The following is a 71,881-nucleotide window of genomic DNA, read 5'->3' as shown; positions in this document are numbered from 1 at the left end:
GATCAGGCTGGCCTCGAACTCACAGCGATCCACCTGCCTCTGCCTCCTGAGTATTGGGATTAAAGGTGTGAGCCACCACCTGGCATAAATATGGTTTTGATGAATTGAATTGATGCTGTGTTTGTTGTTGTTGTTGTTGTTGTTGTTGTTGTTGTTTTAAAGGAACTAGAAAGTTACAGAGAGTGAGCCATGTTTTCAGGTCAAATTCCCTTGGAGAATTGGTTGGGCCTCCCTGGGTCATTTTTGTATGGGGGAATGACCTCATTCACAGTCTCCACCACAGCCAACGTGAGTGCACACCTGTAAAGCCAGGAGGCTGCGAGTTCAAAGGCAGTCCTGGTCTACCCAGGACAATAAAAGAAAGACAATCAGAGCAAACCCTTCTGCTCTCTGCTTTGTTTCATTTTGGTTTTGTTTGTTTGTTGTTATTTTTCCCGAGACAGGGTTTCTCCATGATAGCCTTGGCTGTGCTGGATTTGCTGTGTAGACCAGACTGGCTGCGAACTGGAAGATAATCCTCCTGCCTCTGCTTCCAGAGTGCTGGGATTAGAGGTGTGCACCACCACCGCCCGGCTCATTTTGCGTGTCCTTTAATTTATCTTTTCTCTTTGCCCTGTAGCTCTTTGTTTGTTTTGTTTTGTTGGTTGATTTGGGAGTTACTGTTTTCTGTTTTTGTTTGTGATTTTTGTCTTTTGATGGGGGTAGAGGTGGGTTTGCGGAGGGTGGTGGGGTGAGGGGATGGGGGGTTGAGGGGTAGAGGACGTTGAAATAGTGTCTTAAGTAATCCCAACTGGATTCTACTCCGAACATAGTCAGGCAAGCCTTGAACTCATTGTTGTTTGTTTGTTTATTTTGTTTTGTTTTGTTTTGTTTGAGACAGGGTTTCTCTGTGTAGCCTTGGCCATCCTGGACTCTCTTTGTAGACCAGGCTGGCCTCGAACTCACAGCGATCTGCCTGCCTCTGCCTCCCGAGTGCTGGGATTAAAGGCCACCACGCCCGGCTCAAGCCTTAAACTCTTGACCCTCCCATCTCTACCTTCCAGGTTACAGGCACCTGCCACCAACCCAACTCTTTCTTCTGACCTTCTACTTTAATGCTTTGTGCCTTTATCTTTGACATCTCCGTTCTTCTTCTCCTGAGTTTGTTCTGATGTTGACTGTTTCTCAAACTTGCTACTTAGTTTACTTCCCGCTCCTCCCCCGCCCCTCCGCACCCCCCTCCCCCCGTACTGAACCCTGGGCCTCCTTGCATTGGTTCTTATAAACCTTATTAAAAGTACAGATTTCCAGCGAAGCACTGATTTTATTGCATCTCACTGAGGTTGGTATGGAGTACAGCTCCTCAATGAAAGTTAGGGATGGCGGGAGGTGGGGGTGGGGGTGGGGGATGGGGTGGAGAATTCTACTTCAGATGACGGGCCTGGGGCACCCTGCGTCTTATGTGTGTCTCTATCAGATGGCAGGGAGATCAGCAAACCCACACCAAGATGGCAAGGTCATGAGGAGACTGTTTCCTGGGCATACGTGGCTAAGGCAGATCACCACAGCGGCTCACACGTACTTGCACACCATGCAGCCGGAGAAACAGCAAGCAAAAAAGCCACACACTGGAGTCCCCAGGAAGCAACCGCTTCGTTCCTGCAGTATTCCTTTACTGCCCTCTACTGGCCAAGCTTAATACCACATCCACAGCAAAGGTGATCGCCGTGAACACACAGCTGGTTTTCAGAGGTATAAATTTGAAGCAGACAGTCAACAATTGAAGGCCTTTCTGGTCTATACAGTCAGAACTTGTCTCAACAAGCAAGCCACACCCTGTTTCCCCTCGGCTCTCACATGGTAATCAACACAGAAGACTTGTGACGTCAAAACATGTGACCTCGGGCTGGAGAGATGGCTCAGAGGTTAAGAGCACTGACTGTTCATCCAGAGGTCCTGAGTTCAATTCCCTACAATCACATGGTGGCTCGCAACCATCTATGATGATATCTGGTCCCATGCTGCCTAAGAAAGCAAGCTGAACAAGCCATACAAAGCAAGCCAACAGATGTTAAGAGCGCTGGCTCCTCTTCCAAAGGTCCTGAGTTCAAATCCAAGTAACCACATGATGGCTCGCAGCCATCCATAATGAGATCAGGTGCCCTCTTCTTGCCTGCGGGAGTTACATGCAGGTAGAACACCGTATGCATAATAAAGATAAATAAATATAAAAGCAAAACAAAAAGCAAGCCAATAAGCAGCATTCCTCCAGGTTCCTATCCTGAGTTCCTGCCGTGGCTTCCATGGCTGGTTGACTATGATCTGTAAGGTGAAATAAACCCATTTCTCCCCACATTGCTTTTTCACCATGGTGTTTATCATAGCAACAGAGAGGCGAACTAAGGTACCAGGTGTGCTGGTTCATGCCTGTATAATCTCATCCCTCAGGAAGAAGAGATGCAGGATTACAAATGTGAGGCTAGAGCTGGAGGGATGGCTCAGAGGTTAAGAGCACTGTCTGTTCTTCCAGAGGTCCTGAGTTCAATTCCCAGCACCCACATGGTGGCTCACAACCATCCATAATGTGATCTGCTGCCCTCTTCTGGCATGCAGGTGTACATGCAGATAGAGCACTCATATACATAAAACAAATAAACAAATCTTTTTTAAAAAACAAATGTGAGGCTTCCCTGGCTGGAGAGTGAGACCATATCTCAGAAGACGATGGTCCAGGAATAAAGTGTTTGCCAATCGTGTGCAGGCCCTGACCTTGATAAAGATGAAGAGATGAGGCGGGAACGGGGTCTGCAGTCTTCCTGCCCTCCTCGTCAGGTGTACCAACTTTTAGGAGCCACAATATTTTCAGCCCTTGGGGTTTTACAGAGGCTTCATCACACAAGATTTCTTCTAGACTGGGAGGGGAGCCCTACAAGGTCCATCTGTTCTGATCCCCCTTTCTCTCTCCAGGTAGCCCCTCCTGGGTGGGGAGAGTCTGTGATCTAGTGTCGGACAGCGCAGGACAGAGAATTTCTTTTTGTTCCTTCCCTCCTTTCTGTCTGTCTTTCTTTTTTTAATATTTTATTTAATTTTAGTTTATGTGCGTTGGTGTGGGAGTGTCAGATCTTGAAGTTACAGACAGTTGTGAGCAGCCATGTGGGTGCTGGGAATTGAACCCGGGTCCTTTGGAAGAGCAGGCAGTGCTCTTAACCACTGAGCCATCTCTCCAGCCCCCCTGTCTCTTTCTTTTTCTTTCTTTCTTTCTTTCTTTCCTTCCTTCCTTCCTTCTTTCTTTCTTTCTTTCCTTCTTTCTCCACCCACACACTCTTTCTTTCTTATTTGGCAGGGAAACACTGTAGTCCAGGCTAGCACTGTAGTCCAGGCTAACTCTGAACTTACAGTGATCTTTTTGCCTCAGCTTCTGGAACTTCAGAATTACAAGTATGTGACACACTACCCATTCAGAGATTTTTTTTTTTTAAGAGTAGCTGTATTAGTTGACTAAAATACCTGACCAAAAAAAAATTCAAAGGTGCTAAAGTTTCTTTTCTTTTTTTCACTTTCGCTTTTCCAAGACAGGGATTCTCTGTGTGGCTCTCCTGGACTCGCTTTGTAGACCAGGCTGGTCTCTAACTCACAGCGATCCACCTGCCTCTGCCTCCCAAGTGCTGGAGTTACAGGTGTGCACCACCACACCTGGCTTTTTGGCTAATATTTCTTGAGAGTCTTCACCTTTAACCCCCCAATGCTATCTCTAGTGAGATAGTGCTGTCTCTGTCCTCTGTGGGCTGTTTTAGTTATCATCACAAAACCCAACCAATCAATGATCCCACCCTACAAACTAACTCTCCCTATTGTTTTTCTTGGTAAAAATCCAACCTCTTCTCCCAGCCTTTGTGTGTTCCTGCCACACAGGACCACTTAGCTTCTCTTAAACAAATAAGGTTCATTTGAACCCCATGACATCGTTTTCAGGCACTGGGTACTCTCTTTGTGTATCCTTAATCAGAAAGCACAGTGTTTGGCAAAATAAAAACCCTCAGTCGACGTGTTTTTAGATGAACTAATCTTACATACCGGGTTATTGCCTGCGCAACAAAACATTAATCGTGACACAATATATTTTATCATCAGTAAAGAAATCTCTCGCTGGGTGTGGTAGCGCACGCCTTTAATCCCAGCACTTGGGAGGCAGAGGCAGGTGGATCACTGTGAGTTCGAGGCCAGCCTGGTCTACAAAGTGAGGCCAGGGCAGCCAAGGCTACACAGAGAAACCCTGTCTCAAAAAACAAAACAAACAAACAAAAAAGAAATCTCTCCATCCAAAAATAGTTTTAGACATTTAAAATTTTTGATTTGTGTATGTCTTTTTTGCACATGTGTTTGTAGGTGCCTGTGGAGGCTAGAAAAGATGAGCCTGGAAATGGAGTTATAGGCAGTTCCTATATAAGCTGCCTGATGAGGGTGTTGGGTACTGAACTCTGGCCCATCCGAGCCATCTCTCCAGCCCCCCACCCCTAACTTGCTTTTGATTTTGGAGATGAGAGGCAAGCAGTTGCTGCTGGCCTAATGTTTCTATCCTTTTCTTAGCCCTTTTCAAGTTTTTTAAAAAGTGTGTGTGTGTGTGTGTGTGTGTGTGTGTGTGTGTGTGTGTGTACCCAAGCACACATGGAAAATTTGTGAGAATCAGTTTGTTCTATTTTCCACATGGGTCTCTTGGGACAGACTTGGGTCTCAGGCTTGGAGGTAAATTCCTTTCCCCACAGAGTCACCTCCCTAGCTTTTTTTTTTTTTTTCAAGTGTCGCTCAATGCTTACAGACTATCAAGAGAAGAGACAGAGGCCCTGACTTCCTCTCTGTGGAGCCTGCGTGACATAGAATCTCTCATGGGATACCAACAGGCAGATAAGTCAGTGTTGTATTGGTCTTTATAAATAAACCCCAATTTATAAATTGGGATTTCAATAGATAATAACAACTGAACATCATTCTCACCTAAAAGAAAAGCACTATATGCACCAGTGCTGAAGCCAGTAAAGGTCGGAGGTTAGCCAAACTAAGAAACGCAGATCATGTGAGTTCCTATATTTGTTACTGAATCTAGAAAGTGTGCATAAGAGGAAGGGGGTGGGGGAAAAACTGACCTCTTAAAAACTTTCAAGAAATTCTCATATTCACTGTCATAATGGAAATCCCCAGATTTCTCAAAAATACTTTTTCTCAGCTGTAATAAAAAGTAGTTGCCAGAAATTTTCCTGCAAGTGAGTAGGTGCCAGATGCAAGTGCCCCAAATGGCAATTATGTGAACAATTCATTACTGTCACAGTAGCCACTAAGGGCTTCGATGCTCTGTCTCTTCAAGCAGCTGACATTTGCAAACCACCTGTGCTTCCCTTGAACGTATTCGCTGTTACTATTTGTGTATGTGGGTGTTTTCCCTGCATTCATGTCTATGTATTACATCCATGCCTCGTGACTGTGAACACAGACAGACAGACCTCTTGGAGTCACAGATATTTGCAAGCTGCCAAGTGAGTGCTAGGAACTGAACCCAGGACCTATGGAAGAGCATCCAGTGCTCTTAACTACTGAGCCATCTCTCCGGCCCTGAAGATCTAGTTTCATTTTATTTCATGGGTACGGGTATTTTGCTTGCGTATGTATCTATGCAAACATGCATGCAGTGCCTGTGGAGGCCAGAAGAGGGCGCTGAGGGCGCTGTATCCTCTGGAATTGGAGTGACAGATGGTTGTTAGGCATCCTAATTTCTATGCTCAATGCCATAGTACCTCTTAGGAGATACTAATTGGCAGCTGGTGTGTACAGATGTAGAAAGTCAGGTTATCTTGGTAACACATTAAACTGGTATCAAGCATTCACTACCATATATTGTTTTAAGCCGGGCGTGGTGGTACATGGCTGTAATCTCAGCAGTCAGGGAGGCAGAGGAAGGCGGATCTCTGAATTCCGGATCTCTGAATACGCCTGGTCTACAAAGCAAGTCCAGGACAGCCAAGGCTACACAGAGAAACCCTGTCTCAATAAAACAACAACAACCCAAACATATATTGTCTTAATAAGCATTTATTAATCAATTAATCCGTGTCAGTTATTGGCACTGGAAACAAAAAATATAGTGAATTCAATTTTTATTGTCAAAGACTTTAGTTTCCAGTTGGCAACATTGTGGAATATGAGATAGAAATAGAGCCCTGGGGTGCAAAGAAGTGGCTCACAGGTCAAACATCTGGGTTGGCAGGGAAGGGTTCTGAAAAGGCTATTTCTGAGGCAAATGGCTCAACAAACGGCCATGAATCTCCTGCGTCAAGCAGGACTCCACATCTGGAAGCATGGCCATGAGTGAGCCTATGCATAGGAGAAGAGTCCCGAGGAAGAGCAGAGTTCAGCAGAGCAATATTAAAAAAAAAAAAAAAAATCCACATCTTTGGGGGCTAACTATAAAAAACAAATGAGTACAGATAGTTTAGATGCCAGAAGAAAAAAAAAATATCAAGCTTGCTGTGTAATCTCTGTTGAGGACATGTTGAAATTTCCTGACTTTCTGTATTGAAGAGCAACTTCCCTGAAGATCTGGGAACGGAGCCCAGAACTCACTCACATCTAAGGGACCTCACCACTGGAAAATATGTATAAGTGTGTGCATGCAGGGTTGTGTAGATACAGACACACCCACACAGACAGACAGATAGACAGACAGACACACACATACACACACAGATAGACAGACACACACACATGCACAGACACACACACACAGACAGACAGACACACACACACACACACACACACACACGCACAGACAGACAGACACACACATACACACACTGATAGACAGACAGACACACACACAGACAGACAGACAGACACACAGACAGACAGACACATACACACACACACACACACACGCACAGACAGACAGACACACACAAGGGGAGAGAGAGACAGAGACAGAGACAGAGAGAGAATGAATGAATATCTGTCATTCACATAGTAATTGTTGGCAGCCTTGCCTGGTTGGAGTCTTGACTCCCTACTTTGATTTGGGTTCTTTTGTTGTTTTTGTTTTGTTTTTAGTTTTTCAAGACAGGTTTCTCTGTGTAGCCTTGGCTATCCTGGATTTGCTTTGTAGACCAGGCTGGCCTTGAACTCACAGTGATCCACCTGCCTCCCAGGTGCTGGGATTAAAGGTGTGTGCCACCACGCCTGGCCTTTCTTTCTTTCTTTCTTTTTTAAAAGAAATTTTATTTATCAATAATTTCATTTTATCAGTCTGCCATTCTCAGGTCTAACTCCCCCAAACAGGTCTCTAAGAAGCAATTTGAGGCCGGGCATGGTGGCGCATGCCTTTTATCCCAGCACCTGGGAGGCAGATGTAGGCTGATTTCTGTGAGTTCAAGGCCAGCCTGGTCTACAAAGAGAGACCAGACCAACCAAGGCTACACAGAGAAATCCTGTCTCGACAAAACAAAGCAAAACAAAACAAACAAAGAAGCAATTTGAGAAGCACTAGTAACACCCCCCCCCCAAAAAAACCCCAAACCCAAGAATACTCAGGCACAAAATGACTCATAAAGAAAGGTCACAAAGTTCACTGTGTAAAGCAGTTAATCTAAGCACCAGGAAGGCTGAGACAGGAGGGATTCTCCAAGTTCCTGGCTTGCCTGGGCTACAGAGTGACATCCTGTATCAGAAAACCAAATCAAAAGGAAAAGAACCCCGGGGGGAAAAATGGTTGTTTGGTAATATAGGCCTGAAATCAGCCCCTGGAAAGTGGAGGCAAGTTGACTCCCTGTTTTGAAAGCATCCATTCCCAGGAGTCCCAGTACACGTGAAGGACTCTATGCAATCCCTTTTCTTCAAGAGCACGTCTTAAATTTCTTCTGACCACAAAAAGAAAGCACACACAAGGCCCCAGGTTGGAGTCCCAGCACCACACACAAAAGGAGAGACTAGCATATACGGTTTATGATGGATAATATTGCCAACTGGGTAAGGTCTAGAGTCACTAAGAAGACGAGTCTCTGGACGGACCTGTGAAGGACTGTCTAGACTGAGGTGGGAAGGACCTACCCTGAATGTGGGGAGCACCATCCTACAGGCCCGGGCTCTGGACTGTGTCAAAGGGAGAGAACAACCAGAACGCAAGCATTTCTTGCTTTGTGGATGCAATGTAGCCAGTTGCCTCAAGCTCCTGGGGCCATGTCTTCCCAGCTGTGCTGGACTGTACCCTTAAACTGTGAGCCACAATAAACTCCTTTTTAAGTTGCTGTTTATCAAAGCATTGCATCACAGAGCCGGCAAAAGAAGTCACTACCGTGGTGCTCTCTAAAGACACCGGGCGTGCTACCGTGTAAAGTTATTCATGTCAGAGCAGTGGCATACACACACCCAGATACGTGTGCTTCACAGGACTCTCTGGAGGAGAAAGAACTTGACAGTACTTGAAAAAGGCTATTTTGCTTTTTTTCTTCCCTTCTTCTTCTCCTCTTTCCTCCTCCCCCTCGTCCCTCCTCCTTCCTGTTTTTGGTTTTTCACAGATATCCCCCTGCCTCTGCCTCTCAAGTGCTAGGGGGTAACGGTGTGCACCACCACCGCCCAGCTAAATATATTGCTTAATCTTTGTAAATTTCACATATGTATTCCTACTCATTTCTCAGTCCTCCCATACCTGTCCTCCACCCTTGTAACCTCCTCACCAAAAGAAAAAAAAAAAAAAAAAAAAAAAAAAAAACAACAACAACAACAACAAACCCATCTGCCGTGGAGGCTGCAGTGTGTTATGGTGTGTCACACACTATATTCGTTTTTTTGCCCAAACAGCTCTACTTGCAAATGTTTATCGCACTGAGTCATTGGTCTGTTCGAGGCTTCTGGTTCCTGCTACACCATCAATCCTGGATCCTCACCAGGACTCGTCTTGGATGTCCTGTTGTTGCCCTGTGAACACGGAGAATCTGCAGCTTTGGTTCTGCAAGTCTGGCCCCTTCATGTGGTCCAGCAGTTCACAGACGGGGCGGGGTGGGGTGGGGTGGCGACATCACCATGGCTTCAGGCGGCCCAGACCACGAACTTCCGCTGGACTTTGGTGGTAGCGTGGACCACAGACATTGACACAGACCCCTGTTGCGTTAGGGGCCACGGACCCAGACATGGCCCTAGGTGGAAGCTTGGGGCAGGTCATCACCACGGCCTCAGGTGGCAGTGCAAGCTACGCACATCGGGCTGTTCCTCGTGGCATCTTTGGTTCCGACTCTCTTCACAGCGCGTAAACCGCTCCTCTTTCTCTCCCATCTCTCCATCACGTACTTGCTCATCATAGTGCCACCAGTCCGTCCGCCCACACCGAGAAACAGCAGGTTACTCCTTCACAGTAATTATTAGCATCCAATTGATGCTGTGAATCTAGAGGCCACGTGATACTACAACCCTGTCCAGCTTCGCTAGACATGATGAGTCAGGTGTATCCAAGTGAGTGTTTTGTTTTTGCCTTCTGGGTGGGGTGCCTGGCCTCACACAGTCCTTCAGGGACCACGACTTGTGACTTCCAAGGAACCTGGGCATGAGCATTATTCATCCAGCAGACAAGGAAGACAGATGAGAAAGGTACAATCGCTTTTTCTCCACCCTTTCCGGTCTTCTATCGGAGAAATTCGGATCCTCTGGGTCTCAAGGGCGCATGGGAAATGAAGTCCTGGCATGAGAAACGAAGACCCATTCCCAGCAAGCAGTCACAGGGGAAAGAAAACAGAATTTTTCTTTTCTTTTTTAAAAAAATTATTGTAGGTGGCAATCTCCTACAAGGGGTTGGATCTAAAACCCTCCACACTGAACACTGACCCCCGCCCCAAGCTTCTAGTGCTATTTTGAAGGCGGTGGAAGGGCCGGCCTGGCTGGCACTAGGGCTGGGTGGTTGAGCCCCTAGTTTCACGTGCTTACTCAGTTTCCTGGTCTGCTGCCATATGAAGTCTTCCCACCAAGGAGTGACCGAGCCACGCTGCTGTGTGGTGGCACACGCCTTTAATCCCAGCACTCCGGAAGCAGGCAGATCCCTGTGAGTTCGAGGCCAGCCTGGTCTACAAAGGGAGTCTAGGACAGCCAAGGCTACACAGAGAAACTCTGTCTCGAAAAACCAAAAAAACAAAAAAAAAAAACCAAAACAAACCAAAACAAAAAAACCCCAAAAAACTATGATCCCTAGTATTAAGCTTCTTTTTCTTGAACTCTGTAAAAGAAGCCCCAATCAACCAAAGGGGACTTGAGTGCCTGCACTCATGAGGCCCACTGACAGTGCATCCCTTTTTGGTTTATTATTGTGGATTTGCTGTTGTTGTTTTAAGATTTATTTATTTATTTTATGTGTATGACTGCTCTCTGCATGTAAACCTGCAGGCCAGAAGAGGGCATCAGATCCCAGTATAGATAGATGGGTGTGAGCCACCATGCGGTTGCTGGGAATTAAAGTCAGGTCCTCTGGAAGATAAGAGCCAGTGACCTCCTGATTCTTTTGTTTTGTTTTCTTTTTCCTTTTTCTTTCTTTCTTTCTTCTTCTTCTTCTTCTTCTTTTTTTTTTTTTTTTTTTTTTTTTGGTTTTTCGAGAAATGGTTTCTCTATGTAGCCTTGGCTGTCCTGGACTGCTTTGTAGACCAGGCTGGCCTCGAACTCACAGCGATCCACCTACTTCCGGAGTGCTGGGATTAAAGGCGTGTGCCACCACACCACACCTGGCTTGTTTTCTTTTCGTTTTTCCTTTGTTTTCTTTCTTTCTTTTTTGAGATAGGGTTTCTCTGTGTAGCCCTGGCTGTCCTGGAACTCACTCTGTAGACCAGCCTGACCTTGAACTCAGAGACCCACCTGCCTCTGTCTCTCCAATGCTGGGATTAGAGTTGTGTGACATCACACCCTGTCAGTACATCCCTTTTTAATTTTTACTATTATTTAGTTCCAAATAAATTTATCTTGTTTCTTTTGCAAATCTGCATGATTCTTTAATCTTTTTTGTTTTTTTTTTTTTGAGACAGGGTTTCTCTGTGTAGCCTTGGCTGTCCTAGACTCACTTTGTAGAACACGCTGGCCTCGAACTCACAGAGATCCACCTGCCTCTGCCTCCCGAGTGCTGGGATTACAGGCATGTGCCACCACCGGCCAGGTGAGTAATTTTTTTAGACTTTCCCCCATGAACATGGAAACACCCATTCCCAACCCCAAGCCTCTTTTCCTAAGGTCAGGGACTTTGTACTCCAAGATGGCTGCCAGAGTCCAGACATCTCATTGCATTGTAAGACAGCTCCCCCAAAACAGCATTTTTTATAGAGATTGTGAAATGCTTCTTATTTCACCCATGGGCCCAAATCAAGTCAAATAGCATAATAACTGCTAGGGAGGCTAAGAGCTAGTGGTCCTCTAGAGAGGTGAAAAGTAAGTAAAGATTCTATCACTGAAAAGGGGAAATTAGAAACTACAGTGGGTAACAAGTAAATTAATACAGCTAAATAAGCAATCACCGACTTTAAAAGGGAGTAGAGCTTAAACCTTAAAGCCAGCAGTCTGTAGTTCCAATGGAAATGGAAGTGACGTTTGACTGACACATCCATGCTAATGGAGGCGAGTTAGGGTGTTTACAGAGTTTAAGATGCTTGTTTGCTTTTTTGGCAGAGATCTAACTCTTGGGAAAATAACTGAAATGTGCAAAGTCAAAATATCTCATGTCATTTTAAATACAGCAGTAAGAGAGGGACGCCCTGCCACATGTCTGTAAAACTAGTTCTTGGGAAGATCTCTCAGGGCTGTTTGACACCATATGTTGTACACACACACACACACACACACACACACACACACACACACACACGGTTGTTACAGTTACATACCTATGTGGGCATCCAGCTTGCCATGACTACTGTCACGTGGGTAATGACTGCTAGCTTGCCTGCTAGGTGGGCATGGCACGCATTCTGTTTAGTTTGGTTTCTCTCTCTGTGATAAAATAGTGACCAAAGCCAACTTGAGGAGGAAAAAGGGCTTCATCACAGAGGTCAGTCATGTTCTAGATATTTCCTAATAGTATTAAGTTGGTACTTGAAATGAACCATTATGCCGGCTTTCCTCAAAGCAATCCTACTTAAGAAATATATAGGTGTCGAGTATGGTGGCCCAAGCCTTTAATCCCAGCACCTGGGAGGCAGAGGCAGGTGCATCCCTGTGAGTTCGAGGCCAGCCTGGTCTACAAAGCAAGTCCAGGACAGCCAGGGCTACACAGAGAAATCCTGTCTTGAAAAAAAAAAAAAAAAAAAAAAAAAAAAAAAAAAAAAAAAAAAAAGAAAAGAAAAAATAAAAAAGAAAAAAATACATATACAAATGTATTCACTGTGATTAACAAAATGGATGACTGATAGTCTACATTTGTCCTTGAGTGTACACCTTTACCTTGTAATAAACTTCATCCATATTCCTTAAAACAACAGCATCAGCCAATATTGTTGCCACCATGGTCAGACTATTCCTTATATTCAATATTTTAAGTGATTAGCAAGCTGGCTGTGGTGGTACATACCTGTAATCTCAGCATTCTTGAGGCTCAGGATTTTAAGGTTTGAGGCTAGCCTAGGCTACACAGAGAGACCCTGACTCAAAGACAAGCAAAAAATGAGAGAAAAGCCCCTAAACAACAGAAATAATACTCAAATTGGAGTTTGTAGAGAATTTTGGTTTTTGGTTTTTTGAGACAGGGTTTCTCTGTGTACCCTTGACTGTCCCGGAACTCTACCAGGCTGGCCTCAAACTCACAGAGAGCCACTTGCCTCTGCCTTCTGAGTGCTGGGATTAAAGATGTGCACCACCACACCTGGTGTGTGTGTGTGTGTGTGTGTGTGTGTGTGTGTGTGTGTGTGTTGGTATAACAGCACGTGTGTGGAAGTCTAAGACAGCTTGAGGCAGTCATGTCTGGCCTTCCATTCTGTGGGTCAGTGGACTGGAACTGAGGTCATCAGTTTGGCAAGCAAGCACCTTTACCCTCTGAGCCATCTCATGGGTCCGGGTTTCTATAACCTTGAAGTCACCAAGGGAATGGTGCTCCGGAAGATATAGTGAGTTCTGGCTGAAGAGTTATAAACAGGTCCAGAGAGTCTCTCAGAAGTCATGACTGAGTAATATTTGAGACAGGATCTCTGTAGCCCAGGTGTGTCTAGAGCTCAGTGTAGTGTTGACTGGTTCTGAGCTCTTGGCTCTCCTGCTCAGCCTTCCAACTACTGAGACTGTAGATGTGAACACATCTGGCTAAAACCAAATCACCTCTTGCCTTTTTTTTTTTTTTTAATTGTCTTAAAAGTCTTAAAGAAACAAGCATTTTCAGTCTGGGCATTTATGCTATTTCCTTGGCCTGACAAGGAAGTCTCTCTCTTTTTCTCTGGTTAATTATTTCCTTTTGGAGTTGGGTTATGTGGCATGGTGCTGGCAGGAGGTCCTGTATTCATGCCCAGATTTCCTCTGGAAAATTCTGTTGTCTCAAGACTTCTCTTGACTTTCATCTGAGTCCTGGTTTTAGGTCCCCAGCTCTGATCTGGTTTATTTCGCTTTTTTAAAAAAAGATTTATTTATTTGTTATGTATACGTGTTCTGTCTGTGTGTAACACCTGTGCACCAGGAGACACCAGATTACATTGTAGATGGTTGTGAGCCACCATGTGGTTGCTGGGAATTGAACTCAGGACCTCTGGAAGAACAGACAGTGCTCTTAACCTCTGAGCCACCTCTCCAGCCCTTATTTCACTTTTTTTTTTTTTTCCGAGACAGGGTTTCTCTGTGTAGCCTTGGCCATCCTGGACTCACTTTGTAGACCAGGCTGGCCTCGAACTCACAGCGATCCGCCTGCCTCTGCCTCCCGAGTGCTGGGATTAAAGGCATGCGCCACCACGCCCGGCTCTGGTCATCTTGTTTTACAGTTAGGAAAGAAATACTCGGAGTAGAACCGTAGGTAGTAACCTGGGCAGTCTAGGCTGGTCCACTGGATCCAACCCTTCCTGTCACTTGTCATGCTGAGGGACTGAACCAGTGCTAGGCAAGTGCTCTACCGCCGAGCTACATCCCCAGCCCTTTAGAGACCGTCTCAATAAGCTGCCCAGGCAGGCCTTGAACTTTTGATTCTGGTGCCTCAGCTTCCTTAGTAACCAAACCATGACAGACTGACCTGTACTATCAAGCTTAGGCGATTTGGGTTTCCCGGTGCTGATCACCAGGCATATGTCACATCCATGCCCAGTGTCACAAACATCACTGAACCCCTGCACCCACAGCGTGTGACCTGATCAGGTGGGCATCACTGGTGGGCAGACCCAGGGGGTGCTGGAAAGAGGCTCAAGGGTAACCTCCTCCCCTCCCTGCCAGAGGGAATGAGTTGCTGGGATTCAGGCTAACCCAGCAAGGCTTGCGCAAGAGCTGGCCAGCCTCGCGGGCTCCGGAGTCTTCCGCTGCACCCCAAGCAAAAGCTGTCCCAAGCAAAATCGAAAGGAAGCTGAGTGGTCCGGCGTGGCGTGGGCGGGGAGGTGGCCCGGCGCTCGGGACCAGGCTGCGGCTTTATGACTTCACCGGTTTCGCAACAAGCCCGACGGCCCGCGCCCCACCCACCCAGCTGCCTGTCTGCACTCCGCCCTCTGGCTTCTGAGCGTTTCCCTCCCTCCGGGGCTGGGCCTGCCCGGGCTGTCCCGGAGCCACCTTCCCGCCGCGCGCACGTTAGCTGTGTCGTGGCCACCGCCTCCAGGCAGCCCGCAGCAAGCCAGCTTTGCAGCCCTACAAGCGCAGCGCCCTCTCACCGCGATGCTGTGCTTCCTCAGGGGAATGGCCTTCGTCCCATTCCTGCTGGTGACTTGGTCCTCCGCAGCCTTCATCATCTCCTACGTGGTCGCGGTGCTCTCTGGCCACGTCAATCCCTTTCTCCCCTACATCAGGTGAGAGGCAAGCAGGGGCGTCAGGGACGAGGGGAGCAGATCGAGTGCATGGGACTGCGATACTGAGAAGGAGGGAAGGCGTCCAGGCTAGACAGAGTACGGTCTTCTTGAGGTGGGGGCAAGGTGTGACAATGAGAGATTATCTCTGTCATCCCTGGCATGTATAGAGAGGCTTGGAGCACGTGTCGGTTCTGCCTTTACAAGAAACAGTGCACAGAGCAGCATTGGGGGGGGGGGGGGGGGGCGCCAGACAGCCTGCGGCACTTTTAGACCTGAAGTATGGGATAAAATCTTGGGACAAGCCTTCTTTGGTGACACTGAGACAAGGAGAGTTCCTAACGGATGCCAACCATGTGCCAAACTGCTCACCTGTTTCTCTTCCACTTCGCAACAACTCCTGGCCCCACTCCTTCCCTCTGTCACATTCCTTCTGTCTCTAAGGCTACATCTCACGACCTAGCCTTGGCTGGCCTGAACTTGTAGGCTGGCCTCGAACTCACTGCTTCCCTAGTGCAGGGAGTAAAGGCCTTCACCACTACAGCGGGACTCACTCCTCAACAGCTAAGATTATTTTCAATGAAAAAACAAACAAACAAACAAAAAAGAACAGTGGAGGTTTAAACTGGGCACGGTGGCATGCGCCTTTAATCCCAGCACTCTGGAGACAGACGGATCTTTGTGTGTTCGAGGCCAGCCTAGTCTACAAAGTGAGTCCAGGACAGCCAAGGCTACACAGAGAAATCCAGTCTTGAAAAACCACACACACTGGGCTGGAGAGATGGCTCAGCGGTTAAGGTCCTGAGTTCAATTCCCAGTTACCACATGGCGGCTCACAACCATCTATAATGTGATCTGATGCCCTCCTCTGGCCTGCAAATATATATGCAGGCAGAGTACTGTATACATAGTAATAAATAAATCTATAAAAATAAAAAAAGGAAAACACACACACACACACACACACACACACACACACACACACACACACATCCCAGAAAGAAAGAGAGAAGGAAAGAAAGAAAAAAAAATGGAGGTTTAAACCAATGAAGATACATCAGTAGGGAATTGATGTGAAAGCTACCAAAAGACAATAACAGAATTCACATCCTGGTTGGGCTGCCTTGTGTCAACAGCACAAGCTGCTACCAGAGCCTCCGGAATCAAATTAAGAATGGACCTGCCTCAGACTCCTCTGGACCTGGTATGTCTAAAGTCAGAGCCTTCAAGTTGTCAAAAACTGTGACATTTCTTGGGCTGTTTTACTACTTTCTGTTTCCTACTTAATCTCTGCCCTTCCCAGGGTCACTTTATTCATGGCAGAGACAACAGCTTGATCCTCTTTAATGTCTATGTATTTAGAGACGGGGTAGCTTGTCCTTTGGGGAAGACTTTTAACAGCTGGCTTCTTGTCCCTGAAAATACCTTGACATGGTTTTTCAGGGCACACCTCAGTCCCAGGGGCCAGCATCTGTCTCTCTTCTCTCCTGTCTGAATCAAGATACACTCTGTTACCCTTGCCTACCCTAATGAGAAGATAATAACTGTGTTTTCTCTGCATCTGAGGATCGTTCCCAGCTAGTAGGTGGTACGGATTGACCAGGCTGTCAGAGGCAAAGCTGGGATCTTTTGTGTCTGATGTGGTTATGATTGGCGTTACCTTAAAGTGACCCTCAGATGGGAGATAACCCAATTGGAGCAACACTTGTGAGAGGCTAAAATCACAGACACTCCAAGGAAGGGGCTTACACATTAACGAGGAAGGCTTTGAGACTTCCGCGTCACAGGACAGGAACCCTCATGGCTAGGAACCATAAGCCAAGTCAAACATATGATTGCCCAAGTGTGCGTGGAGTTTGGGGTTGTCTGTGTACTCTCTTTCTAGGAGTGGAGGCATTGGACTGTCTCTTAAGCCTTTGACATAAGGGCCAGACACTGGCGTAAGCTACACATTGGGAAGTGATGTGGGATCAGTGGCGAGCGCCTTTAGTCCCAGCACTCTGGAGGCAGAGGCAGGTGGATCTCTGAGTTCCTGGAGAAACTGGTCTACAGAGGGAGTTCCAGGACAGCCAGGGCTACACGGAGAAACCCTGTATCAAAACAAAACAATCAAAAATCAACTGCCCTCTCAGTTTACTATTTATCTCAGTGGATCTCTTCCCCTCCCCCTCTTCCCCTCTCCTCTCCTCCCCTCCCCTCTTCCCTGTACTCTGTGCTCTCTGTGCTTCTTCTAGTCACACAGACACTCCTTTCTGTCTGTCTTGGCTTGCTTTTGTGAGTCAGGGTCTCTCTCTCTCTCTCTCTGGAAGTCAGACTAACTTCATCCTTATGGCATTTCTCATGTTTTGGCTTCCTGAGTGACAACCCCGAGTCACCATTTGTAACCACCTCTCTTCCACCCTTTTTCTTTTTTGAATCTGGTCATCTCAGCCCCACCCCTTCTCCTCCCCCACCCCCCAGTCCATGCTGGTGTCTCCATCCTCCTGACTCAAGCCCCCCCAAGAAACTGGGGTGAAAAACCGTTCAACTCCTGAGTCCGTCCTCTTCATTTTTGTTGTTGCTTTTGGTGCTGGGGCTGGAACCTTGTAACACACATCAAGCGCTCTCCCACTAGGCGATGCCTGTAGCCCTCCTTCCCATGTTGTAGACACATGTACACCTCTTCACAGTTTTCACACTGGCTGCCTAGATTTTTCTACTTTCTTTATGTGTCATCTTAGCAAAGCTTGTCCTTTTTTTCTTTTTCTTTTTCTTTCTTTCTTTTTTTTTTTTTTTGAGACAGGGTTTCTCTGTGTAACCCTGGCTGTCCTGGACTTGCTTTGTAGACCAGGCTGACCTCAAACTCACAGGGGACCTCTGTCTCCCTGAGTGCTGGGACTACAGGTGTGTGCCACCACATCTGGCTAGCAAAGCTTGTCCTAATAATTCCTGAAAGGGTAGCTCGAGATTTAAAATTATGCTGGGTGGCGGTGGTGCACGCCTTTAATCCCAGCTCTCGGGAGGCAGAGGCAGGAGGATCTCTGTGAGTTGGAGGCCAGGCTGGTCTACAAAGTTAGTCCAGGACAGCCAAGGCTACACAGAGAAACCCTGTCTCAAAAAAAAATTTTTTTTTTTTAAATTACATCCTCCCACTCTTGGGTTCCTATAACCAGTCTGTGTAATGCATGTGTATATTTGTGCACACATGCGTTCCAAGGCATACAAGTAGACACAAGAGGAGTCAGTTGGTTGGAGTCAGTTCTCTACTTGTGCTGTGTGGCTTCCGGGGTTCAAACTCAGACTTGGCAGGAAGTGTTTTGGCCCACTGAAACATCTTGGAGGCCTTGTGCTTGCCGTTTTAATATGCCTGGTTCACATATGTGGTTTAGGGGCCTGTGGGTCTCCAAGGTGTTTCTTCCGGCTACTGAGTGGCAACCACAGCTGTGGTCCTATTGCTTGACGGTGTCAGAGACCACTCCCATGTGCTGTCCCAGTGCATTACTCACCCTAGCACCCACTGCCTTCTAGCGAATCTAAGAGCCATGAAAGCTCTGAAAGTGGGGTGGAGGCCAGCGGCGAGAGTGACTGCCTAGGTCTACAAAGCAAGTCCAGGACAGCCAGGACTACACAGAGAAACCCTGTCTCAAAACAACAACAACAACAGCAACAACAACAACAAGAGTGACTGCCTATTATCTTCCAGCCTCCCATGTTTGCTTGTTTTTTTAAAAGATTTGTTTATTTTTTTATGTATCTGAGTGTTCTGCCTGCATGTGCACCTGCATGCCAGAAGAGGGCATTGGATCCCATTGTAGATGGTTGTGAGCCACCATGTGGTTGCTGGGAATTGAACGCAGGACCTCTGGAAGTGCTTTTAACCGATGAACCAGTCCCACTAGTCTCCAGTCCCCCCACTTGCTCTGATTCCCAGTGTCCCATGTGGACACTGCCATTCCCCCCACCCCCCATCCCCTCATCCCCCCCATCCCCGCCCTGCGCCACAGCCACAGTCTGTTTACCCAGGTCATGGTGGATCTCTGTAGGGCAAGACCAGTCAATCAGGCGTTTGGTTGTTGATGCTTAGTCCCTCCCGATGAGTTCCCTTCACTGTTGGGCCATTTTGGTGGTGGTCTGGTATTTTTAGCACATTTATGAAATAAGAGGGGAAACCATTTTCCAGGGTGACCTTAAGGTTAGCTTCCTTATTAGATGACTTCTCTTTGTGATCCTGTGGGCTTTTCTACAATCAAGTCTTGAGTAGATCAGGGTGACTTCAAACTGGATATGAAGCCAAGGATGACTTTGAACGGTTTACCTTCCTGCTCCCTCTCAAGTGCTTGGATAATAGGCCTCCTTTTTCTTTGATATGTTGCTTAGATGTTCAGATGATTCTGAGACATGGAGTGATACTCAAATTTACACACAGAAATCATTCCAGCTGGAATTCACTGATGCTGTTTTTCATTTGATAACACTGTCTTCGAGGTTTGGGGCAGGGAGAGGGTAGGGGCCAGGACAGACCATACATTGCTCCTTGGAATGTAAATTAATTGTAAATTTTCAGAGTCTAGCCTGGTCTACAAAGTGAGGCCAGGGCTACACAGAGAAAGCTTGTCTTGAAAAAAAAATTTTTTTTTCATGTGAATGGGTGTTTTGCCTGCATGTACGTATGTCTGTGCACCATGTGTGTGCCTGGTGCCCCTGGATGCTGGAGAGAGGTGTCTGATTGGAGTTACAGGTGGTTGTGAGCAGGCCTCTGTGTGCTGAGAGTCAAACACCTGGCCCTCTGGAAGAGCAGTGTTTTTAACCATTGAACCCTTCTCCCCAGCCCTTGATTTTAAATTTTATTGAAGGACTTGAGTAAAAAAATCTATGAAGGGCCGGGAGTGGTGGTGCACGCCTTTAATCCCAGCACTCGGGAGGCAGAGGCAGGTGGATCACTGTGAGTTCAAGGCCAGCCTGGTCTACAGAGTGAGTCCAGGACAGCCAAGGCTACACAGAGAAACCTTGTCTCAAAAAACCAAAAAAAAAAAAAAAAAAAAAAAGCAAATGGTGCTTGGCGGTGCCACCTCTGCACACAGCATATGCTCATAGCCTGCCTTTGCCTCCCGTGTGCTGGGATTAAAGCCATGCGCCACCATGCCCTGCTCATGTTTTCAATATTTTGAATAGGTTCTCTATCCTATGGTAAAATTAAAAACATAGACTCAGACGCCTGGTACATTTAAGAAGTTGGAGTACTAAGTGGTTCCCTTCCCCTAAAAGTGGTGTGTGTGTGTGGTGTGTGTGTATGTGTGTGTGTGGTGTGTGTGTGTGTGTGTGTGTGTGTGTGTGTGTGTGTGTGTGTGGTGTGTGTGTGTGGTGTGTGTGTGGTGTGTGTGTATGTGTGTGTGTGGTGTGTGTGTATGTGTGTGTGGTGTGTGTGTGGTGTGTGTGTGTGTCTGGTATGTGTGTGTGTGGTGTGTGTGTGTGGGTGTGTATGTGTGTGTGGTGTGTGTGTATGTGTGTGTGTGGTGTGTGTGTATGTGTGTGTAGTGTGTGTGTGTGTCTGGTATGTGTGTGTGGTATGTGTGTGTGTGTGTGTGTATGTGTGTGTGTGTGGTGTATGTGTGTGTCTGGTATGTGTGTGTGTGGTGTGTGTGTGTGTGTGTGTGTATGTGTGTGTGGTGTGTGTGTATGTGTGTGTGTATGTGTGTGTAGTGTGTGTGTGTGTCTGGTATGTGTGTGTGGTATGTGTGTGTGTGTCTGGTATGTGTGTGTGTGTGGTGTGTGTGTGTGTGTGTCTGGTATGTGTGTGTGTGGTGTGTGTGTGTGTGTGTGTGGTGTGTGTGTGCATCATGCACCCATTAATGCAAGGGCATCAAACACAAGAACAATAAAAGCCAACCTCATGCGGGGTGTGGTGGTGCACGCCTTTAATCCCAGCAGAGGTAGGTAGATCTCTGAGTTTGAGCACAGCCTGTTCTGCAAAGGGAGTCCCGGACAGCCAAGGCTACACAGAGAAACCCTATCTCTAAAAGCAAAACAGCAACAACAACAAAAAAGACAACCTTAGGCCACACTCACATTCTCAAGTACAATTAACTGTGCTTAATTTGGATGTCTCTTTCTTCCTCCAGGCTCTCTGGTTGGCATCAGTGTATCCTTATGGACTTTCATCCATAATATTCAGGGTGCCCTTCTTTTTGTGGGGGGCGGGGTGGCGCTTCGAGGCAGGGTTTCTCTGGTTTAGCCCTAGAAGTCCTGGACTCACTCTGTAGACCAAACTGACTTTGAACTCACAATGACCTGCCTGCCTCTGCCTCCAGTGCTAGGATTACAGGCGTGTGCCACAACTACCCGACTAGGCTGCCCTCTTAAACCTTCCTTGGAAGTGTGCTTGTATCTGACATGTGATCCTACACTCTAATAGTTTTGTTAATTCTGGGTCATGGCTTGTAGTAAGTATGCCCACCTTACTTTAATGGGGAGTGTGGGATTGCTTGGCAGACTATGTGGGCTTTGACCACCTGTTTTGCTCCTGATGGCCATAATTTCTGTCCAGTAAACAGTGGCAGAAAACTGGGTGAATTAAGACACTTTATAGCCAGGCGTGGTGGCTGGTACACTTCTTTAATCACAGCACTGGGGGTGGGAATGGGGGCAGGTGGATCTCAGTGAATATGAGGCCAGCCTGGCCTACATAGTAAGAGCTTGTCCTAAGGGAAAAAAAATGATGATGAGAATCGTAGCTTGTACTTAAAAATCTCAGCCCTTGAGAGGCAGGGGGAGGTGGGTTGCTCTAAATTCAAGGCTGGCCTAGTCTACATAGTGAAGTCCATGTAAGCCAGCGTGCTAGAAGGAGACCCTGCTTAAAAACAAGACTCAATACAAAGTAGTTAGTATTGCTACCTTTAAAAAAAAAAAAAGATGCCGGGCATGGTGGCGCATGCCTTTAATCCCAGCACTCGGGAGGCAGAGGCAGACGGATCGCTGTGAGTTCAAAGACAGCCTGGTCTACAAAGCAAGTCTAGGACAGCCAAGGCTACACAGAGAGACCCTGTCTCAAAAAGCCAAAAAAAAAACCAAAAAACAAAACAAAACCGAAAACAAGAAAAAGAAAAGGAAAATTCTTTAAAAAGTAACTTGCCCAACGCTGCGTAAGTGGGAAGCCAGCCAGGCGGAACATCTAGAACTATCTAATCTCAATGAACACAGCTGGGAATCATCTGCTCTGTTACATTTCCTTAAGCATTTCCCTATTCATGTGCAAGCATAGTGTCCTATGCTGGCTGTCCTTGGAGGGTCTTGCAGGCTCTTCCGGAGCCATCGTTGAGGAGTTTGGCTGACGGCCGTGGTTCTTTAACGAGTTCTTGAGAGACCAAAATCTGAAGAGGACTTCGGAGTGTAGCTCTCTTGTTTTCAAGTTGAGATTGCGAACTTAGGTTTGCAAGTTAACAGTCAACCCAACCCTCGACCTGGCAGGGCGTTTTGACTTTTTGGAAGGAGACAGAATTCTTGTTAATTCCCTAGGCTGACCTCGAACCCTTGACCCTGCTGCTTTGGGCTCCTTAAGTTGGGATCTGCAGGCGCGTACTGTCATACACAGTCACCCAGTGCCTTTATTTTTATATTTGTTTACTTATTTATTGTGTATGTTGTATATGCAAGTGAATGAGGTGTGTATGAACCTAAAGGCCTTCTTCCATTGAGACGTCTCTCACTGAACCTGGCGTTCTGTTACATCTTTTTTTTCTTTTTTCTTTTTTTTTAGACAAGGTCTCTCTGTGTAGCCTTGGCTGTTCTGGACTTCTTTGTAGACCAGGCTGGCCTCAAACTCACGCCTCTACCTCCTGAGTGCTGGGATTAGAGGCGTGTACCACCACGCCCGGTCTAAAATGTTACATCTTGTGCTCAGCATCTACAGTCCCCCTCCCGCCTCCCCCCGCCCCATAGGTCATACCCCTGGCCTCAGGGATGGGAAATCTCACATATCTGGTGACAAGGACCATCATTTGACCAGGCTTGGGGAAAGTCATGCACGATCAGGCATGTGTTGTTTGCACTGTTCCAGTATTAAGTGATTATTCACTGCCTTGGCAAAGATTTAGTTTGGAGCGCGCTCCTCAAATTTCTTGGAAATTTCTAAAGTTGGCTTAATTTACATAAGTGTAAACTCAGGAAATGAGGTCCGAATTGATTTCCCAGGAACAGCTAGTTTTGAAATTACCGTGTGTATGATGGCTTCAACAATTTCTAAACCTCCCGGGCAATGGTGGCCCACGCCTTTAATCCTAGCACTTGGGAGGCAGAGGCAGGTGGATCAGTGTGAGTTCGAAGCCAGCCTGGTCTACAAAGTGAGTCCAAGACAGCCAAGTCTATACAGAGCAACCCTGTCTCAACAAACACACAAACAAACAAAAAACCAAAACAAAAAAACACCCCCCCAAAACAAAACAAAACCCCCCACAAAACCATGTCTGGTGGATAGTTAATGTTCAATAAATATTATATATTAGGTCTTTTTCTTCTTTTTCAAGTTCTTGCTATTTAGCCCAAGCTGGTCTTGAACTCATAGCTTGCCTAAGCCTCCCAAGTGCTAGGATTACAGGTGTGTGCCAAGTCTTGATTAGTCTTTCTGGGGGTAGGGAGTAAAAGTGATTCATTCAATAAACACATCTGTAAATAAATGTTATTTACAGGGTGCCTTATGCCCTGCCTGGAGCGAATTGTTTGTTCGTCTGTTTTTTTATTGCCCAATTGAGACACGCACTCCACCCATGAGCCACATCATACTTAATGGTTTGAAATACATAAACAGGAATAAAATGGCACTCCAAACTTCTGAGCTTTTAGGTCACATGTCCGATGCCATATAGACTGTCTATACATGCAGGCTTTTGACATGTCTTGGTCTGCCATCAATAGACAATTGCCCAAGTCTAGTTGTTTTCTCACGACCTTTCAGAATGCTTTTAACTCCCAACCACATACTTAACTGAAGATCATCAACCCATTATGCCATTTCCTTCCCTTTCTAAACACTCACACACACACACTCACACACAGACACAAACACACACACTCACACACACATTCACACACAGACACAAACACACATATACACAAACACACACACACACACAGACACACACACACACTGCCTTAGCTCCTGTCCCATGTAGGTGGTGGATGAGTGCCAAACACTGTGAGGATCCTTATTGGTGGTTGCTTTTTTTACACCCTAAGGTGGAGGCAGGCAGGAAGGTGTGACGTTCTTTCACCCCTAATCATCTGGAAAACCTGCTGCCCTAGGGCTCAGGCTGTCTCTGTCATTATTCTGTTCCTGGTTCTCATCTCTTCCCCTGGCGCACTCCGCCCTGGGCTGGAAAGCGCACTTTGCACATGGGTAGCTTTTTTCAGCTCTCCTTGAGTGTAGGAACTGTAGGAACTGGGGAGTTGGGGATGTTTCCTCCTTATCAGGCTCCCACAGTAATGGAAACAGTGGGGAATCTAGGTGCTAGTTAGGAGCCACCCCACCCTCCTTACATCCCCTTTAAATGTTAAATGTTGGCAAAGCTCAGAGGTTCCTGCTTTCTGCCTGCAGAGGCAGGCTTCTTGTGGAATTTTCCACATGGGTGGAAGTGTGTCTTTTCAATGGGATCCATTTTCAACATATACATTTCAGAGCTGTTTTAAAAGTGGGTGTACTCCGAACCAGTGCAGGTTGTTTCGTGTTCTGATCACCTTTGTCCCAACATTGGTAAACCAGAAAGGCAGCCTGTGGGCAGCCAGGCATTTTGTAGGCTGGCACCAATGAAAAGAAAAGAGAACATGCCATATACTTTCTCCGACTGGAGCTGCATGCTAGGCACTGTGATACTGAGCCCTGCTCCCAGGTCTTAGCACTGCTTTCTGAGCCATCTCAGTAACTGAAAGACTACACCTAAGATTCCTTTTTTTTCCCTCTTGCCCTGAAGGTTGCTTGCAGTTGAGGACAACTATGAATGAGGCTCCCTTCAGGTGGGGGTTTTTCAGAAGTACTTAGAAATGATCAAAAATCATCACTCAGCTCTTATTATTATATTGTGCATAAATCCAGTCATTAAAGATTAAAATGGCACATTTATGTGCACTTATTATCTCAATCAGAATTTTCTTTTTTTTTTTTTTTTTTTAATTTTTGTTTTTGGGTTTTTTGAGACAGGGTTTCTCTGTGTAACCTTGGCTGTCCTGGACTCATTCTGTAGACCAGGCTGGCCTCGAACTCACAGCGATCCGCCTGCCTCTGCCTCCCGAGTGCTGGGATTAAAGGCGTGCGCCACCATGCCCGGCTTCAATCAGAATTTTCAAGCACATTTTTTTCAGTGGCTTTTATTTTCAAAATCACCACACTCAATTCTTCATTGAGAACCAACACACACTGAGCTTCTCGAGTCGGGTTGTTTGGGAAACAATCATGCTTTTGATGTAAACACCTTCTAGCTTTTATCAGTGTGTACAGAGTGTCTTCACGTATGTGTGAGCACAGGTGTGTGTTGCCTGCCTGTGTGTGCACATACTTGTGGAAGCTGGAGGACAAACTCACAAATTCAATCGCTCATGGCATGGCAAGCTCTTTTTTTTGCTTTTCGAGACAGGGTCTGTCTGTGTAGCCTTGGCTGTCCTGGACTCGCTTTGTAGACCAGGCTGGCCTCGAACTCACAGCGACCCGCCTGCCTCTGCTTCCCAATCATGGCAAGATCTTTGTCTCAGGGTTTTTATTGTGAAGAGACACCATGAGCACCGTAACTCTTATAAAGGAAAACACTTAATTGGAGCTGGCTTACAGTTCAGAGGTTCAGTTCATTATCGGCATGGTGGGAAGCATGGTGGCATGCAGGCAGACACGGTGCTGGAGAAGGAGCTGAGAGTTCTACAACTGGATCAGCAGAAAGGAAGAGTAAGCCATTGGGCCTCTGTTGAGTTTCTGAAACCTCAAAGCCCACCTCCTGTGACACACCTCCTCCTCCGACAAGGCCACGCCTCCTCCAAGGCCACGCCTCCTGATAGGGCCACTCCCCATGAGCCTATGGGGTCCATTTTCTTTTTCTTTTTTTCTTTTTCTTTTTTCTTTTTTTTTTTTTTTTTTTTTTTTGTTTTCCATTTTCATTCAGATCACATAGTGTCTCACCAATCAGCCAGGCTGGCTGGACAACTGGTGAGTCCCTTACAAGTGTGAGATACCACATCTAGATTTTTCATGTGGGTGCTGGTGATTGAACTCAAAGCCTCATGCTTTGTGCAACAAGCACTTTACTGATGTAAATGTAAATTTTTTTTTTTTTTTGAGACAGGGTTTCTCTGTGTCATAGCCTTGGCTGCCTGGACTCGCTCTGTAGACCAAGCTAGCCTCGAATTCAAAAAGATCTGCCTGCCTCCACCTCCTGAGTGCTGGTATTTATAGGAGTGTGCCACCAAGCCTGGCTAAATCTTTTATGGTAGAAAAACCAATTTTAGGTTTCTTCAGAGCCCAAACAAAAACACTTTAGGATGAATTCAGGTCATACTGTTGAAACTCAAAGTCTGAAACCTCAGGAAGAGCAATATAAAACGGACCAGTTATCTGCCCAGGGCTTGGAATTGAGATTCCTTTTGAAATAATTCAGATATTTTATTTTCTCTCTCAGTGACACAGGAACGACGCCTCCAGAGAGTGGGATCTTTGGGTTCATGATAAACTTCTCTGCATTTCTTGGTGAGTACGTGATTATCATAGATGAGGAATTTACAACCTTGAGTGAAATGAAATGCCACCTGTAGTTTGTGTACTTAAGAAAAAAGCACAACCAGGGCAGGGTGTGGTGGCGCACACCTGTAATCCCAGCACTTGAGGCAGGGGGATCTCTGTGAGTTCTAGGCCAACCTGGTCTACAAATAGAGACCAGGGCAGCCAGGGCGATGACACAGAGAAACCCTGCCTTGAAAAACTAAATCAAACCAAACCAAAAAATAGCACAATCTCTATTACTAGAATTTTGCACTACTTTGAGAAGCTAAGCCATGTTAAAAAAAAAAAAAATCCACAATTGTGTATGGCCTCCTTTTAGAACTATCCTTACCTAGTATCTGAGTATCTGAGACAGACTTTGTAAGAGGTGTGTGTGTGTGTGTGTGTGTGTATAATTTATTCATATTACATCTCAATTGTTATCCCATCTCTTATATCCTTCCACTCCTCCCTCCCTTGCACTTTCCCCCTACTCCCCTCCCCTATGACTGTGATTGAGGGAGACCTCCTCCCCCTGTATATGCTCATAGGGTATCAAGTCTCTTCTTGGTAGCCTGCTATCCTTCCTCTGAGTGCCACCAGGCCTCTCCATCCAGGGGACGTGGTCAAATATGGGGCACCAGAGTTCCTGTGAAAGTCAGACCCCACCCTCCACTCAACTGTGAAGAGGTACTTTTAAATCCCAAATTTCTGAAATGGAGTTACATTTTTTAAATTTTATCTAATATTTATTTTTATACCAGGCGGTGGTGGCACATGCCTTTAATCCAAGCACTCGTGAGTCAGAGGCTGGTGTCTGTCTCTAAGTTCCAGGCCAGCTTAGTCTACAGAGTGAGTTCCAAGATAGGCAGAGCTACATAGGGAAACCTTGTCTCAAGAAACAAAAATGAAACCAATAAAATTTATTTTTTATTATTTATGTGAGTGGGCATTCACAAATATACATGTGTCAATGATTTATTTTTTAATATTCGTATGTATATACAAACATGCATGTAGCAGTGGTTCATTTTTTTACTGTTTGTATGTATATACAAACATGCGTGTGTCAGTGAGCCTGGAGGCTAGAAGAGGGAGTCTCTTAGAATTAAACATTTGTGAGTCACTTAATGTGGGCACTGGAATCTGAGTCCCCATGAGAGAGCAACAAACATTCTTTTTCACTAAAAATTTTTTAAAAATTTATTCTCTCTTACAGTACATCCTGACCACAGTTTCCTCTCCTTCCACTCCTCCCAGTCCCATCCCCTGGCCCCAACCTTCCCTTCCCAACCCCCAGATCCACTGCTCCTCCATTTCCCTTCAGAAAAGAGCAGCGCCCCTCCCCCCACCCCCAGGGACATCAACCAAACACAGCATAACAAGATAATAACCAGAAACCGGAAATAATTAGATGTCCTTTAATTGAAGAATGGATAAAGACAATGTAGTCCCACGTCCCCTCAATGGGAAGGCCTGGTGGCACTCAGAGGAAGGATAGCAGGCTACCAAGAAGAGATTTGATACCCTATGAGCATATACAGGGGGAGGAGGTCCCCCTCAGTCACAGTCATAGGAGAGGGGTGTAAGGGGAAAATGGGAGGGAGGGATGGGAAGATACAAGGGATGGGATAACAATTGAGATGTAATATGAATAAACTAATAAAATATATTTTTTAAAAAAGGTAATGGTCCATTTAGGCTGTGGAGTATTATACAGCTGTTAAAAATTACATCCTGAAATTTGCAGACAAATCAATGGAACTAGGAAAATAAAAAACAAACATCATCCTGAGTGAGGTAACCCAGACCCAGAAAGACAAAGATGATATGTACTCACTTATGAGAGGATATTATCTGTTAAGTAAAGGATAGCCATGCTACAATCCACAGACCCAGACAGGCGAAGTAACAAGGACAGCTCCAGTCCAGCAGGGGAAGCATGGCTCTGTCTGGGGAGGGGAAAGAGAATAGATTTTGTGGGTGGGAGTGTGGGCGAGTGGAGGACGGCAACTTGGGATGGGAACAGAGGGGAGGTTCAGAGGGGCGGAGCGACGACTGTAATGGGGTGGGGGCCAATGGGGGGGGGCGATGGGAAAACCTAGTGCACTAGAAACTTCCTTCAATCTATGAGGGTGACCCTAGCGAGGACCCCTAGGAATGGAGGCTACGGACCCTGAACTGGCCATCGTGTGGCAGGACTGGGACACCACCCAGCCACCAAACTTTTGACCTGCAACAAGCATTCTTAAATGCTGAGCCATCCCTCTAGCCCAGGAATGGATTTTCAGTATAGTTTAGTTTAAAACAAAACAAAACAAAAAACAACCAACCAACCAAACAAACAAACAAAAGTCATACCTGAGACAAGTACAAACTACTCTGGCTTTGTCGGATCGAACCCAGCACTGGCCACATGCCGAGGGCTCATTCTACCAGTGGGCTTCGCCCTGGCTCCAGGTGCTTATTTACAACAAGTAGTCCCTAGCAGGCAGTGGTGGCACACGCCTTTAATCCCAGCACTCGGGAGGCGGAGGCAGGCGTATCTCTGTGAGTTCAAGGCCAGCCTGGTCTACAAAGCAAGTCCAGGACAGCCAGGGCTACACAGAGAAATCCTATCTTGAAAAAAAAAAAAAAAAAAAAAAAAAAAAAAAAAAAAAAAAAAAGAAAGAAAGAAAGAAAGAAAGAATAAAAGATTGGGATAAGCATTCATATTTAGCTTTTTCCCTTCCAGATAAGGTCTTGCTGTCAGGTGCGCTTACATTTGTTATGTAGCCCAGGGGTTTCATAGAACTTGCAGTTCTCCTTCCAAAGGCTGGGAATACAGCCATGTGTCCCCACACCTCTCTTAGCCTCCTTTTTATTTACTCAAGTTTTTACTTTTTAAAATGTTGAGATATAAGATCTCTTTTGAGTTGCCCAGTCTGGTCTTAACTGTGCCAATTCATATAAAGTCCATCTTATCACAATGAGGGCTGTGTGCCTTTCACATTAAAAGGAAAAACAAAAACAAACAGACCAGAAGAATATGTGTAATATTTGCAGTAGTAGACAGAATTCTGGAGTGTAGAACATGTTAACGCCACTGACACTTAAACCCAGGGAGCGAAGGAGAAATCTTTTTTTTTTTTTTTTTTTTTTTTGTTTTTTGAGACAGAGTTTCTCTGTGTAGCCTTGGCTGTCCTGCACTCACTTTGTAGACCAGGCTGTCCTTGAACTCACAGCGATCCACCTGCCTCTGCCTCCCGAATGCTGGAATTAAAGGCATGTGCCACCATGCCCGGCTGAGAAATCCATTTATAAGAGAGGGGTGAAGTAAAGATAGAATCTCACAAACCGTGTAGAAACCTCCTAAAAATGACAGTGTAGATTTATTTTGTGGTGCTTCAGAAATCTTCATGGTACACTGTTAAGTGAGAAAAGCAAGTCATGAAACAACACATGGCGTACAAGGCCTCCACATGGAAATAGCCAAGATGGTGTGCGTGCGTGTATCTGCCTGCTACATAGGGCAGAGAATAACGGGAAGAGCAAAATGTGTTGCAATTGTGAGGTTTTTTTTTCCTTTCTTTTCTCGTGCTAGAACTCAAACCTAGGTTCTCATGCTACACACCCAGACACACCCAGACACACACACAAACACACACATACACACACACACACGAAACTGTAAAAACAAAACAAAATAAAAAATGACTCATGTGTTCTTGTCTTCCATTGAAAGAGTCAAGTAACACATTTCACTAGACTGTACTTCTTTTTTTCAGGTGCAGCTACGATGTACACAAGATATAAGATAGTGGAGAAGCAGAACGAGACCTGCTACTTCGGCACCCCTGTTTTTAACTTGGTGTCATTGGTTCTCGGATTGGTGGGGTGTATCGGAATGGGCATCGTAGCCAATTTCCAGGTATGGCCTGAGTGTGTTGGGTGGGGGAGGATGGAAGTGTGAGCAGAGAAGCCAGGAATGCAAGAAACCAGCTTGTCCCGAAAAGCTATGAGATGGTGAACAGATTAGGATTGGATTGACTTCCCACCCTCCCTGAGACAGGGTCTCTCTGTGTAGCCTTCGCTGTCCTGGACTCACTTCATGGACCAGGTTGGCCTCTAACTCAAAGTGATCCACCTGCCTCTGCCTCCCGAGTGCTGAGATTGGTTTAACTTATTTATTTATTTTTTGAGACAGGGTTTCTCTGTATGGCCTTGGCTGTCCTGGACTCGCTTTGTAGACCAGGCTGGCCTCGAACTCTCAGAGATCTGCCTGCCTCTGCCTCCCCAAGTGCTGGGACTAAAGGCGTGCATCACCATGCCTGGCAGATTGGATTGATTTTTTTTTTTTTTTTTTCGAGACAGGGTTTCTCTGTGTAGCCTTGGCTCTCCTGGACCTGCTTTGTAGACCAGGTTGGCCTCGAACTCACAGCAATCCACCTGCCTCTGCCTCCCAAGTGCTGGGATTAAAGGCGTGTGCCACCACGCCCGGCTGGATTGATTTTTAATATGATTGTTAGTCTTGCCTGGGAATTGGGAAAGCATGGGTTTATATCTGCAAGATGAGGCTGTATACCTCAAATAGTGGTACAGGCTCAGTGGTGCTCCCTGTTTGCCTTTTTAAAAAAAAAAAAAAAAAAAGAGATTTTTATCCTCTATCTGGCCCAGCTTGGCCTGGAACTCTTGGCAGTCATTTTAATCACATGCATGCACATGCACATATACTTTTTAAGCTGAGAACTATTTAATGCTGGGCTCTTCTGACTCAGCCTTCTGAGTGCATGGATTGCAGGCCTGAAGTACCGTGGCTGGCTTCACCGTTCATATTCATGTCGTTTGAAGCAAGAGCTGCTTTAGTTTTGTAAGCGGGTTCTCCCCGGAGTCAATGTTTACGACTCTACCATTGGACAGGATCCATCTGGTATTCAAAGAGAAACACCTGATCCCCTCCCTTTTGTGGGTGAAGGGCTTGGTTCGTGGAGGTGACACCAAAGAGAGGCTATTTAATGTCTTAGAAAAAATCCACTGAACTCCATGTTCATACCACTGATAGCACCCACCTTAGAAGACTGTCGCAAGGACTGGACAAAAGAGTTGATGCAGAACAGCCACCACCAGTCTGTACTTAGTGGCTGCAACAGTCATAGCCACTGAAGTGGTCCTACAGTCTTCCATGTTGTCTCCATGGGAGAGCAGGACGGATTACTACAGGAGGCCTTGTACTGCCCAGGGGAGACCTTTGTATGATGCTTGTTTTGACAAAAAGATGGTAGGCGTCACCTTTAGTGGGCTACTGTGGAGGGAAAGGATGTGTTCTCTTATGATGTCTACTGTAGCCCGGAGCTGGACCATGGTCAGTTTGACATGACGTGCATCTCGTGAGCCCCCACAGATTTACCGTCTCTGCGCTATCTGTCAACAAGGGGCATCATGCCAAATCACACCAGGAAACTCAGGGCTGTTTTCCAGCAGTTACGGTGAAAGGTCCCTCATCTTTATATGGTACGACATGTTCAGGATGACCCACAGGCCAGGGATGGTAAAGGTTCTTAGAACCAGTCCTTGGTTGACAAAAGTGACAGCACAGTTTACAGCTCCACGGCTCTGAAGCTATGAGAAAGGAGGGGAGGGTGACGAGGATTATTTATGCAAACATGCACTATCCAGTGGGAGAGTAGCATGCAGTTTATCACATCGCTTTCCCAATGAATAATATCATAAGATTTGTAATATGACCACGGCAGGGTAAAGAGTCCCCAGGGAGCCCACGAAGCTTGCAAGCTTAGCTCCAGAAGCATGTGTCAAGATGGCCAGGGTAGAGGGAGGAAGTATTCAAATTCAGGATGTCCACGAGTTCAAAAAGGAAAGTGGAAAGTACCAGAATTCTGATTATTCCTGAAAGTGACTCATTAGCAGATGATGTGTTGGTTTCTGTTTTACCCTTATCCAAATATACCTCCCATTCAAGCAACGAAAGGGATTTGTTTCTCTTAGTTCTTTTAAATTTTTTTTTTAATGTGGAAAGGTATACATAATATAGAATTTTCATCTTAAACACTCTTCTTTATATCAGTGATTATTTTCCTGATTTCTGTATGTACTTAAAGGACACACATATTTTAAAACAAAAATGTCCCTTATCCAAATGCCCATGTTAGATATTCTAGTTACAGAAAGTAATGTGATGCATTGCAGAATGTGGATGCAATTGTGCCTGGTACTTGCAGTGATTCTCCTGCTGCAGTCTCTTGAGTCCTGGGATTACAGGATGCAGGTTAAGCTGCCTCACCTGTCTTCTAAATGCAATTTTTATAGGAAATGCTATTATATGGTTTTCACTGCAAGCATCTAAGATAGAAATGATTACAGACCAAGATAGAGGCTCTATTTTAAGGCCATGGTCTCATGGTGGAGTTAGAACTTTTAATTTACAAGAGCCAGGCTCTAAAACTTACCCCAATTCTTCTCCAGGGTGGATGCTGTCTTTTTTTCTTTCTTTCTTTCTTCCTTTCTTTCTTTTGTTTGTTTTTTGAGACAGGGTTTCTCTGTGTAGCCTTGACTATCCTGGACTTGCTTTGTAGACCAGGTTGACCTCGAACTCACAGCGATCCGCCTGCCTCTGCCTCCCAAGTGCTGGGATTAAAGGTTCTTTTTTGTTTGCTTTGGTTTTATTTTGTCTTGGGTTTTTTTTTTTTTTTTTCCTGAGACAGGTTTCTCTGTGTAGCCCTGGCTGTCCTGGAACTCACTCTGTAGACCAGGCTGACCTCCACCTGCCTTTGCCTCCCAAATTCTGGGATTAAAGGCATGTGCCACCTGTCTTTTTCTTATCTCATGTATTTTGTTTGTTTTTTGTTTTGTTGTTGTTGTTTCTTTTTGAGCCTGGGATATCCTTGACTCCCTTTGTAGCCCAGGCTGGCCTTGAACTCACAGAGATCCGCCTGCCTCTGCCTCTGGAGTGCTGGGATGAAAGGCGTGGGCCACCACACCCGGCTTGTTTTTTCAGTCTCATGTGCTGGAGTAATTGTGGAACAGGTTCACCGCTGGCCTAAGACCATAAGAAAACACAGATATTCACATTACAGTTCCTAACAGTAGCAAAAATTACATTTATTAAGTAGCAACAAACATAATTTCATGGGGGCTGGAGAGATGGCTCAGAGGTTAAGAACACTGCCTGCTCTGCCAAAGGTCGTGAGTTCAATTCCCAGCAACCACATAGTGGCTCACAACCATCTATAATAAAATCTGGTGCCCTCTTCTGGCTTGCAGGTGTACATTCAGGCAAAACATTGTATACATAATAAATAAATAAGTCTTTTTTTTAACAAGTAATTTTATGGTTCGGGGGTCACCACAACATGTAGAATTGTATTTACGGGTGGCGGAAGCCTTAGGGAGCTTGAGAACCACTGGCTTAAAGCATCCCATAATGAGCGAATGAGCGCTGGTGGCTTGAGGTGAGTTAGCACCCCTCCCCCAACCCCAGTAAGACCCCCCCCCCCCCATCTGTGGTCTTTGCAGGAGTTAGCTATGCCGGTCATCCATGACGGTGGAGCCCTTCTGGCTTTCGTCTGTGGTGTGGTTTACACGCTCCTGCAGTCTATCATATCCTACAAATCATGTCCCCACTGGAACAGCCTCACCACGTGCCACGTCCGGATGGCCATCTCCACTGTCTCCTGCGCAGCCGTCGTCCCCAGTATCCTTTTCATGTGTAGATTGTTAAAAAAAAAAAAAATACGTCGAGGAAGAAGGAAGATTGGCCTACTTTGGGCCGTAGCTGTAGTTAGACTAAGGGCTGCTGAAGTGGGGGGTCCTGCAGTAGGGAGATAGGGAGAGACTCCCCGAGTTCGGGGGGCATGCATAAGTGGGAGTCTAGCCAGAAGGGAGCCTGGGGGTCACCAGGTGGAAGAGAACCACGGAGTGGCTGAACTTCCCTGATGGGATTCTTGCACAAGACACTTCAGGGAAAAGAGACAGCCTAGGGGGGCGGGAGTCGGGGTGGAGCGGGTTGTGGGGAGGACTCAGAGTACCAGAGATCATACCAACAATGAGGAAACTGGTGTTTAGACCTGGTGTCACTGTGACTAAAAGACTGGCACAAACAACCCAAGGGGGGTGGGGGTGGGGGTGGGGAAGGCTTTATTTTGCTTTACTGTTTTCATGGTTGCTGGGACTCCTGTGCTCAGGCGGAAAACTGTGTGGCAATCAGAGCGTGTGGGGCCTGAATTTGTTCATTATGGACAGGAAACAGAAGGCAAGAGATGGGGGGGGGGGGGGAGGAAGAGAAACAGGAACAGAAAGAGGAGGTTGGGGGAGGGCCCAGAGACCTGCCGCAGTAATCTGCTTAGTCCAGGTAGGTCCTGGGTCTGAAAAGTTTCCAGAATTATGGGGCATGGTGGCAGCGCATGCCTTTCATCCCAGAACTCCTGAGGCAGAGGCAGGTGGATCGATATGAGTTCGAGGCCAGCCTGGTCTACAAAGCGAGTTCAGGACAGCCAAGGCTACACAGAGAAACTCTGTCTCAAAAAAGCAAACCAAGGGCTGGAGAGATGGCTCAGAGGTTTCCGAAGGTCCCGAGTTCAATTTCCAGCAACCACATGGTGGCTTACAACGACCTGTAATGAGATCTGGTACCTTCTTGTGGTGGGTAGGCACACATGTGCGCAGAATACTGTATAAATAATAAATAAATCTTTAAAGGAAAAAATATTAAAAAAAGAAAAAAAGACTAACCAAACCAACCAAACAAACAAAAACCTCAAATGTTTCCAGAATCTCCCCCAATAATGTTGCGATCTGGGGCCAAGCCTCAAGCAGCCACAGGAAGGTTTGGTGGTAGGATGGAGACAGTTTATATCGGTCTTAGTTACTTTTCTATTGTTGTGGGGGAAAAACAAAACAAAACCAAAAAACCGTGATCCAGGCAACTTATAGAAGAGTTTATTTGGGGCTTACTGTTTCAGAGGGTCAGAGTCCATGACTGTCATGGTGTGGAGATTATGGCGGCAGGCAGACAGGCAGGCAGGGAGACAGGCGGGTACACAGGGCACTGGAGCAGTAGCTGAGAATTTGTATCTCAAACAGAAGGATGAGGCACAGGGAGGTAACTGGGAATGGCATGGGCTTTTGAAACTTCAAAGCCCATCCCCCAGTGACACACTTCCGGCGAGACGGCACCACCGAATCCTTCCCACTAACTGAGACCCAAGCATTTAAATAGATGAGCCCAGGGGGGCGCTTTTCACTCAAGCCACCAGACTATCCTTAAGCAGGATCTAGTTACATTGATTTTATATTCTATCTTTATTTACTTATTTATTTTATTTTTATTTTTTCGTCTTTTTTTTGAGACAAGGTTTCTCTGTGTAGCCTTGGCTGTCCTGAACCCCCTTTGTAGACCAGGCTGGCCTCGAACTCACAGAGATCCGCCTGTCTCTGCCTCCTGAGTGCTGGGATTAAAGGCGTGCACCACTACGTCCGGCTATGCTTATATTTTCATACGTATATTCCAGTTAGAGTGTTCTTTATAGTGGAGAAGGTTTAGGATCCTGGCTACGTAGTTCAGCTAAGCAAAGGATCTTTGTCATCCTGTTCCTGCAAGTTTGGTGTACCCTCCTCATCCCTGTTCCTGAAGTGTCTACACTCTTAGGAGGAGCAAATAGGAGAAAAGTGGACAGGATTTGTGGGGGGGGGAAGGAGTGAATGGAGAGGATAGAAAAAAACACAGGGGTACTTGAACCTGTTTGCTTTCCGTCGCACGGGCCGGTTTCACAAGTCCTGTGAAAATATTTAACTTTTTTTGTAGTGCTTGTTTAAAGACATCAAATGTTGGTGCTGTAATGAAAGAAATTGCTTCATGGAATCTCAAGAGCCCAGACTCCATGCCTCTGGGGACATGGCAATTTGACTTACTAACTTGTACTAAGGGATTTCATTTGAACATTCTGTCATTCATGATCAAGTCAACCCCAAATACGTTTAGCCTCCTTGTACTTACTGATCTTGTTTTCAGTATGAAATTCACTTCATTTTCTAAAATGAATGAAATAAGTAATCATGTTTATATATTTTCATTGAAAGGAAATGAAGGTGGGGAATGGTGGTGCATGCCCATAATTCTTTGTTTGTTTGTTTATTTTGTTTGTTTGTTTTGGTTTTTCGAGACAGGGTTTCTCTGTGTAGTCCTGGCTGTCTTGGACTCACTTTGTAGACCAGGCTGGCCTCGAACTCACAGCAATCTGCCTGCCTCTGCCTCCTGAGTGCTGGGATTAAAGGTGAGCCATCACCATCCAGCTCTCCCTTTATTTCTTTAATGAAGCATTTAAACTAAGAAAATGAAAGTGATATGATATTTCAAGAGTGGAAAAATTTCCATCTTTTGATCTTATGTCAGATTGCAAGGGGAAAAAACACTGTTTTGTAAGTAGTATAGGCCAAGTCATGGTAAATGGTAGTCAAGTTTCAGAACATACCATGTCCTTCTAAACCTGAGCTCTGCATTTTTCTCCTAAAATAGACATTACACCAGCCAGACTAAGTACACAATTTTGCTTGGTTTTATTTCTTACTGTTTTTGAGATAGAGTGCTACTCTGTAGCCCAGGCTGGCCACAAATGTGTGACAATCCTTTCTGTCTCAGTCTCCTGAGTGCTGGGATTACAGGCACGTGCCGCCCAGCTGGCTTCCTCCTCCTGGTCTTGGGGAAATTTTTAATTATAAAATTTATAGTCAGAGGCTAGGTGTGGTGGCTTACACTTGTAATCTCAGCAGAGGCAGGTGGGTTGCTCTAAGTTCGAGGCCAACCTGGTCTAAAGAGAGTTCCAGGGCAGCCAAGGCTACACAGAGAAACCCTGTCTTGAAAAACTTAAAAAAAAATTACAGTCAGGGAGGAAGGAACTAAACCCCAACACTGGGAAATTCACCAACAAATGGCACGCCTTTGTTCTAAGACAATTCCTCTCCCATTTCCTTGTCCTGGTAATAGTTTGAAAGGAGCCAGGCCTGGTGGCGCACACATTTAATCCCAGCATTTGGGAGGCAGAGACAGGTGGATTGCAGTGAGTTTGAGGCCAGCCTGGTCTACAAAGGGAGTTCAGGACAGCCAAGGCTACACAAAGAAACCCTGTCTTGAAAAACCAAAAAAAATGGGACTGGAGAGATGGCTCAGCGGTTAAGAGCACTGTCTGTTCTTCCAGAGGTCTTGAGTTCAATTCCCAGCAACCACATGGTGGCTCACGACCATCTATAATGTGATCTAATGTGCACTGTATACATAATAAAACAAATAAATCTTTAAAAAAAAGTTTGAAAGATGTTCATAATTTCTATTAAAATATAATTCCTTAACTCAATAACTTGTGTTGACTATAAAGCCTATTTTAAAAAGTGGCATTTGCAGTGTTGTAAGCAGTTTCTCTGCTTTCCAACTCCTAGAAACAAAGCTCTGGATACTAAAACCACAGAGTCAAGCACAAAGGGACACTTTGGCCTCAGTTTCCCATCCTGGCATACTCTTAGCCAAGCCAAAGGGGTCAGAGATCAAAATGGAAGCAGGTTAGGTACACACTTGCAACAAACTAACCTGAATGAATTCAACAAACTTCCTCGTGAAAAAAAAAAATCTCTGACCTCAAGCTTTTCTGCAGTAGAACGTTTCTCTGGAATGAACGGAAAGGCTCCTTAACATGCCCACGGTTCTCCATCATGTTTCTATGACACGAAACAGCCTCGCCGACTCCTGACAAAACAGAGAGGCCAGTTCCTTCATTCTCTCACTCATTCCTTTCCTTTCTTTTTCTTTTGAGACAGGGTTTCTCTGTGTAGCCCTGGCTGTCCTGGACTCACTCTGTTAGACCGGGCTGGCCTCTTTCTCTCAGAGATCTGCCTGCCTCTGCCTCCTGGCTGCTGGGGATTCCAGGCGCGCCACCCCCCCCCCCCTCCACCCCTGGCTGTAAGGTCAGTCATTTCTTAACAGGTTTCTAAATTTCTCCTGTGTATTGGCCCATCTTGCCTCAACTTGTAAAGCTTTTGAAAACTTCACAGAAGCAAGGCATGCTGGTAGTAGTCCAAACCTAAGGAAGGAAGGAAAGAAAGAAAGAAAGAAAGAAAGAAAGAAAGAACAAGGCTGGTTATGGTGCCTTTTTCCTTTAATATCAGTGCTTGGGAGGCAGAGTCAGGTGGATCTTTGAGTTCAAGGCCAGCCTGGTCTACAGAGTGAGTTCCAGGACAGCCAGAGTTCCATAACAAGACCCTGCTCACCCTTCTTGCTCTCGTTCAAAACAAACAAATAAAAAATAAGAAAAGAAGAGAAGGAAAGGAGAAGGAGGAAAGGGTGCTCTCAGGCCTCTTGAGGCACACGATCTGAGGCTTCCTGTTCCCTCCAGTCTGGTTGTGACACACTTTCCCTCTAGGCATGGTGGTGTCCTCTCCTTTTCCCTTTTCCTCCTCCCGAGGGGCTGTTCTAGACCTGGGCTATTGCTCCATCACAGTAGCCGTGTGGCCTTTTGCATACTTGAAATGTGGCTAGCCCAGATTGAGATCATTCATAAACGTAAAACATACACTCAATTTCAAAGACTTGATCAGAAAAAAAGGAATGTAGCTGAGTAGATGACCTCATTAGTTCTCTCCCTTTCTTCTTTTGCCTTTTTTGTTTGTTTGTTTTGGTGTGGGGTGTGTGTGTGAGTGGACTTAAATTCATTGTGTAGCCCAGGCTAGCTTCAAACTATTGATTCTCTTATGCTAGCCTCTAAGTGTTGGAATTGCTGATGTGAGGTGCTACACCCTGCTTACGCTAATAGTTCTGCGTATTGTTATACATTAAAATGATATCACCAATACTTTATCATTATTTTTTAAAGTATGTGGGGTGTGTGTGTGTGTGTGTGTGTGTGTGTGTGTGTGTGTGTGTGTGAAGCCATCTCCAAAAGGAGGTTCTTCAATGCTCATCATCTTCTTTGAGGTAGGCTGGGGATACTTCCAGGAGTTCATATGTCTCATTGTCAAAGAATCCTTAAAGTAATAAAAAGCATCTTTAAATACCGATTTCTGTAGGTCTCTGAGATTTTTGATGTCCACCTATTTATTTTTACATAATCCATCTTTTAAATTTAGGATGTATATTCCTATGATAAGAATAGACTAATACCTGACATATATATATATGTGTGTGTATAAAAGATAGCCTTAAATTTGAATTCTATACCAATGTATCATAATTAAACTTACTTTTGGATTAATATACAAAATTCTATACCAAGAAATTAAAAATAACCTTATTTGTGAGTAACAATTAAGGCCTTAAGTTGAATATATATGTAAATTTTTGTTGTTGTTGTTTATTTGTTTGCTTGTTTTAGGCAGGGTTTCTCTGTGTTAGCCTTGGCTGTCCCGGACTCGCTTTGTAGACCAGGCTGGCCTCGAACTCACAGAGATCCACCTGTCTCTGCCTCCTGAGTGGTGAGATTAAAGGCGTGCTGCCACCATGCCCGCCCCCCTGAATATATTTTCTATATTCCCTGACTCCTAAGAAAGAAAGATAAAGGAAAAGAAAAGAGAGAAATCCCAGAGTCCAACCTCATTTTCTCTCTGAATAAAACCAGTAATAACTTATAACCAACTCCCAATGACAATAAACATCCATAGCCCAAGAAGACAAAAACCTACCCAACCCCTCACCCCCTAAGGTAAATGGGGTATCATTCTCTTTTTAAGTCTGTTTCTTCACTGATTTGGGGAGCATTGATTTAATGGGTACCCAAATAAAATTTGGAAAAATGGTTAAGTAAGCTAGCATTAACATTAATCTTGTTTGGGACAGTCTGAAATGCTGGGCCAATTGAGACCAGCAACTATTTTCGAAGCTGTCCTGGAAGCAGGCTCTGATGAGGAACTGCCATCAAAGCACTTGGGGCTGGACCATAGAGGATACTGGAACAGATGTGCCAGCAGCATCTCAGCATCCTGGAGGATGGATCCTGTCAGGTCTGACCCAGCTTCAATGTCATGATCTTTTGTTCTAAAAACATATAATTTCTCATAAGCATTATACGGGCCTTAAGTATGAAGTGTGCACAGATCAATCAAGGCTGGTTCTCTGCTCTTTGTATGAGCAGAAGAAAGACATATGTGAATCTTCATTCATGCCGTATGAGGAATGGCATCCAATAATAAGTCACAGGTATTCTGTAACCAACAAGAAGAATTGTCCATGCATAGACATTCATGTCTCAGCCGGTCTCAGAACTATTCCCATGTAGTGGGATTAGCAATATAAGTTACCTGCTTGTTCTACAGTTTTATTTCATGTAATTATAGACTTAAGTTAGCAGTCTCTCTTTCATCTAGGTCTGTTCATTCTGACCTCTTTCGAAGAGGACAAATAACATCACCATTACCAATGGACATACAATCATTATATTGAAATCAAAATAAGATTGTATAGTTCTAAGTGTCCTTCCCTAGGCTGTATGGCACCTGATGATTAGGCCAGGCCACTACCTGTTTCCCTTTTTAGAGACAGGCCTGTTGCCCTGAGCAATAGAAAAGGCATTATGTTTTAAATAAACTTTATATAAACTCCCATTTAAGTTTAGAGTTTAAGCATACCCCAGGCATTTTGTACCTGGCGTTTACATTTGTTTGGGGTATTTTTATCTCACCCCTACTTTCCATAGGGGATGGACATGTCCACCCTTTAAACCTATGAATTGTAGCCTTTGAGCATCTGGGACCTAACTAGGCTGGCATGTACTTTGTCACCTGTAAGTCCCATGTTTCTTTGCATCAGGCATGACTGCCACCTGTCCCCCATGAAAATGCTTTTTTTTTTTTTTTTTGATAAGCTGGCAGTCAGGGCAATGTGACACTTCAACTCAGCATACAAAAGCTTTTTGACTGAGGGAGGCTTGCAGCTTGCATGTCTGTCTCACAGCCTAACCGTGGGTCCTTACATTGACCAACAGAACATATCCTAAGCCAAATTGCCCTTTGGCACCAGTTCCCTGATGGAAGTCCCACTTTCAGGGAGATTGGCTGGTCTTTTTAGAGCAGTGTGACATCATTTCTCCTTTCATAAACCTAAGAGTGATGTGTATCTATCTTTTAGATCAAGATATATAATTCGTTTTTAGGAAAAAGGAACTTACGTAGAAATTTTAAGGAAATTTTTTTGTCATTTTGAATCCTAGACTGTTTTTGTAAGTACTTTATCAACATTTGGGAGGCAGAGGCTAGAGGATCACTGTGAGTTCGAGGCTAGCCTGGTCTACAAAGCAAGTCCAGAACAGCCAAGGCTACACAGAGAAACCCTGTCTTGAAAAACCAAAAACCAAACCAAACAACAACAAGTTTGGTTATCTTTCTGGAAGCTACTCCCCCTGTTAAACTATGACAAACATGACTTGAAAAAACAAAAATGGTGTGGATACTTGAATTTAGCTGATCATCAGTATGTTGAGGTCAATTTAGAAATAGGGCCTAATGTTTATTATTAGCCCTACAATTATTATTACAGTGGCTTTTTTTGTTGTTGTTGTTTTGTTTTTTGAGACAGGGTTTCTCTGTGTAGCTTTGACTGTCCTGGATTTGCTTTGTAGACCAGGCTGGCCTCACACTCTGCCTCCCAAGTGTTGGGATTAAAGGTGTGCGCCACCACTGCCTGGCTCTACAGCGGCACTTTCTAACCTGCTATCAGTCAAAACAAAAACAAAAAACCACAGACACCTGTTATATTTTAAAATAGCCTTGGTTCACCTGGGGCAGGGCAGATATTAATCCGCTAAACTACCTCCCATAGTGGGACAGGTATCCCATAACCTGCCCCAATCCCATGCCATCTGCTTCTGATAATTTCTATCAAGCTCTTTGCCATCCAGAATCTCAAGTACATGCTAATACTCTCCATCTGAGTCGAACCTTCCACCCATGCTGGCCATGTGCTTCTCCTCCACCTAACCCTTAGCCTCCACTCCTCCTGTCTCTCCTCATCTCTCTCAGTCAGTCTCCCCAAGCTCTGGAATCTTAGCTACACCTGTCCCATTTGCCCTGCCTGGGTGTGTTGGCTTTTTATTGGTCAATCAGGAACAAGGTTGTAACAAACATTTTGGGGTACAGTGAGTCTGCTCATTTGGGCAGCAACCAGACCAACCTCCAACATCTTTTTAGGTTTTTTGGTTGTTGTTCAAGACAGGGTCTCTCTGTGTGGCCCTGGCTGTGCTGGATTTGTTTTGTAGACCTGGCTGGCTGCCAACTCATAGAGGTCCACCTGCCTCTGCCTCCCCAAGTGCTGGGATTACAGGTGTGGGCCATTGTGCCCAGCTTACCTTTTTAGTTTTTTAAAGCATGGCTACCAGCAAATTTAAAGATTTATTTATTTATTTATTACGTGCATTGATGTTTTGCCTGCATGGATGTCTGTGTGAGGGTGTCAGATTCCCCCAGAACTGGAGTTACAGTTATGAGCGGCCATGTGGTGCTGGGAATTGAACCTGGGTCCTTCAGCAGGACAGCTAGTGCTCTTAACCTCTGAGCTATCTCTCCAGCCCCATCTACTAGCAAATTTAAACTTACACATTATAGTTCTCTCTCTCTCCCCATCCCCCCCTCCGTGTCTCTTATAGAGAGGTCTTCGGATTTCATAACTCAGATAAAGCTGAATTCTGTGATGTACCCCCTCCCCCACACCCCCAATGCCAGTGCATATAAATTAGTGGTTCTTCATCTGAGCCATTGCTATTCCCTGCTCTGTCCTCCCTAGTACGCCGTGTTCTCTGGGCTTTGTCTGATGGGACTTTAATATTTCTGAGTGGTGAGACCCAAGTCTGTTTAACTGGATTCCCCGGCTACTCACAGACAGCGTGGTACCGAGTGCTGAGGAGGGAACTGAGGAGCAAATAGATGAGCGAATTAACAGGCTTCGAAACGAGTAGGAGCAGCGTTAGTGTCATCAGACGATGAAGGGATCGTCTATGCTCCCGGCTGCTTTTGTTCTGAGAAAAGTGAGACCAGCTGAGCTCTACAGAATATGAAGGGAGGGGCCGAGAACTGCCTTGAAGTTCAGCAGAGAAGGCTCAAAACATGGCTGTGGCTCAGCACTTTATAGATTCCCTGTATTATTAGGAACAGACTTTTGCTGGGCAGTGGTGGTGCACTCAGAAGGCAGAGGCAGGCGGATTTCTGTGAGTTCAAGGCCAGCATGGTCTATGGAGTGTCTCCAGGACAGCTAGAGCTACACAGAGAAACCCTGTCTCAAAAACAAAACAAAACAAAAAACAAACACACACACACACAAAACAAAAAACAACGCCAGGCATGGTGGCGCACGCCTTTAATCCCAGCACTCGGGAGGCAGAGGCAGGCGGATCGCTGTGAGTTCAAGGCCAGCCTGGTCTACAAAGTGAGTGCAGGATGGCCAAGGCTACACAGAGAAACCCTGTCTCAAAAAACCAAAAAAAACCAAAAAAAAAAAAAACAAAAAAAACAAAAAACAAAACCACACACACACAAAAAAACAAAACAAAACAAAACAAAACAACAAAAACCCTAAAAAAGAACAGACTTTCACTGGTCAGTGGCATAGTGTCTTTAATCCCAGCACTGGGGAGTGGATCTCTCTGAGTTTGAGGCCAGTTTTTTCTTTACCTTCTAAGTTCAGGCCCGCCCGTGTGAGTATGAGGCAGTAATGCTCAGGAAAGGCAGGGGCCTCTGCCTGGCATCTCTCTCAGCTCTATAATTCTTAGTCAGGAGGGAGGGGGCTCCACTTCTATCCAACCACCCATTGAAAGTCTGTTTTTTAAAAAGTAGTGGTTTGAATTTGAAAAATAGCTTTTTTCTTTTTTAAAAATTATGATGTGTCTGGGTGGTTTGCCTCGCATGTATGTATGTATGTCAGTGCACCAAGCTTATGTGGTGCCCACAGAAGCCAGAAGAGGGCACCAGACCCCTGGAACTGAAATTACAGTTGGTTACGCACAGACGTGGGTTCTGGAAATTGGAACTTGGGGCCTCTGCAAGGGCAGTCAGTGCTCTTGCCAGCTGAGCCAGCTTTCCAGCCCTTTTGCAGCTTATATTTTGTACATGAAATGTTACTTTTTCACAAAAGCTGTTACCTTGAAAATAGCATTCTAGAGGAAATATGTTTTGTATTCAGTAGCAGGAATTAGTAAGAAGAAAACCTGTCCTGGATTCCTGGGTCAGCTAATTAGGCAGCTTTAGGCAGCTTGCTCGAGGGAAACACCCTGAGGCGTTCAGGTTGAAATGGGATGTTGTCACAGCTTAGAATTTTACTACACACACCAGTGTTGTAGCCACTGTTCTGTTGCTGTGAAGAGACACCATGATCGTGATAACCCTTAAAAAGGAAAGCAGTTAATTGGGGCGGCTTACAGTTTTAGGGGCGTATAGTCCCTTACCGCATCTGGAAGCATGACGGCAGGTGTGGTGTTGAGAGCGACATCCTGATTCATAGGCTGGAAGAGAGAAAAAACCACTGGCTTGGCTGTGGGCTTTCTTGTTTGTCTTGTTTTGTCGTTGTCCCTTTTTCTTTTTCTCGGGACAGGGTTACTCTGTGTAGCCTTGGCTGTCCTGGACTCACTTTGTAGACCAGGCTGGCCTCGAACTCACAGAGATCCGCCTGCCTCTGCCTTCCAGAGTGCTGGGATTACAGGCGTGCGCCACCAAGCCAGGGAAGTGAGTGTGGACTTTTGGAACCCTCAAAGCCCACCCAGGCCACACCTCCTAATCTTTCTAATACTATCAAAGAGTGCCACTCCCTGGAGACTAAACGTTCAAATATATGAGCCTATGGGGGACTGTTACTTTTCAAACCACCACAGCACCCAGAAGAGTATTGCTCAGGAATAACTGCACATCTGTGCTATAACTTATTGATTTATGTATTTCCTTTAATGGTACTGGGGCCTGAATCTAAGGCCCTAGACATGCCAGGCAAGGTTTGTACACCCCTGTTGTAACTTAGCCACTGTCATGGTAGAGGGCCTGAGATCACAAGATGTCCATATGGCTGGTTTGACTGTGGAAATGTGTTTAAAGGCTGTGCAATGTTAATAGTCATCTTAATAGTAAAGTTTTCTTCTGCCGTTTCCTTAACAAGCTTTTCTTTTATAAGTGATTGCCTGTGCTTCCCTAATTTCGATAACCAAGCTGGAATGGAACCCAAAAGAAAAGGTAACCGTTTGCCCTTATTATAGTTGCTGATGTCCAGTCTGTGACACTGTGGCTGATGAATCCTAGGAAGGGTCACTGTCCTTTCTCAGGATGGGCTGGAAAATGTGGAGTCATTGTGACATGGGATGGGCGTACGGCTGTGTGTGATAATAAGCTCCAAAAGACAGTATGGAAGCAAACTTGATTATAAATGCAATTGGCCAATTTTTGCACTTTATGAGTATAAGGCCGATCTAGTCTGGTCTACAGACTAGAATAGGCGCTCTGTGGCATTTTAGAGGAAATATGTTTTTATCTAGTAGCAGGAACTAAAAAAAAAAAAAAAAAAAAAAAAAGTTGTATGGGCTGGCTGTAGAAGGAAAAAACAAAGAAGAAAAGAAGTTTGAAAGAGTTTTTTGACGGTAGAGACCAATGTGCACACATGTGCGCACACACAACACACAGCACGTACACACACACACACAGTGGAGGACACCATCAGGACAATTGGGCAGTAGTGGGAAAGCGGGATTTGTTGTTGTTTTGGGTTTTCTTAAAAACGAAAGGTCGTCTTTATTACCCTGACTCGGGTAAATTGGAATATTTTCGGGGAAACTGGTCAGTCTGGGGCTCCACCTGCCTTCCTAGTATGTGTCAGTTTGGCCAGAGTGAATGGATGATGCTCAGGACACAAAGTAGATGATAGAGGTTAATGGGGTGGGGGGGTGGGGGGGTGGGGGGGGGGGGGGTGGTTGAGGTTCAAGGGCAGAGAGAAGAATGTCTTCAGCCAAAAATACCAGATGAGGAGGCGTGGGCCATGGAAGAACAAGAGCTGCGTGGGGCCACTAAGGTGGTCCTCATGAACTGCGTCCCAGCCAGCCGCAGGAGTCTGGGGAAGGCTGGGAGGAAGGACAGCTGTGGGAATGCGAGTACCCCAAGGAAGCCTGGAGTTCAGTGGGTAAAAGACCGTGGCTGTCTTTTGCCGAATATAATACTTTGAAAGTAGGAACAATTCTGAACTGAGGTCCAACAGCGTGTGATGGACGTACAGAAGCAATAGTTAATTCCCACCATGGACTAGGACACGGTATCCCGGAGACCAAGAGGAGGACATTAAAAAAAAAAAAAAAAAAAAAAAAAAAAAAAAAAAAAAAAAGGTGGCCATGACAGATGAAGCTAAGCGGTCCAAGGAGTGAGGGTCCTGAATTTGAGCAGCGAGAAAGTCGTGTTTTTCAAAAAGCAGTTTCAGTAAAACGTTGCATTAGAAGCTGAAGGTAAGAGGTGAGAGGAAGGGCGTGGGTACAGTGATGTGTAGAGGGGACGGCGTGGTCAGGGCAAGAGTTTTCAAAAAAGCGCAGAAGATTCTGGCACGCAGTGCAAGCCATCAAGACAGCTACAGGGACGATGCTGAAGAAGAGAATGCTCCAGCTAGGATTTTCGAAAAGTGCTGCTTTTGAAGAATTACTCAAAAGGTCTTGAGTGGTCGAGAGGTCGTCCCAGTTGTACTTCAAGCCTCAGCCACTAGGTGGCAGTGCTTCACCACTAATCAAGTGCACTCGAGGGCTAGGCGGGGCGCAACTAATCATTTTCTTAGGCGATTGGAAATCTGTTAGCTTCTTCCATTTTCTATCTGAAAGTGTGAAAAGGAGGAAGGCAGGGTGGAAGGCTCATGCTTCTGATCCTAGGACCCCAAAGGCCGATGCAGAAGGAGCACTTTAGGACCAGTCTGGGCTATAGAGACCTTGGCCTTGACAAAAAGAGCATAGGAGCATCTAAGAGTCTGGCTTTCCCTTTACTATATCAGTCCCAGCACCAATTGAGAACCCTTAAAACCAGTTGTCTGGGTAGAGCAGTAGTCAGGCACTGCCCTGAACTCCCATGTAGCACATTAGAGCTTTCTCTGCACACTACGTATGGCATACGTGAAGGAGAGAGTGAAAACTGAAATTGTCATTCCTACGAAGCCTTTCCATGTGAAGAGGAGACATTGGGACACGGGTTTCGTGACCTCCGGCTGCAACGCTTTCGTTGCATCTGTTGTGTCCTCAGGGTTACGGTTTACGTTCATTGGACAGCTCTGTCCTCCAGTTCTGAGTATTGTGTATTTCAGGTGAGTTCCTTCACACGAGCCCTTTTAGGCTAAACTCTGTTTCTCTATTGTGCCGCTAGGACTACGTGTATCATGTAGTGAGCGCCATCTGTGAATGGACCGTGGCCTTTGGTTTTATTTTCTATTTCCTAACGTTCATCCAAGATTTCCAGGTAAGGATTTAATCAACTTAAGTGTAACATGAAGCTGTGATGATTAGGGTTAGGAAGAACTTAGAAAAGCTTTTACATTTTGGGAAACATTCTCTTTTTACCCTTATAATGTGTTCGGCTGGGCGGCGGGGGCGGGGGCTGTGTACTATACAACATTAATAGCTTGTTTCCGAGGAAGGGGGGGGGGTACACACGTTAGATACATCTCTAACAGGTCACTTAACCAATGAAACATTCAAAGGCCAGGTTGTGTTCAGGGAGATCTCCCTAGCTCCAAAACCCAGAAAATATGCCTGTGTAAAAAAAAAAAAAAAAAAAAAAAAAAAAAAAAAATGTTGTCAGAAAAACATTCGCAAGACCAAGGGTTGGTAAGACCTTAGTGTATTCGACCACCAGGAGATTGTCACCTTCTAGGACAAGCAAGCCACTGGCTAAAGTGATGCACAAACCCAAGATGCTCTTTTAGGACCTGATTCAAGCGAGGCACACAAGCGGGATGGAGGATGGGTGGTGGGTGGGAGGGTGGGGAGTGGGGGGCGGGCTGGGGTGGGAGGTGGGTCACCTCTTAAAGAGGCAAAGCTTCTGACATGTCCTGGTGGATTCTGGAATTGTTCCTGTCCCCCCTTCTCTGCAGAGCGTCACCCTTAGGATATCCACAGAAATCAATGATGACTTTTGAAAGGGCGAGAATCCTGTCTCACCCAGTGAAGGTCACACCACGCAGTTTCTGGAAGTGGCACAGAGGACGGACGGGCTTGGATGTCACCCAGATCGGGACACATCTGTGGCACATCCAGGACTTGAATTTCATTAAGAATTCCTAATAGTTGGTCTATTTACAAAGGTATGTTTTCCTAGACAAGTGGATAGCATCGATGGCACGGTAGCAATATTTTTATACCTAAGGCACTCTTTATATGAACAAATTCATATATGCGGAAAAGATGAGGCGTAACAGAAAATGGAGGATTATTTTTATATAGATTCTTTAGACTTTATATAGGAATGATTTATGAAAATACATGAAGAGAAAAAAATATTTAGTACTCTTTTTTAAAAGCCAAATCAGGGATATTCTTTTTTAAATTTCTTTTTAAAAAATACAATGACCAGCATATGTTTTCATCACAAGAGCATGTATACAATTCAATTCATAGTGACTATATATACCCTAATGGTATAGATTTAGTTAATTCATCAACACTGAATTTTGGTGCATTAAACAAAATGCTTTTATGGTTAAGGCCTCAAAACAATTTACTATGCACATTAACCAGTGACTATGGAAGGACCTGGGTCTGAAAAATCCAGCTTCCTCATTTGCCTCTCCCAGGGAGCCATACCTCTCTTTACCAGGAACTAATTGCAGGACAGCTTAGAAATGATAAAACTGCCTTCCACCTTTGACCCAGAAGTGAAACTCCCTTCGCGGTTTCCCCGGTAAGCCAGTCAGAGAACTCAGACCCCAGACAGGGAGAAGGGAGAGAAACTTCCAGATGCAGGCTGCTGTTCATTTGCTCCTTCCAAAGCCCTGAGGCCACTGTTGTATGGTACTACAGGAAAGGTGAGTCAGGCCCTTGCCTAAGCGAGGCTGGAGAGCCCGCCTTTTCATCCGGTTCCCCAAGGCAAAAGAAACACCAGCTGTTGTAGAGGAAGAAGTGGCCTTGGAGGTGCTGACAAGACACCCCCCCGCCCCCAAGTTCCATATCTAAGTCTGGGCAAGTGAGAGCTGCCCTTAGGGCACGAGCCAAGGGCAGAGCAGCCCCGTACAGACAGCCCTGGGGAGTGGGCACCCGTGCGCCTCAGCAGCCACTTCTGTGGTGACATCCCTGAGCCTGCTGTGGTGAAAACCGACAACCATTTCTGAGCCCACTGGAAGTTTTCATGGTGCTATGCGTCCCCACGGTAATACTGGAACAGAAAGACAGTGACTGTGTGTCATTCTGAAGAGGCAGAGGCGCTGGTACCTTTCCCGTGGAAACCGCGGTGACTGAATCTATACCCTTCTTTGCTGTGAGCAGGAGCAGTGTGGATACTTCCCAGAATGCACTTCCACCGGTGACCCGGCCCTCCATGCACTTCCACCGGTGACCCGGCCCTCCCTCCTTCAGGGCCGAGCACGTGCCCTTACCTAGGGCTGAACACAGTGCCTTCTGGCACACAATAGGTGCTTAATAAATACTGGGTGTATACATGCATAAATGAACAAATCAAGTAGTGACGAGGGGTGTTTGAGGTGCTGCGTAAAAGGTTTATTTACTCTGGTTCACTAGTTGCTTTGATGTCAGCAGCCAGTCTGTGCCACCTAGTAATGTTGTCCGTTTTGCTTTGTGCACTGTACACGTTTCAGTTGTTTGGGCTTCATGATTCTGTGACAACTCTCTTCTGGACAGATACCACAGAGATTGTTACGTGGGCTAGACCTGTTTTGGCAAACTGAGAAGGCCCCAAATCACCCCAAGTCACATTCTGCAGATTCCATGCGACTTCTAACGTCCCCCCTCCATTTTGGTATTATGTTTAATTTCTACAACTGTGTATTCCCTTGGTCTTCATACTCGAGAAAGTAAAATAAAATATTTCTTTAGTAATTTGTCTTTGTTATATTATAAATCGTCGCCTGGGGGCCATTTATGAAGTGTAGTTAGCTGGGCTGGTTCTAGACTGTTGGGCGTTTGTTGTGAGGGTGTGGCTTGGCCTGGGGAGATGACTCGGGTGGCTAAGAGCTCTTGTTGCACGTACATAAACATAAAGATGTGGCCTAAACCTCTAGTTTTCTTAGTTCCTGCAGTGCTATACGTGGGTATGGCCAGCCCATCTTTGTAGAGGCTCAGACTGTTTCAGAATTTGGTTATCAGTTGAGATTCTTGGAGCTACAGGCTTCCAAAATCCCTTTCTATAACGACGAGGGCGTCGGGTCACAGAGCAGAGCTGGTGTTGGGGGTCTGCAGGACCGAAAGGCACCGTTGGGACTCTTATCTGTTGCCCTGCTTTCTTCTCGGTCGGCGTTTTCAGGTAGCCTTTCCTCTGGATAGGGAGACTTTTAGAATCCCTCCTCAGGCTTGCAACCTGTTCTGGCGAGGAGAGGAGACTTCTCTTACAGGTCTACCAAAGGCGTGGATTTGAAATGTTGCCCTGATTGGTTAGTTCAGGTCACGTGGCTGGGGTGGGTATGCTCTGATTGGTCACAAGTCTACCTCTTGGAAGAAGGAACGGTTAGCATCATCCAAGCCCTCCTGGGTTGATGCTGAGTAAAGCTCTCCTTTAGAAGAAAGGCTTTGGACAGGTTAAAAAAAAAAAAAAAAAGTAAGCACACCATTTCAGTAACACATATGCCTTTTATTAACATTTAAGTCAAGGCGCTTATGCTTCTATCCAACCTCTGTAAAGTCGACTAGGCAGTTATCAGCCCCCCGCCCTTTTTTTTTCAGATGAGGAAACTAACACAGCGTGGCCCAGCGACCTGCGACCTGCAAGGAGCAGCCTCCAGCCCGATGGCGACAGACTCCAGTCCGGGTCTCTGTTTTCCCGACTTCTATTCAACTGAGCCCCTTTGTTTTTCCCCCTTTTAACACTAACAGAGGATTCCACAGAAATTGCAAATTGCATTTTATAAACCAAATTAAGTACATCAGTGCCGAACTGTGTTTGAGTTTCCTAACAACCCTTTACATGTGGCATTGTCCCATGTTCCCATTTTTTTTGTCTTCTTGTTCACTTTGGAGACACACTGGTCTGGTGTTTGGGGCTGGAATGAGGAGAGGGGAGTAGGAGGGAGATAAGTGGTCCCCGCATTCTCTCCCTCTCCCTGATTCTGGCAAGCTGGTAAGCCCAGCTGTCTCCCCACACACATACCCTTGGTCTGGCCCGAAATGCCTCGCATTCTCAAGTCCAGAATGTCATGCGTCTGTATCGTGTCGGTTGCACAAGAGAGCAACCGCACTGAGGCCCTGGAGGGGAAGCTGCTGGCTCCCCTTGGTCACCCCCAGCAGATTTTGCATCCTAAAATGAAGGGCGGCAGAACCCCAGGCTCATATTGGAGATGGCAGCGACCTCTAAAGTGGATGCTTGGAAAAGGTGGAGGGAGACACTAGCCAGCTGGGTAAGGTGAAGCCAGAGTGCCCAGAGGTGCCTCTCAGCAGGCGATTCTGTGTGCTCCTCAGAATCCACCTCTGTATTTTTTCAGTTAGAAGTAGACTGTTGCTCTCTGACACGAATAAATTTAAGAAAAATTTGCGAGGATCTAGAGCTATAACCCAGGCTGGCCTGAACCTAGTTTCCTAGGCAAGGCCTTGGCTCCTCCTTGCTCCTTTATCCTAAATACTGAGGTTACAAAGCCTTTATCCTAAATACTGAGGTTACAAGCGTGAGCCACGAAGCTCAAGCTACGTTCCTGACATTTGAACCTACAAGACTCCCAACTGATACAATTAGCCTGGGAGTCCTACCAACGACAATTCTGTGACCTGCTGGTGGTCACTGTGTGGGCAGAAAATAATTTCAAGATAAGTGAGATTTGGTCATGTACACCGGCAGTCCTTTGAATCATTTGCTCTTAAACGTTTTGAGTAAACAATATATTACTGATTTAAGCCTCACACCGACATTGGATGACGTATGCTCCGAGAAGCCATTTTACTTTGCGGTATCTACATTTATTCAGTTTATTCCTTTCCCTAAAGATACCTACTTTAAGAATTAACTCTCTGTGGGTGCCTGTAATCTCAGCACTTGGGAGGCAGAGGCAGGTGTGTGTTGTGATTTCAAGGGCAGCCTGATCTACAAAGTGAGTCCAGGACAGCCAAGGCTACACAGAGAAACCCTGTGTCAAAAAACCGGGGGGGGGGGGGGAAGGGAGGGAGGGAAAGAGAATATTAAATCTCAGCGAGGAGAGGGCAAAGAGCGGGGATTGGACCATGTGAAACCTATAGCTGTCTCGCTATTGGTAATTGACAGCCACAGGGAGAGAGTCAGTCTCTTTAAGAGCAGAGCCTCTGGTGAGTCAGGCAACCTAATCAGAAGGCCATGCATCCAAAAATATATGGATATCACAAATTGGACTTGATGGATTAAAAAGGAAAAAAAAAAATGGGGAGGGAGGGAAGGGAGGGGGTGGGCCAGGAGGAGGTATGATCAAGAGCTAATAAAAATTAAAAGAAGAGAGGAAGGAAAGAGTTTGTTAAACAAACAAACAAACAAATAAAGCAAGCAAGCCCAGGCAGGAGAGAGGGCTCCGAGGTTAAAGAGCACTGACTGCTCTTCCAGAGGTCCCGAGTTCAATTCCCAGTAACTACACGGTGGCTCACAACCATCTAAAACGTGATCATGTGCCCTCTTCTGGCAGTATTTTTAGCATACAGATAAATAGTTATGCCTTAGGTACTTCGGTTGGTTAATGTGCACAAATAGCTTGGGAGATTGGATTCTCCAGACAGAAAATCTTGTGGTTAAAGTTTTGTTCGGCATTAGTTACTTTACACATGGTTGGGGCAGGATAGCCACAAAAGCAACTTTAAAAAGGAAGGATTTCTTTTGGCATATATTTTGAGAGGACGTTGTGACAGTGACTTTATGGTGGTTGGAGCCTGAGTTGGCTGGTCATATGGCATCTGAAGCAGAGAGTGGCACGATGCTGTGCATAGCTAGCCTTTTCCTTTTTAAAAAATTTTTTAAAAATTTATTCACTTTACATTCCGATCATAGCTCCCTCCCTCCTCTCCTCCTAGCCCCACCCTTGTCTCTTCCCCTTATCTCCCCTCGTTTTCTTCTCAAAAAAAGAGAACCCCCTCCCCCCATCAACTCACCCCAGCACATCAAATCCCATCAGGACTGACTGAGCATGTCCTCTTCCCTGTGGCCTGACAAGGTAAGCCCATGAGGGGGAAGTGATCAAAAAGCAGGTGGCAGAGTCCACGTCAGAGGCAGCCCCCTCTTCCCCTTACGAGGGGACCCACATGAAGCCTGAGCTGCCCATCTGTCACATCTGTATAGGCGGCCCAGGTCCAGTCCATGCATGGCCCTTGGTTGGTGCTTCAGCCTCTGCAAGCCCCTCTGAGCCTTGGCTAGGTTAACCTGTCCCTTTTGATGAGGCCTAAGATCTGAGCCTGTGGAACTGCGCCATCCACAGTTGGGATGGGTCTTCCTCCATAATTAACATAGTCGATAAACTCCTCCACAGATAGATCCAGAAGTTTGTTTCCATAGTGATTCTAAATCCTGTCAAGATGACGATCAGTATACACTATTAAGTTCTCAAAAGCATGAGAATAAGACTTAATAATTCCTTTGGAATAGTTACTATCAGTATACAGAAACAGACTGGGAAAATATACACCAGTAGAAGACCATGGTGGCACATGCCTGGAATCCTAGCACTAGGCAGGGTGAGGCAGGGAGAGCTACAGTTTGAGGTCAGTTAGAGCTACATAGCAAATTCAAACCAGATCAAGCTACACAGACCGAACCACAGAGAAATGAAGCACTGGGGGCCGTAGCTCAGTGCAGAGAGCTTACTTAGTACATACAAGGTTCTAAGCTTGCATTCCAGTACCACAGAATGGTAGTGTGTTAGCAGAGACAGACGCATTCACATCCCCACTCCTGTCTTTGTCCCTTAATTGCAGCCTTCCTACAACAGAAATGTATAGATTCACTTGACCATCCCTCTCCAAGGATGTAAAGAGAGAAAGGACAAGTGATGTCTGACCAGAGTGACCAGAGGTCAGGGGATGTGAGTTTCTGCTTCCTCTTTCAGTGTTTTTGGAGGCTGACTTATATGTCTACTTTTTTTGGGAGGGAATTGTGCTCAAATGGCATCACACAGCTGTGTTAATCACTTCTCCTCACAATAACCAAGATGCCTGATATGTCAACTTAAGGAAGCCTTCACTCTGCCTCACTGTTTCAGAGGTATCCCCACATTCTGATGGTAGGAGGGAGGTTTCCCTCATCTTATCACACATGGTAAGCAGAAAGGGGGACTACTGGAAGGGACCAGAGAGAGAGCTGTAACCCTAGAGCCATTTTTTCATGGACCTACCACTCTCTTCAGCCCCCCCTCACCTCCATCCTTGCTCTACCTATCAATGATGCCATCGTACTATGACTCTATCAAGGACGTTATCTGTCCATTAGATCAGAGCCCTCAGGGTCTGTCTGGGGCAACTCCTCCTCAGACAAACGCCAAAGAGTGTTTCACTGCTCTCCTAGGCATTTCTTAATCCAGCCAAGTCGATGAACAGGAAACATCACAATCTCCCGGGCTGGCCTTGTTGTCCTCTAGTGAGGGCACATGTGTGCGCGCGCGCGCACACACACACACACACACACTCACACACACATCTACACACATACATACACATACACATACACACACACTCACACACTCACACATATACACACATACATACACACACACATATACACACATACACACACACTCACACACATATACACACACTCACACACATACACACACACTCACACACATACACGTACACACACACACTCACATATACACATACATACACACACACACACTCACCCATATACACACATACACACACGTACACACACACACTCACACATATACACACGTACACACACATATACACACATACACACATACATACACATATACACACGTACACACACACATATACACACATACATATACACATACACACACTCACACACACATATACACTCATACACACACATACACACACACACACACACACACACACACACACACACACACACACCATGACCCTTGTTGAGAACTCTGCTTTGGTGGTTATCAACAGTCACTTTAAATCTACCCTCTCTCCCTCCTGCACAAATGATTAATAGCAGCCCCAGGGAAGCCGAGGGACTTTGTGAGCCTCCTGGACCTGGCCTTGGTGCGGAATGACCGAAGGATAGAAGAACTCAGGAGGTACTGGGGAAAAGAGTTAGGGTACCCTACTATCGAGAACCTTAAAATTGTGGGTATGGAGCAATAATAAATGGGCATATAATAAATTAAATCTCTACGATATTGTCTTTTTGTTTGTTTGTTTGTTTGGTTTTCGAGACAGAGTTTCTCTGTGTACAATATTGCTTTTAACAATGTCATTTTATGTGTATGAGTGTTTTGCCTGCATGTCTCTGTCTCTGCATCTCTGTGTCTCTGTGGTCTGTCTCTGTGTCTGTCTGTCTGTCTCTCTGTGATATGCATACCTGTTGCCCCTAGACTTCAGAAAAGTGTGTCAGATCCACTGTAGCTGGAATTACATGTGGCTCTTAACCCCTGAGCCACTGCTCCAGCTCCATAAAGAAAAGAGAGCAAAATTGAGAAAGCAGGTGAAATGTCTCACTTATTTGCTGTTTTAACAGGGTAGATCTCCTGGCTGGATTCTGGGTATCAAAGATTGGGGCCTCGGGAGAAACAACGAGGAGAGATGACTTGAGCGATAGTCCTGTTGTCTGATGGGGCTGTCCTCAGTTCTCTAACACCCTTGGACTTTGAGGAGATGCTCTGAGCTGCTCAAGGAGTTTGCTGGGCCTGGAGTTGGGGGTGTCAGTGTTTTTCAGGCCCTGGAGGCTTCACAGGACTCTCCACGTCTAGTGTCTTTGCTTTCGGGTGGCATAGCAGGATAGATTGGGAGTTAACTGTGTTTGGAAAGAAGTGTATATTTTAGAATTCTTAAAAGAAGAGTCATGGTGGCTCAAAAGGGGAAAGCATTTATTCCATTCCTAGTCCAGCATCCCAAAGAAATTCTTCAGTGGTTTCTCATATAGACCAGGATGGAACTAAAGTCGTTAGCTGAGGCTGACCTTGAATTCCTGATCCCGCTCTCCCTAAGTGCTGGAATTATATGTATACGCCACTAGGTTCAGCTAACACACACACACACACACACACACACACACACACACACAGACACACACACAGACACAACACAGACAGACACACACACACACACAGACACACACACAGACACACACACAGACAGACAGACACACACACAGACACACACACACACACACACACACATACACAGACACACACACAGACACATACACAGACAGACAGACACACACACAGACACACACACAGACACACACACAGACACACACACAGACACATACACAGACACACACAGACACATACACAGACAGACAGACACACAGATACACACACAGACACACACACACAGACACACACACAGACACATACACAGACACACACAGACACATACACAGACACACACACAGACACATACACAGACAGACACACACACACAGATACACACACAGACACATACACAGACACACACAGACACATACACAGACAGACAGACACACACACAGATACACACACAGACACACACACACACAGACACACACACACAGACACACACACAGACACACAGACAGACAGACAGACACACACAGACACACAGACACACAGACAGACACACAGATACACACACACACAGACACACACACATGCACACGAGGCCATAAAACAAGGATTCTCCATTCTTCACTCTCTTGAGGCCCTAGAAACCACTGTTTAACTTCCTGCCTCTAGAACTTGGAATCAAATAGTCCTCACCTTTTTGTGACTGGCTTGTTTCACTTAGCATGTTGTCTTCTCGGTCCTTCAGCCTCATAGTATATGACAGGGTCAATAAGGCCAGATAATATCTTGCCATATGATATTCCACATTTGGTTCGTGCAGTCACCAGCCAAAGGGCATTGGTTGCTTCTGCATTTAAGCTACTATGTACAATGCTGCCAGCAACACTGGTGTAGTGATATCCTTTGGCCTCCCCGCTTAGACTGTATACTCACAGAAATTGCTTTATTATCTGGTAATTCACGTTTCACTTTCTTTCCCCCTTGGTTTTTTGAAACAGGGCCTCGCTTGGCAGCCTAAGCTGGCCTAGAACTCACTGAAATCCTCCTGCCTCAGCCTCCTAAGTACTGGGGATGAAGCACGAGCCATCTCTGACAGTCTGTCCTTCTGTCTTTGTTTCTCTCTTTGTCTCTCTGTCTCTTTCTCTTTTTCTGTCTCTGTCTGTCTGTCTGTCTGTCTCTCTCTCTCTCTCTCTCTCTCTCTCTCTCTCTCTCTCTCTCTGCTCTCTGCTTGCAGTTTCTCTTCATGTTCTGCTCTTCCCCCCTGGGGTTTTTGATAGTAGCACCATAATGGGTATAGGATGGTGTCTCATTTTCATTTGAATTTCCTGAGTGGTTAGAGGGCACTGGGCATAGTTTTTTTTTTCCATGTGTTCATTGACTTTCTGAGCATTATTTCTGCAGGAACGTCTAGTCAAGTCCTTTGGAATTGGGCTGTTTAACCCAGCATGCTCTTTGGTGGAACATCCAGCTGTGGTGTCTGACTTCCGGGACACAGCATAGGCTTTCTGAACTCAGGGAGCACTAGCTCGTGGAGTCTGGAGCTCCGGCAGCTCTCTTACTGTGCCTTGTTTATCAAGGCAATAGTAGAACCAATGATGAGAGAACCTAGAAGGCAGTTTCACCCTTATTTTTTTCCCCACAATACTTCAGGCCAGGTAACCTGGGGAAGCTGGTTCTGGGTACCATGCCAGTTATCTGATTCAAGACGAAGAGTGGTATGTTCAGAACTGGCCAGCACCTGGACAGCTGCTAACAGAATCGTTAATATGTGCATCAAGATGAACAGCAAACTGTTCAGTCTTTCATTTCTTCTTAATGCCTGATAGCGAGGTATTGTTTAAAAGTTCCCTCAGAAGGTGCCGCAGGTGGATTTATCCTCTGATTGCTGGCATTCAGAACCATTAAGTCAGAGCCACCTTGAAACTGAAGCCAGGAAAATCCCTTGTCACTTGCCAAGAGAGGGAGCACAAGCCTGTCTCCTGTTGTGATTGAATAATGACCTAGCTGCTGACATATTGCAGGGGTCGGGGGAGCTGACAAGCCGGCAATGACTAGGGATTAGTAATGGCCTACAAATGAGGCAGGACACGTTTGTGTCCCTGAGTTCTGGCTTGGAACTGTCAAACCAGGCTAACACATTCTGCCAGTTCAAACAGCCAGGCCTCAATGTGTTAAGTAGTAAACACTGGCTGTGTAAATGACCACAGTTTAACTGGTCTGGTTCATTTTGAAGACACTCAGAAGTCAAGGGACGTCAACAGAAGCGGGCACGCAGGTGACCTGGAGCGAAGAGGAGGAGGAAGAGGAAAGGAAAAATGAAAACTGGACCAGACTAGGTTTTTTTTTTGACGCCCCACCTTCACCTAGGCTCACTAGCCAACAGGACAGTTTCCCTCCAGAATAATGTCTCAGGGATGAATTCACTTATGAGCTTCCCGAAAGATGATCTTGCTCTTTCATACCTCCAGCTGTGTTCCAAACAGCACCCATCCGTGTGTCTCCCACACAATCCCGTGCCATGCCATGTGCTACAAAATGCTAAGCGCTTTGCGATAATTCTCCAACTAAAATGCATTTAGAGAAGCTGTGGCTTCATCTCTGGTGCAGGCTAGTTGGGTCAATGTCAATGGTATTGCTGTCCAGCATGTCACTTAGGGCAGAGATTTGAGAAGCTTCCCAGACTCATCTACAGCTCCCCAGATCTTCAGGGTCTGTTAACTTTATCTTCCGTGGACAGAAAAAAAAAAAAAAAAAAAAAAAAAAAAAAAAAAAAACTGTGTAAATACCATCTGAACCCGGCACTTTGGGGAATGAGAAAGGCAGTGCCACTAATTATACTCAGAATAAGTGGTCTGGAGCCAATGGAGACCCATGATTAACCCGTCCACCTGGTCTCTGTTTTGTTTTTCTCTTGAGAGAAGTCCTGCCCATGTGACTTAGGCTGGCCTCCGACTTGAAATCCTCTTGCCCCTGCCGCCCAAGTGTGCCACCACGCCTGACCAGACGCTCCCGTATTCTCTCCTTGGCCCCACCATCACCACTTTAGTTCACACCTTTCTAGTTATTTGACGAACACCCCAATTTGCTGTCATCTTTAGTTTTGGTCCTTTTCTATACGTCTCACATAACACACACACACACACACACACACACACACACACACACACACACACACCTTTAATATTCTCCTATGCGTGCTTAAAACCTTTCAGCTGCTGCCTATAAGTTGATCAATTTCAAATGATCTTAGCATAGCTCGTGAAGCTCTTTGTGTGGATTTCTTTTTATTCCTCCCGCCTCAGAGCTTATTCATTTGTTCATCCATCCTGCATTTGCTGAATGCTAGTCTGGGCCAGTCACAGCTCTGGATTCTCGGAACATAGTGAGGAGATGGAGCCTGGGATGCATAAGAACCTGTCTCAGAAAAAAAAAAAAAATGGAAAAAAATGGTTAGAGTATTACATTTTGTTATATTTTCCTTAAAAATCTAGTACTTTAATCTGAATAAATTAAATAAAATTAAAAAAAAATTTAGTATTTTGCTGTCTAAAAAGACTTCATTTTTCTTTTCTTTCTTCTTTTTTTTTTTTTTTTTTTTTGGTTTTTTGAAACAGGGTTTCTCTGTGTAGCCTTGGCCATCCTGGACTCACTTTGTAGACCAGGCTGGCCTCAAACTCACAGCGATCCGCCTGCCTCTGCCTCCCGAGTGCTGGGAAGACTTCATTTTTCAAGTCCTAGCTCCATCGCCTTCCTTGCCTTGACATCCCAGAGGTCAGGTACTTGCTGACCCAGCTGGATTTTATGTCACACACCCAGCCTTCTGCTCCTCTCTCTGTGACTCCACTCTCTCAACTGTCTTCTCTCTCTCTCTGTCTGTCTCTTCTCCTCCCTCTCCTCCTCTTCTTCCTTTCTCTGTCTCTGTTTCTTGTCTCTCTTGTCTCTCCTTGGCTTTCTCTGTATGTCTATCTCTGTCTCTTCCCCCTCACCCCCGCCCCCCATCTCTCCCTCTCTCCAGCATTGGTTTTCAACCATGCCTGCACATTAGAATCACCAAGAGAGCTTTGACAAACCCAAGAACACAGACCAATTACAGTGGAATCTCAGAACCTGGAGCTGGAGGCACCTCTAAGGCAGAGCCCTGCAGCTGCAGCTCCAGCTTGGCCAGTCAGCATCACCTGGAGGGCACAGCGGGACATGAGTCCTGGGCTCCAGGCCCAGGGTCTCCAATTGAACAGTTAGAAAACAGCTCCCAGCTTTCCACCGCTGCCACTTTTCTAACTGCTTTTTCCTTTTGTTTGCAGTCTGTACTTCCTACCTCCTTCCTAACCACCTCTTCCAGACCTACTACTAAAATGCTTTTGGGAAAAGATTTGCCAGCAGCTTTCTTGATGCCAGTGGCTTCCATATTTATAGACACTGCTGCTTTACACGCAGTTGACCATCCCTCGCAAATCTCTCTCTTGAATTCAGGCCACCGCTCTGAGGATTTAATTTCCTTTTATCCTTTCCCCCTTGTTTGGAAGCAGAGACTTCCATGACCATTTACTTGGAACTTTATATTTATTCCTTATAGAAGAGCAGGTCTCAGCCTGCTGCGGTGGTACACGCTGGTAATCCCAGCAGAGGTAGGTGGATCTCTGTGAGTTCCAGGCCAGCTTGGTCTACAAAGCAAGTCCAGGACAGTCAAGGTGCAAGAGAAACCCTCTCTCAAAAAAAAAAAAAAATCAAAACAACAACAAAACAAAACAAAACAAAGGAAAAAAAAAGAAAAAGAAAAAAAAAGAAAGAAAGAAAAAGAAAAAAAGAAAGAAAGAAAAGAAAAAAGGAAAAATAAAAGCAGGTCTAGGATATAAAAAGGACCTGATTTTGAGAATTTATATGTTCATATGTGTGTATGCTCACATGTGTGCCCGTGTACATCCATGGATGTATATGTGTGCATGTGTGGAGGTCAGATGTTTATATTGAGTGTCAATTTTATTTTATTTTGGGATAGGGCCTTTCATTGAACATAAAGCTCATTCGGCCCAGTTAGAGTGAGCTAGCCAGTAAGTCCCAGGGATGCCCCTGTCTTAGCCTCCCCTGTGCTGTCACACCCGAATATTTTGAATATGAGTGCTGGACATATAACTTAAAACTTCATGCTGTGTAGCAAGCCCTTTACTGTCTGAGCCATCTCCCCAGGCCCAGATATGACTTTAAAAAAAAAAAAGAATTTATTTTATTTGTAATTGTGTGTATGTGTCTCTGTGAGGGTATATACAGTGAGTGCAGGTGCCTGGGGAGGCCAGAGGCTTCGGATATCTGTGCAGGTGGGCTTGCAGATGGTTGTGAGCCTGATGTGGGTGATGGGAACTGAACTTGGGTTAACCAGTGAGCCGTCTCCCTAGGCATGGCTTTATATTTTCATGTCCACTCTGAGCACTCTCCTCCACTATAAAGTCTTAGGTGACCTTAATCACAACACCAGAAGTCCTTACATCCCTGCAGGCAACACCTGACTCTCAGCTTTGCAGGGTCCCATCTTTAAGTGCTCTGCATGTGAGCCAGCAGGCCAGAAGAGGGCGCCAGATGGCTTTATAGATGGTTATGACCCACCATGTGGTTGCTGGGACTTGAACTCAGACCTCTGGAAGAGCAGCCGGTGCTCTTAACCTCTGAGCCATCTCTCCAGCCCGTGTCCCATCTTTAAGAACATGTGATACCTTACCCTGGAAGAGAACCCCAGGTTTGGCTGGACTAAACCATGAGATGCAGAGGATAGGAAATATGCTGTGTGGAGAAGATAAGCCAGGGATTAGCAAAAGGCAAGAAGATCGTCCCCAGGTCCTGCCAGCAGCAGGCCTAAGCAGACAGGGAAGTGGTAGACGGAGCCTGACGGTAGGGCCCATCCAACAGAGTCCCCGAGGCTGCATTAAAATGTGAGCAAAGGGCTGGTCAGGGCACCAGGGAGGGTGTTTATTCACAGTCCTAGGATGGGCTAGGAAACGGCCCCAGAGAAATCTCACGAGGAGGCTTCAGCCCGACAGCTGGAATTCAGTCACTCTAGCAAGAAACAATGATAAGGAACCTGTTACGCTCTGCACCATTTGTTACAGTTATGTGCAAAACACGGCTGCGCGCGCGCGCGCGCGCGCGCGTGTGTGTGTGTGTGTGTGTTGTTCTGTGGGGGCTCTCGTTTCAAGATAAAGTCACCCAGAGCCGTTTCCTGTCTGTGTTATTAAGCGGGATGGCTCACATATTGAAATCTGAAACTCCTTGGGTGAAAAAGCCCTCTAAAGGCTATACCAGATGTTGCTTGCGGAGCTCCCCAAGCCCAGAAAGATGAGTTAATCCTTGAAGGAAATTATTTTGAACTCGTATCAAACTCGGTCGGCTTTGATCCAACAGGCCATAACAACGGAAAACAAGGCTATCAGAAGAGCTGTGGGTGGCAGGCCTGCCTCCCAACAAGGACCAGGCCGCTGGTCTGCAGGCGGTGCCCCAGAACGGCTCCAGATGCACATGGGCCTCGCTTGGTGTGATACTGTGAAAGTACTGGACGCTAAACACATGCACTTGTGAGCAAAGCTCCCACCCTCTCGAAAGACCCTGCAAAACCACTAATGTCTCCAAGATGCCCCCCCCCCCCCCCCCCGTCCCCGCTCCCGTCCCCGCTCCCGTCCCCAGTACATTCCCTGGCTTTTCTAACTTGAAACCTTCTGTCCCGTCTTGGATGACACACAGCTTGCTACACGACTGCTCCCCAGGTACAATTTCTTTCTCCTAATTATATGATGCTTCTCTAAAAGTCCCGGGCCAAGTGGATCTTATATTTCTTTGTGCCTCTGAATGCTTAGTCCCCTGAGAAGCACACTGTTTATAGAAAAGCACGGAGAGATGTCTCATACATTCCTAAAAGCTGGGGCAGACCCTCGCCTAGAGCACACACTGAGCCAGAGGAGAGATGTTTACTAAGGTAATGGCATCGTGGCTTGACAGCTAAGTTGAGCTGCCACGTGTATTTACTTTTCTCCCTTGGGGAGAAGCATAAGGAAAGGAAACGATTTCCAGGAGAAAGGGTTTGCTTTGGGGTCTTGGCTTAAGCAGATGCCTATCTATCCATCTTGGGTGGAGCCTGGGCTTCTGCCTGCAGAATATCTTCCTAGACCAGGAAGTAGAAAGCCCAGGCTGGAACCAGGCATGGGTATCATTTTCAAAGGTCACCCCGACAACTCACTTCTCTTACTAGGTTCCATGTCCAGGAGACTCTAACCCATCCTGGAACTGCACCACCAGCTGGAGACCCAAGGAAATACTCTCACATTTCAGCCACACAGTTTGACAACTAGGAAAGAAGAAAGCAACAGACATCCTTGCATCGGTTGCCTAGCGTTCTATTTCCCCTTTCCTAGAGGTTTTTCCTCTCTGACCTCCGTGTGTGTGTGTGTGTGTGTGTGTGTGTGTGTGTGTGTGTGTGTCTGTCTGTGTGTGTGTGTCCCGGCAATAAACTGCTGAACTGTCTCGTGACTCTCCAGGTCAGACTGACTCATACTGTTTCAAAGAGGTCTTTCCTGGAACTTTTTGTCTTGGAACCAGAGAGAATGTTTAGTCTCTTGGTAGGGGATGAGGACATTTGGGAGGCGTTGGCCCCTATGTCTTTTACCACATGGGAAAACCGGATCTCTAGCAGGAACAAAGGGTGGGGGAGCCAAAGAAACAATGGGAGAAAGAGAGAGCCGGACGGTGGTGGTGCACGCCTTTAATCCCAGCACTGGGGAGGCAGAGGCAGGTTGATCTCTGTGAGTTCGAGGCCAGCCTGGTCTACGGAATGAGTCCAGGATAGCCTAAGCTATACATAGAGAAACCCTGTCTTGAAAACGAGAGAGAGAGAGAGAGAGGGGAGGAGAGAGAGAGAGAGAGAGAGAGAGAGAGAGAGAGAGAGAGAGAGAGAGAGAGAGAGAGAGAGGGATCTGATGGTGCTCAAAGCCCTGTTATAATTTTCCCCCCAAGCCCCAGGCACATCCCTGTCTACAGGATTGCATGGCCATCAGATTATCCTTTTACGATTCCCTCTCTTCTACTTAGATGAATTTGACTTTGGTCCCCACCACCAAGTCTTAACACAGAGATGCCTGCTGCATGGGGACATTCAAATGAGAACAAATGGATGAATAAAGTCTCACTACTGTCAGGTTAAGAAGTTTTGCGGTAGGAAAACTTCAAAACACCCCGTGCTTACTTGTGGTTTTAACAAGCTAACTTTTGAACTCCCTCCTGAAGCTGGTGTAGGGTTGCGTACAGAAGAGAAGCATCCCATGCCAGGATGCTATAATGTCTGGCGGCTTGATTTTTTTTTTAAAGACAGGGTTTCTCTGTGTAGCCCTGGCTGTCTTGGACTCACATTGTAAACCAGGTTGACCTCGGAACTCACAGCGATCCACCTGCCTCTGCCTCCCGAGTGCTGGGATTAAAGGCATGCTCCTCCACACTCGGAGGTGGCTTGATTCTTAATTCATCATTTCCAATGAGATTTTTCTTCCCCCTGCATATGCATTTATCTCGAAGCTTAGATGTCTGAGGTTGTAATGCATGATGGGAAATGTCCATAATGGGGGGAAAGGTCATAACATATGCACTTAACATGGAGGGATATTCTTTGAGGCAAATGTCACTGACATTTATTGATTTATATGTTTGCTGTTCTTTCTCTTTTTAGCTGTCAAAACTTTGTTCTTGCGCTGTCTCTCTGTTTTTGCTGGAGATTGAACCTAGGGCCTTATGTATTCCAGATAAATTCTCTCCTGCTGGGCTACATCCATGGGGCAGGGCAGGAGTTTGTTTTGTTTTTGAGACAGTGTGTCTCTATGTCACCCTGGCTAACTGGTCTGGAACTCACAGAGATCCTCTGCCTTCTGAGTGCAGGGATTAAAGACTTAGGCCACTGTGTCGCCCCCTCCCCGCCTTTTTTTTCTTTGACACAAGGTCTTGATGTGCAATTTAGGCTGGCCTTGGATTCCTGACTGTTTTGTTTTATTTTCAAAAGTGCTGGGATTATAGCCATTGGTCTCAAAGTCTTTTTAGCATAAAAATTTGAATGGAGCTAGGCACTCTGGGAGGCCCAGGCAGGAAGTTGAAGAGTTCAAGGCGAGCTTGGGCTACACAGAAGACCTTGTCAAATAAAAGAAAGGGGGAGAAGGAAGTCTTGGGGAATTTACTGCTGCAAGAAAACGCCAAGACAGAAAAGCATGCTGGGGAAGAAAGGGTTTATTTGGCTTACACTTCCAGGGCCCTGTTCATCACTGGAGGATGTCAGGACAGGAACTGTAGCAAGGCAGGAACCTAGAGGCAGGAGCTGATGCAGAGACTATGGAGGAGTGCTGCTTACTGGCTTGCTCAGCCTGCTTTCTTGTATAACCCAGGACCACAAGTCCAGAGGTGACATCATCCACAATGGGCTGGGCTCTTCCTCCATCAGTCACTGACCAAGAAAATGCCCTACAGGCTTGCGTACAGCCTGAAGTTATGGAGGCAATTTTCTCAGTTGAAGTTCCCTCCTCTCAGATGACTCTAGCTTATGTCAACTTGATGTAAAACTAGCCAGTGTAGACTGGACGAAGGAAAAGAACGAAGAGAGAAAATGAAAGATAATTGAGAAGATGAAAAGGTAAGTGGATCCCAGCACTCGGGAGGCAGAGGCAGGTGGGTCACTGTGAGTTTGAGGCCAGCCTGGTCTACAAAGTGAGTCCAGGACAGCCAAGGCTACACAGAGAAACCCTGTCTTGAAAAACCAAAAGAGAGAGAGAAAAGGTAAGTGGAACAGAGGTGGGATGAAGGAAGGTAACAGGAGAGGAATAGGACTGAATTATTACCTCATGCACACATGTGAGATGTCACGATGAGACTCATTTATTATGTACTATTAATACATGCTAATAAAACATTTAGAAAAGAATGAAATATAAACGGCATTTGAGACGGTCACTAAAAGCAGGCAGTAGTGGGCATGTGACACACAGAACTTGGTTGCCTTCTCGGGTCCATTCCTTCATATTGCTATCTGTCCTTGTCACCTGTCTCCAGTGAAACCCTCAACTCTTTGAGGGTGGGCGTCATGCCTGTTACCGCAACAGCAACAATAATGCAAGTGGTACATACCTACTGAGCTTTCTCTGTATGCTAGCCTTGTACTAACCGTCTTGTGGATATTATCCTATTAAAGCAGCGGTTCCCAGCCTTCCTAATGCTGGGACCCTTCAATACAGTGCCTCAGGGGTGGCGACCCCCAACCATAAAGTTATCTTGTTGCTACTTCTGAACTGTAATTGTGTTACTGCTGTGTATTGTAATGCAAATATCTGATATGTGACCCCTGTGAGAAGGTTGTGGCCTGAAGGAGAGAGAAGCATGTTTTCTGTTTAGATCACAAGTGGAGGATGAGAAAAAGACTTGTAGGGGAGCAGGTGATGTAGAAGCAGGTGGAAGAGATTGGTTGTTAACCAGCTGAAAAACATCCTTGAACAAATTCTGAGAGGAGATATAAATGTGAGACAAAAACAAGAGGTGGGGCCTTTGGAGACATGGGATAGTTTTGACTGTTTATCGCTCCACATCAAGACGCTCTTAGAGAGAACTGCTGGAGGGAAGGCTTCAGGGCTCTGGGCTCCAGCAGAAGAAATCCTGCTGATTACGCCAGGAGAATCATTCCTCGGAACTGATATCCTTACAGTTTCATTATTGTATTCTTTAATCTCCTTTTCCTATTGTTTAGGTTAGTTGGGTTATAAGCAGGGTACTCTCTGTTAATAAGTTCGTAATAAAATATATTTGCTAAGAAAATTGAGCTTACAGTGACCCACAGGATTAACGGTGTATATGGCACCACTGCCCTGCATTTTTTTTTTTTTTCTTCCCAGAACAGAGAAATCAAAGTGAGTGAACTGGAAACAATTTTTCTCTGAAGAGCAAAGTGAACTTGATTTCCCAGAGCAGTCGGTCAAAGGCAATGCCATTTTCGGTGGTTCTACAAATAACCATGCTTTACAGCAACACTGAACTTCCCCCCTTACTTCCTGGGACCCAGGTCACAAATTTGAGTGACAAATTTCTTTATACTTCCTGCTGGCAGCTGATCTGTTGTCAGGCAGTGGGAAATACCCTTGGGAGATATAAACTCCATGTCGAATGCTCTGAGGAATAGCAGAAAATAACCTTCACATTTAATGTTTGTTGAATTCTATTTGACTTAGTATTTTCTAACCCCTTTGCCTTACATATTATGATGGCCATAGCTACTTCCATGCTTTTTTCTTTCTTACTCAGCTGGCTGCTTTTGAGGGACACTTTCTAGTATCCTGTAAGGCCCTGAGGTAATCACGGGACATGGCTTCCAGTTGCTCCTCAGAGATTCAAAGCTGCAATTATGATTTTGAAATTCTGAAATTTTGTTAGAAAGGTTGAAAAGGTTTGGCAGTTTATGGGTCATGGCTAGTTTCCTGAGATGGACCACAGGGGGCGCTAGTGGACTGTCATAATGACCACCACACCACAGACTTGGCAAGGGAAGGCAAACCCCTAGTTGTGGCGACCAGTGGGACTTGAGTGGTTCTGTTTCCAGCTGAATGGAAAGCTACTGAGAACTAGCTCCTATTCTTTTTAGGTTTCTATTTCTTCTGGACAGGGAGGAAAACATAGGGACAGAATGAAGTAGAGAAATATTGTTTGCCCTTCATCCTCAGAGATAGGAAAACCCCATAAAGCAAAACTTTTCGTCTGTCCATCAGTGGTTTGTGCTCACTTTGGGCCAGCTGCAGTTGACTGTGGAAGGCCTTATACTTTTCCTGGTAAATTCTTTTATTATAAATTTTAAAAGGAGCGGGGTGTGGCATGCATAATTCTAACCCTGGCAGTCAAGAGGCTGAGGCAGGAGAACCGGGAATTAAAGACCAGCCTGGGCTTCATATCAATATGCACACAGAGGAGGGACAGATTTCTTTAGAATATGCATTCTTTATTTATTTATTTATTTACTTTTGTTTTTTCAAGACAGAGATTGTGTAGCCTTGGCTGTCCTGGACTTGCTTTGTAGACCAGGCTGGCTTCAAACTCACAGCAATTCACCTGCCTCTGCCTCCCGGTGCTGGGATTAAAGGCGTGCGCCACCACGCCCGGCTAAATAGAATATGCATTTTTTTAATTAAAAAAAAAAACCAACATTCTATAACTTGGCTTCTTTTAATGATGTGGTGGGCTCTAAGGGGCTTGGGGGTAAAATGGGCATACATATCCTTTTAACATCTGTGTCTGGGAAGCCCTATTTAACTTATGGGGTGACTTTCCCTCTTTTGGGTGCTGGGGATTGAACCCAGCATCTTGTGTATACAGAGAAACACTTTACCACTGAGCTACAACCCACGCCCTTTGTGGCTGCTTGTTCTAAAGCCATGTTATCGGCAGCAAACGCTCAGGCACGTTACCGTTGCTTTCCATGTACGTCCAGTCTTTGCTCCCGATACCCGCTTCTGGAAAGCCCCCACTTAAGATGACTACTTCACAAAAGCTTTTTCCCCAGAACAAAAGTATATACAGAAACTGGACGGTAGCCCACAGACACCAACGGTGGATAGATTAATGTTTCCAGGCATAGATAATCTGTACGTGGCTGGTTCCGAGGAACTCGTGAGTTTAGAGGATATTTAGCGTTCATGTAACGGCATTTTATTTATTTATTTATTTATTTAGGTATACATAAGGTGACTAGGGTCCTCAAGTGAAACAGATGGGTCCCCACAAGTGTCCAAGGTTCCAACTCCTGTTTCCGAAGGTGGGCGACTCCCCCCCACCCCCCAGTACCACGACAGACCTAGGCCTGAGTGGGATCCCAGGTGCTAACCTTCCCAGGCAGCAGCGGTTCGCGCCACCGTGTCACACCCCACCAGGATTCTACCACCCTGTGAAGCAACTTGTTTTTGGACAATTTCATCTTTGTCCCAATGTGGAACAGAAGAGAAAATGCAGTGTGAGGGTCCACTGACACGGACCGTCGAGCCCAGCCGCTGGCTTCTGATCAGTTGCCCCCACGCACCTCTCGCAGGAATGCTGGGAAGGACTTGGAAGCTGCAGAGAAGGCAGTTTATTCTCTCTCTGCCTCGGAAAGTTACTGGGGCCTTAGAATTCCAGGAAGTGCTGAATCATAGAGGCACGGGCTAGGGAAAGCTTCATAAGAGAGAAAAAAACCAAACCAAAACAAAAAAAAGGATGAAATGAGTATCTGTTGAACCGTCCATAAAACCGGGTGTGTATCTCACTTCACTCCCCCAGTTGCTCTGTTCAGGGCGAGGAAACTGAGAGTCAGTGTGGTAATAAAAACTTGGCCCGAGTTGCGGCATCAGTAAGCTAGGATTTGAACTCCGGCATGTCAAACGGGTGCTGTTATAGCACTTCTGTAGTTCGTACAGGAGGTAACGCCGTGCGTGCACCCTTCGCCTGCACACGACACCCCTTCTTTCTTCAGAGCCTCACCAACAGCCCAAAGCTCTAAACCCCGCTTGTCTTTCACAACCACCAGAGTGAAAAAGTTCTTCCTAGCGGCTAACTGAAGTCCCTTCAGAGGCACTGCTGGCACTACCCTCAAGGACACGGAAAATGGCTGTAGCAGTTCCAGAAGCAGCAGCAGCAGCAGCAGCAGCTTCCTTGTCTGGCCTCCAAATTGCTTCTGTTAAAAAAATTGCCAATTCAAAACACATGCACTGTCTTCGAGCCGGGGCCCCACCCCAGATGCTCAACTGTTGTTTGTGCCCCTTTCAGTTTGAGCCCTAATGTCACTCAGAACCGGGCCTGGGGGATCTAGAGTGCAATCAAGATGGAGCGAGGCTCATCATCTTCCGGTCTCGCTCTCGAGCCAAGCCTCAGTTGGATCTGCTATCTAAGGCTTACTCTAAGAGTAACATTTTATGTAAACACGCAAACACGCGAAGGACCTAGTCCCATCCGCCTCTGCCAGGAATGAGAAAACAGCATTTCTTACATAGAGACTTGCACATTTTCTACGTGTCTTTGACTAATAGAAAAACCTAGTCCTTTAGAAAGAGCATATACGGATGGCACACAAGAAAACACAGCGTATCGTGCTGCAGTGGCTTGAGTTGAAGAATAAACGAAAGCTTGTGGAAACATGTAGGGGTTTTGGAAGTGAAGGATCTGTGTTTAAATACCGCCATTGTATCTTAGCAACTGTGTAATCCTTGGCTTGACTTCTCAGAGTATCAATTTTCTTCTCTGTGAAATAAAAGTAATAATACCTAACTCCCTGGGCATGGTGACATGTGCCTTTAAACCTAACACTTGAGAGTTGGGAGGCAGAAAGATTATGAGTTCATGTGCTAGGATACATAGCTCCGTCCAGGCTAGCCTGAGCTATATAGTAAGACCCTGCCTCAAAATAACAATAATACTAACCATCCCATTTACTACTGCTATGGCCACGTTCTGGCTTTCTTTCTTTCTTTCTTTCTTTCTTTCTTTCTTTCTTTCTTTCTTCCTTCCTTCCTTTCTCTCTCTCTCTCTCTCTTTCTCTCTCTCTCTCTTCTTTCCTTCTTTCTTTTGTTTGGTTTTGTGTTTTTGAGACATGGTTTCTCTGTGTAGCCTTGGCTGTCCTGGAACTCACTTTATACACCAGGCTGGCCTCGAACTCACAGAGATCCACTTGCCTCTGCCTCCTGAGTGCTGGGATTAAAGGTGTGTGCCACCACACCCAGCTTTAAACTGCATTCTTACATAACCTAGGACTCTCCTGCCCAGATGTGGCACCTCCCACAGTGGCCTGGACCTTCTAACATCAGCGATCAATCAAGGAAATGCCCGAAAGGCTTGTCTACAGGCCAATCTCATGGAAGAGCTTTCTCAGCTGAGAGTCCCTCTTCCAAGATGCTTCCAGCC

General features: G+C 45.8%; 1 protein-coding gene across 1 annotated transcript; it reads left to right on the top strand.

Moving 5' to 3' along the window:
* Positions 1-14,648: 14,648 nt before the first annotated feature.
* On the top strand, positions 14,649-49,110 carry Dram1 (DNA damage regulated autophagy modulator 1). Its single transcript, XM_051172637.1, has 7 exons — positions 14,649-14,936; positions 26,561-26,628; positions 30,408-30,550; positions 34,150-34,327; positions 45,758-45,816; positions 47,965-48,057; positions 48,692-49,110. The coding sequence occupies exons 1-7, from the start codon at positions 14,806-14,808 to the stop codon at positions 48,734-48,736; spliced, it is 717 nt and encodes a 238-aa protein (XP_051028594.1). The 5' UTR covers positions 14,649-14,805; the 3' UTR covers positions 48,737-49,110.
* The last annotated feature ends 22,771 nt before the right edge of the window (positions 49,111-71,881 follow it).

This window comes from Acomys russatus, chromosome 31 (genome assembly GCF_903995435.1).
Source record: "Acomys russatus chromosome 31, mAcoRus1.1, whole genome shotgun sequence".
Taxonomy (NCBI): domain Eukaryota; kingdom Metazoa; phylum Chordata; class Mammalia; order Rodentia; family Muridae; genus Acomys; species Acomys russatus.
This window is presented reverse-complemented; position numbering and strand designations above follow the sequence as displayed.

What these genes read in the sequence shown, in the direction of transcription:
- Dram1 (XM_051172637.1), top strand. Translation starts at nt 14,806, where the DNA reads ATGCTGTGCTTCCTCAGGGGAATGGCCTTCGTCCCATTCCTGCTGGTG. An exon ending in GCATCGTAGCCAATTTCCAG is followed by an intron (nt 30,551 to 34,149) that starts GTATGGCCTGAG and finishes TGGTCTTTGCAG; the next exon opens with GAGTTAGCTATGCCGGTCAT. An exon ending in AATGGAACCCAAAAGAAAAG is followed by an intron (nt 45,817 to 47,964) that starts GTAACCGTTTGC and finishes TTGTGCCGCTAG; the next exon opens with GACTACGTGTATCATGTAGT.